General features: G+C 40.5%; 1 protein-coding gene across 1 annotated transcript; it reads left to right on the top strand.

The window, feature by feature from the left end:
* Window positions 1-35,832: 35,832 nt before the first annotated feature.
* LOC145397238 (glutamate receptor ionotropic, delta-1-like) lies at window positions 35,833-69,583 on the top strand. Its single transcript, XM_080270433.1, has 14 exons — window positions 35,833-35,927; window positions 42,357-42,536; window positions 43,203-43,266; window positions 43,503-43,681; window positions 45,484-45,633; window positions 48,350-48,540; window positions 49,501-49,675; window positions 51,787-51,939; window positions 57,253-57,338; window positions 57,804-57,988; window positions 58,802-59,038; window positions 62,994-63,172; window positions 66,940-67,096; window positions 69,425-69,583. The coding sequence occupies exons 1-14, from the start codon at window positions 35,833-35,835 to the stop codon at window positions 69,551-69,553; spliced, it is 2,160 nt and encodes a 719-aa protein (XP_080126559.1). The 3' UTR covers window positions 69,554-69,583.
* Window positions 69,584-72,089: the final 2,506 nt, after the last annotated feature.

Raw genomic sequence — 72,089 nt, 5'->3', positions numbered from 1 at the left:
GCACCTCCTTTCGTCTTCTCCTCACCCCCACACAGCACCTCACATGCTGCACATATTTCTTCTGTAAATATCTTGCACACACCTTCCACGTCCTCCATCTGCTCCAATCCATATTTATCCAATCGATTCTCCACTTCTCTCTTATATTCTGCCTTTTTCTCATCCTCTTGTAACCTTTCCACTCTCCTTGCACCTACTCCTTCCTCTCTTCCTTCCCTTCTTCTATTTCTCCATTTTATTTAGACCTTAATTCTGTCCACTCCCCCAACCTCTATATGCTCTTGTATCCATTACACACCTTTGCATCCCTTCATCCACACACACACAATCAATCATTGTCTTCCTTTCATTCAGTTCACCACCCACCCTTCTCATCACTTGCCATGTATGCCTGTGGATTATTTTGTGCCTCAAGAGGGTATTGGCTATCACCAACCCCCTCCGGCACAAATGTCCACTAAAGTTTGGTCCAGATTGCATAAAGGACTGTGGCAATTATTGTCTTCACACACATACATGTGGGTCAAAGTCTGACCTTGCCCTGTGACCATGACTTTAGATTGTTCTCAGATCGAATCCCTTCTTTCTTATCATACGTTTAATCCTTCCACAAGTTTGGTTTTAATCATAAAAAAAAGGCTATTTGGGCTGACCTTCGCACTTTAATCTAATCCTGTGACATTTATATAGTTTTCATAAAGTAATGTCAACCCCTGGGCTAGCCCTCAACCCTTAACCCGCCACGTCCCGACCACTTTTCCACCACTGACTCCCCCCAATCCCGACCATTTTTGATTTTTTTTTTTTTTGGCTCAAACCTCCGCTTTTGGTGAGAAACATCGAAATATCATAGAGAAATTGCTCACCTGCTTTAAAATACGATACAGGTAGCAGTACCTCCTTACCTTATTGTGTTTTCTATTAGGCTTTCTCCAAAGAAAACGAGTTCTCTGGGAGGGTAACCATTCCACAGCACTCATAAACGGTATTTATTTATTTGGTACGAAGTTATATGTAATATGAGAGTATATTGGTTTTCACACAGTAATATAGGCAATATAAGCATTGTTTCACTCACCAAACACATCAACATACCTGACCTTTTTTGGCGACATTACCTGATCATCATTTTCTGACTGTTTCTTCCTCTAATGCTATGTAAAGTTTGTCCTCCACATTGTCATCGATTGGGGAATCACTCTGGCCCTGAATTTCATACTGTGGCACGACATGTCTTTACTGGCCAGGTCACTGATAACAGGTGAATTGCCAAAACAATGGCATGCAGGGAGGGGGAGGTAATGCTGGGTAAGGCATTGTCCCTGCCTGGCATCTTGTAGAGGAAGGTGTCCCGTGTATACGTACCAAAAATCACTTGCGAAAATTGAAAATTGTGCAAATTAGAGACCTTGCAATTGATTTGCATTTATGTATGTCAACGGGATTGGCAGTGACAAAACGTGTGGACGTTAATTCATGTCAACGGGACGCGGCAGGTTAAGCTAAGTTTTGTTAAAATCAGATACACTCTATTTTGTTCACAGACAGACAACCAGGCAGGCACATCATATCGAACAGAACATAGAAACCACTCTCAAATCCCAAGCGCTGATGTAATAAGTTTATATTTTCACTAAAATACAACGAAGTTTTGTGTTAAATATTGGTGTGAAAACCAAAAAGCCCATGAGAATGAGTTCTTGATATATGTATATATATATATATATATATATATATATATATATATATATATATATATATATATATATATATATATATATATATATATATATATATATATATATATATATATATATATATATATATGTGTGAGACGAAAGTGTAGGTAATAAGAGTGTGAGGATGCATGTGGCAGAGTGAACAGCACGATTGTATGTCAAGGGAGGAGAGGGTAAAGAGGAAAAATATTATGCGGACAAAGGACAGGTTGTGGAGAGAGAATAGGAATTTAACTAAAATAAAGAGGAGAGCATAATGGGTATCAGTATATTGTGTGTGACAGAGGAAAGGGGTCAGGAAGCATGCAGGTTTGAGGAGATGTCTGTATACGGAGAGAGAGAGAGAGAGAGAGAGAGAGAGAGTCCGTGTGTGCAGATGACGGGGTGTTTTCATCTAGCAAAATGTGTGCAAGGGTAGGCTAAGGAGAAGGGACGGGAAGGGTGTGTCAGAGTGAAGGAATGGAGGATTTAATAAAATGAACATTAAATTATTCGTATTTTAATTTATTTATATTAACGTTACGCACCTATCACGGTAGTAACCGTTTAGAAATTAACACTTTCTTGCACGATCATCCATTAGCCGAACTTCAAAACGAAAGGGTGATTCGTTCGAACCCTTCGAATTCTGTTCGCTTCCTTGCCTGATAATTGCAGTGTATATAACTGTATCTAAAAAAAACTGTATTGTGTACATAGTATTATATGTTTACCTTAGTTTTCTTAGGCGCACACCATGCCTTAACCTTTTACCTTCTTATTAAGACTTCCCATATCAGTTGCTTCAGTGCACTCATGTTTTACCTAGCCTGAACCAAGTCTGAGACACTTAACCAAATTGAATGAATTATTGATTATTAACTATAGTAGAGAACTGACAGCGCAACTGCCCGGACCATATGTCACCGGACAACAAAGTAAAAGAGGGCACCAAAAAACAAAAAAATGCAAACTCATAATAAAGTTAATACTCTTTGTAGAAATAAAATACTTAAAATGACTAAAGACTAGTTCATAAAATATCAGTTACCTCTTAAAGTGGAAGGAAACCTGCCTCCTGAAGAAAACTGAAAACATCAGTAAAATTGCTGTAGACACCCCCAAGCACCGAGGACAGACAGTAGGCACCATCCGCCCCCTTATGCCGATGGCGTAATCTCTGAAGTAGGTCCCCCCTAGTCTTGGACACTCAACTAGAAAATGACAGACAGTGAGGGGAACAGGGCCATCATCACAATATGGTTCCCAGTACACATCAGGAAACCATGCGTAAGCCAAGAGTGCCCAACGCAAAGCATGGCAAAAGCCACCTCCAATCGCCGAGGCGTTGAGGGGAGAAATCTCGGCACAACCAGTCTCAGAAATTTCTTTTAACTTATTTTGAGCAACACCATCCCACTGTCTCTGCCAAGAAGTACCAATCGCATACTTCAAGGAAGGTGTCATGTCAGAAGCGGGAAGCGGACAGTTAGTAAGGGACACAGATTTAGCTAATGTATCTGCTCTCTAATTCCCCATCACACCAACATGCATGAGAACCCAACCGAAGTCCACACGATGGCAGAGAAAAAAAAAAACACTCTAAAAGCGATAAAACCAGTGGATGGGATGCACTAGAAGACTCTAGTGCAGACAGCACTATGGGAGTCACTAAAAATCACAAAAGCCTATTGGGGAGGGGGAGTAAAAAATGATTTGGAGAGCATATAAAAGTGCAGTCAGCTCCACTGTATATACTGTAGCAGTATCGGGAAGGCTACATTCCCTACTAAAGAAAGGGAAGAAAACAAAGCCTACTCCTTTATCAGTCTTGCATCTTTCAATATAGATAGGGTCAGAGCCGTCATGAATTTTGGCATGTTCTGAAATGAGAGAGAGGGACAACCGAGAGGAAAGCGAGTCCTTTTTACCAACAACTGACCTACAAAATGTCACACGAGGAAGTAGCCAAAAACCTACCCTCGAGAACCAGTGTTGACAAACTGCCAGTTTTGGAACCGGGAGGGCTAATATAACAGACCAGACCCTGTAAGCAAAGGGCTTTGGGAAACTAGGGCGGGTGTCATAAACAGAAGATTGGGAATCCTGGAAGACGATGACATAAGAAATTGCGTCCAGAATGCAGTGAAGATGATACCAACACCTACTTTCAATGGGTGGTGACATACATCCAAAGTGAGGGCATCAACATCCACCAACACATCCGAAATAGAGGATGACCTGAATGCCCTGATTGCCAGACGTTCACCAACGATGCACTGAATCGGAGATCCGGAGATGGGCATCTGTTGAAGAAGAACAGTTCTCAAACCCATATTCATGTATAAGAAAGATAAGAGACCTATGCAAGAGGAGGAGGGTTTGATGGTCAGCACTTAAAGAGGTAAGAGCCAAAACCTTTAAAAGACTCAAAGCTTTAATATAAACTGCCTTTGCAGAACAAATATGAGGAACTCAGGTTAGTTGTCTATCAAAATGAAGACCCAGAAACAGAATTTCTTCCACACAGGATATTCTCCTACCATAAAAATACAAGTCAGTGTCTGGGTGACCTCTCCAAAGACAACAAAATTGCATAGCCACTGTCTTTTTCTTAAAGAGAAACGGATGCAACTAGACTGAGCCCACTCAGAAATTCTATTAACCCCTTAACCGCGGGGCATCACTTTTGTGATGCTTGGGAGCAAGGGATCATACCACGGGGCGTCACTTTCGTGACTCTTGGGAGCAAGGGATCATACCATGGGGCGTCACTTTTGTGATTCTGTTATTTTGAATTCGCCCGGGCTTTCAAGTGGTGGATTGTATCATCTATCAGTACTGCCAGTGTCCAAAACTAGTCAGCACTCCTAATCTCATCTGTACTCCCATCCATTGTTGACAATTTAGTAATTTCTCCCCGTTCTTGACTCCCCTCCCTACCTCCCCTCCATTACCCTCTCCTCTTGCCTGCCCGGCCGTGCTATGCTAAGTAAATCTTCCCTGGAATTTTCCACTGATTTCATCCATTGAAATAAGCCCTATGCCCTATTCTTATACCAAATAATATATACTAGAAAGAAATAAGGTAAGTGATAGTGCCATACACCTGGAATTGGCTAATTATCACCTGACAACACCTCACATGCACTCCTTCGCTAATTTTCGCTGCTTATTTCCCCTTGAAATATGCCGTATAATCTATTCTCGTAATAAAAATATGTATAAGAAAGGAATGGAGAAGCCTAAGTGATATTTACATTCACCTGGAACTACCTAATTTATTATGTATTGTCTAGATTTCCTGCCAATCATTTCAATGCTATATATTAGCAGCTTTCATCCCGCTGCCATTGGCAGCATCGCACTCCCCCTAGGCAGGCAGGCCACCACACTGTATTCAGTTTACTGTCGTCTTTCAAGGTGAAAGCATGTCGGATTCGAGCCTGCCCAATAACGCAGCTTTTTAGCCCCATGCAAAGGGCCCTGTGACCTCTACCCCCTACTAAACCTTGTGTGGAAAGAAGTGAAGGGGTAAGTGACTGTAGAACGTGAACTGGCTAATTTGTCAATGAATATGATAGACAGTGACTACGATCTATCTGGTGAGTAAAACAGTGCAAGTGAAAATGTAAATAATGTGTAAACAGTAAGTGAAAGCAATGAATGTAAATATAAGTGAACAGTGGAAAATAGTTTTATAAGTTACTGCAAGTGACTGCATAACACAGTGTAAATAAAATAGAAATGGTAATAATGTAAATAAAATAGAGAATGTAAATAGAAATGTAAATGAGTAGTAATATAAGAATACGAGTATATATACTAGGAGTAATGAAAGTGAAAGTTTCACTCTAGCATGTATGACTACTATGAGTTATGACAGTGAAAATGAAAGTGACAGATTCACTCTCAACGCTAGTATACAGGACGAGAAAGTGAATGCTACGTATTTTACTGAAAGAGAAATTGAATGCCTACAGTGACAATAAACTCCTATTACTGAAGGAAACTTTTGGATAAAGACTGTAGATATATATAAGTGTTATATAATAATAGAAATATAAACTGTGAGTGTTTTTATGAATAATAAATGACAGAACACCAGCGGCGAACGATGTTAAGTGGGAAGGTCATACGCGCTCGTAATTTTCATTGTTTTTACTGCGTTTTTGAGGGGGAGTATGGATTCCGAACTATTTGAGAATCGTAGAATAGTGTTTCTACGTAGTGATAATATCAGGCTGTGGTAATCATATTACAGGTTGTCGGGAAGTGTAAAGTGGAGACTTCGGTACACAACTTCAGAGGTCTCCACAAGTCCTATGGTACTCAAAGAAGGCTCAACAAACATCCCAGGAGAAAGCTGAAGGTATGTGCCATATGCTTATTTAATTATAATATTCTAGGACTAATAACTGATTTTTGGCAAATATTTTTAGAGTCTGTCAGAGCGCGAATATGCCTGCCAGACAAGCAAGTCAGGCAAAAACAACCCCGCGGTTAAAGGGTTAAGAGCCAACTGCAACATCCACTCTGTCAGAGACATTGTAGATGAAATGAAGAAAATTGAGAAGTCATCTACATACAGTGAGTTTGTAAACCATCAGGAAGTACACTGTTGATGGCCACAGCAAAGAAAGTAACAAAGGATACTCCCCTGTGGTACTCCATCTTCTAGTGCATGCGCATTAGAAAGCACTCCTCCCACTCGAACCTTTAAAAAACGGTTAGATAAAAACTGCTGAACGAAAATAGGAAAGTGCCTGTGAAGACCAAACTCGTGAAGGAAAATTAAAATGCCATGAAGCCAGGCAATGTCGTATGCCTTCTTCAGATCGATGAAGACCGTGAACTGGTGTTGGTTAGTGGAGAAAGCCTAACAGACAGAAGATTCCTAGCACAGTAGGGAATTAGAGGTAGATCACATTTTATAAAAAACATATGGACAGGGTATAAGAAGTTACCTTTCTCCAGAAGCCACACAAGTCTAACATTCACCATCTTCTTTTCAGAATCTTACACACAGAAGAAGCCAGAAAATGGGTGGATAATTCGTAGCCTGTAGGTGGTCCTTACCTTTCTTTGGGATAGGGATGACTAGAGCAGCACCTCAAGAAGCCGGAAACCCACCAGTACACCAGAGCTTATTAAACAATGACAGCAAAAGTGAAAGGAACTCATCAGACAGGTGATGTGAAAAGGCATAGGGAATACCATCACAACTAGCAGAAGAATCATGGCACTGTGACAAAGCCGTCTGGGGTTCAGAAACAGAAAAGGGGACATTGTAAGACTCCCCAACAAGAGGCAAACCTGAGACCACGAATCTCTAAGCGCCAACTGTGGCAAGCCAAAGGCGAATCTGCATCCGTGTGTGACACACTAGCAAAATGCTCAACAAGCAACTCTACAACTGCGAAAGGATCAGTCACAGTTCCACTGCTGCAGATAAAGCAGGAGGGGAGGGAATAGTAAATTTTTCTGAATGTTTCCTTACTCAGTTTAACACCTGAGTAAGGAATTTCTCGATTTGATGTACCAGAACATCCTTCGTTTCTTTCATTCTCGGATAACACCACCACTGACCCTAAAAACAGTTTGCGCATTATCAGACCCATTTTGGAGAATCCCAAAGGCAAGACAAAATGCTATTTGGGGGCTTTACAAAAGGTTGTGATTGATGAGTCACTGATATTATTCTGTGGCCAAAATTGTTTCAGGTGGTACATCCCAAACGAAACATCGTTTAGGCATAAAGACATTTGTACTATGTGACTGTAAAATGGGTATTGTCCTAGAGTTGATAATATACACTGAGGCAAGGACTGAAATTCCTTTTAACGATCGTCTTAGCATTTCTGGCACAGTTGTGAAAAAATTATGGAAGATTATATGGGTAGAGTCGACATACTCTACACAGATAATTGGCACACATCTCCAGAACTGGCATTGCACCCGCTCGCCAGGAACATTGGGTGCTTTGGTCCAATGTGGTCTAACTGACATGGCATGCCAATGTTCAGCCCTGACCAAGACAGAGGGACTGGAGTTGCAGCAAATCAAGGATCTTCTTGCCCTGCATTGGAGAGACAAGCATGATGTGCACATGATATCAACTGAGTATACAGGAGCTCTCATTGACACAAAAAATAGATCGTGCAATATTCGGAAACCAAATGCAGTCACAGACTATAATCATAACATGCGCTTGGTTAATAGGAGCAATAAGCAGAATGGTAGCGTGGAGTGAATTCACCATTCTGTCAAGTGGTATAAAAAATTCTTTTTGCACTTGACAGATGTGTGTATTGTGATTGCACATCACTACTACTGCCAGGATACCAGACAGACAATCTCTGTGAGGAAGATCATTCATGACTGTGTGTTCGAAATCTTGCTGGAATACAGTCCACTCTTGTCAGTGCCATGGAGGCATACAAGTGCAATTCATGACCAACCAGATGGACATGATGCAATGGATTGGGCTGCTGTCCATTTTCATTAAAAGCTGCTGTCACTCTGTGAATACCAAGGGCCACCAATAGTAGGCAGGAGTGCCCAGGTACCTTGCCACAATTGTGCAACATCCGAGACGTGGGCGCGAGATTGAAAACTGACCACCTGGCAGTGTCACGGAAAATGCATCAGCTGAAGAAATTTTAATGTCAGCCTTGAGGAAGTCTGAATGGAGGATCAGCACTGGAATCGTTTAAGGTGGAATTGGAGGAGAAACTCTGAGCGAAGAGATCTGCTTTATTAGTTGAAGTAATAGCTATAGAGCCATCAGAACAGAAAAGAGGAGGGAAGGATGATGAGGTATAGTTGTCAGAAAGGTTTTTGGCAAGGTGGCAGAAAGAGCGGGTAGAATTCGAGTTGGCGTGTTCAGAGCATTTAGTACAGATGAAATTATTTTTAGCAGAGCGAAGAACAGACTTAGCACAATTCCGGGCAGAAACATAAACAAGATGTGATTCAGGGGTGGGTTGGCTTTGGTACCTTTTACAGGCTCTCTCCTTGTTGTGGACAGCATTAGAACAAGCGTGATTAAACCAAGGCTTTCTTGGGTTAGTTAAAGGATATGGGAAGGGAATGTATGCTTCCATGCCCAAGAGAATAACCTTCGTAATGCGCAAGGCACACCCAGATGGCTCCCGGCCATGGGAGCAATAATCATTCCATGGAAAATCAAAGAAGTACTGCCTGAGGGCCTCCCAGTCTGCAGCTCCCAAGTGCCAGAGACGACGTTTCTTTGGAGGGTCCACAGGCCATACCAGAGCAATAGGACAGGATAAGGTAATGAGGTTGTGATTGGAGGAACCCAACGGAGAGTGTAAGCAGAAGGATTAGTTGTAAGGAAGAGGTCAAGGATGTTGGAGCTCTCTCCAAGGCAGTCAGGGATACGTGTAGGGTGCTGTACGAGCTGCTCTATGTCATTAAGGATAGAAAAAATGTAGGTTTGTTCACCAGGTGTATCGGTGAAATGAGAGGAGAGCCGAAGGAGGTGGTGAACATTGAAATCTCCCAGAATGGAGGTTTCAGAGAAAGAAGAAATGGATGGAATGTGTTCCATCGTAGAAGTAAGATGGTTGAAGAATTTTTCATAGTCAGTGGAATTAGGAGATAAGTAAACAGTGCAGATATATTTAGTCAGAGAATGACAAGAAAGCTGAAACCAGGCAGTAGAGAATTCAGAAGAATCAAGTTCAGGGATACAAGAGCAGGATAATTCATTGCATACATACACTGTATACACAACAGCCACCTTTGGCTCTGAAATGAGTATACAGAAAGTAGGAGGAAACAGAAAAGGGTTTGCTGTCAGTTGCCCCAGATAGCTGAGTCTCTGTAAAGAAGAGAAGGTGAGCTTTAGAGGAGGAGAGGTGGTGTTCGACAGAGAGAAAGTTAGAGGAAGGGCAGCGAATCTTGCAGAAATGAAGAAGTGAATCAGACAGTGGTTCCAGGCATCTCTGTGAGTCGTCACCGGGAGACGCGCGTATGGGACTCTGAGACCGGATTTACTAATGCTACTTTTTTTTTTTTTTTTTTTTTTTTTTTTTTTGAAAGGGAGGTGTAGTGTATACTGTGCACGCAGTTTGGTGTTGACAGTTAGAGAAACATTCTTGGAGAGCATGCTGGCCGACTCTGTGTTACTGAGACACGGAAAAAGTTCAGCAAAAGAGGGGTCAGTAAGTAGTCCTGAGGGCTGATGAAACGGGAGCTCCAGCTCTCCCTGTCATCAGCTTTCCATCCACCTTGGGAGTACTGCCCTGTTCGACCAGTGCTACAGTCTACTCCTGTGCGTAGACTGTAGCAGGGTAAGAAAGAGGTGACGTAGTAGGATGGAAAGATAAAAGAAAGAAGGTGGTTTCTCATGCTTTCGGCCTCCATCCCGCAAGAGCAAACAATAAGACGGAAGAGAATAACAAAGAAACACAAGCACAGTTATAACCATTATAACCTAGACAAACACACACACACACAGAATAAGCGCAAACACAAACATATACGCACACAAATCAACACAGACACACAAATCAACACAAACACAAACATATAAATAGACACAAACAGAAACTAACACAAACACACGCAAATAAAACATGAACACAAACACACGCAAGAAAACACAAACACAGAAATAAGCACAAACACACCAAAACAAAAAAACGCAAATAAACATAAAGGCTAATGAAAACAAACATACATTCACAATTAAACAAATACAAACGCAAACACAAAGAAAAACGCGCACATATACACACAGAAATAAGCACACACAAATAAACACAAATAAACGCGCACACACAAATATACACTTAAACACAAATAAATACAAAAACACAAACGCCCATACACTAAAATAAACACACACACACAGACTAATAACGAGAAACACAAAAATAAGCACAAACACTCACACAAATTAACAAAAACTCACGCAAATAAACACCAAAATAGACACAAGTAAACAAACACCAAAGACAAATACACAAAAACACACATTTATACACACACAAATTAACATACATTTAAACAAACACAAACTCACATAAGGAAACACACAGGTGAACAGAAACAAATAAACACAAACAACACACAAACACCAACATACACAAAAATAAATGCAAACACAAATAAATACACACACACACACACACACACACACACACACACACACACACACACACACACACACACACACACACACACACACACATTGTACTTCCCCATTCTCGTCAATGGCGCCCTACAAGACACACAACAACGTTGGAAGTACGCCGACGACTGCACCATAACTAAAGCCATTAATAATACTGCACCAGACTACTCTCTCCTTCATAACAACCTCGACACTCTTCAGGGCTGGACACGTGACAACCACATTCTCATGAACAGCAACAATACAATAGTCATGAATTTTGACCTAGCCATAGCACCAACACCACCCCAAACACTCAAACTCACTGATAATAAGCCTTGCAGGGACACCCACATGAATCCAACCGTCGCAGTTACTTCCTACAGACTACACATGCTGCGCACGCTGAAGAAATCTGATGTCCCTGCACTGGACCTTACACATCTGTACGCTACGTCCATTTTTCTCAAGCTGAGCTAGCCTCTCCATTCTGGGCCTAGTCCCTGAACGTTACACAAAGAAACAGATTCACAAAAGTCCAGAAAAAAAGCAATGGAATCATCCCCGGCTCAACTTCATCGACAACAGTGAAGCTCTCTCTCAGCTGAATCTTTTGACTATCGCACATCTTCATGCTCACCAACGCCAACAGTTTGGAAAAAATTAGTCACTGACCCACGCCATAAACACATCCTTCCACCTGAGGCTCCCCGTCCCCACCGAGCCGTTCGTCACCGCAATGTTCTAGTAACCATCAGCGCCAGAACGGACCGTTATAAACACAGCACCATCCCAGCACTAGTTAACTTCCTTAATGCCAAGCTTTTATATGTATGTAATTTACCTGCAGATATCACCCAACCTAATTCACTTTTAATTAGTTCATTTTCTACAAACACTTACTTCTACTTCCAAGAATTAGCTTTTCGTAACTATAAATTATATTCTATGTATACTGTATTTTCAGCCCCGGCCTGCATGTATTTATCAATTAACCGTTAGCCATTTCAATTATAATTTTGTTATTAAACACACAAACAAAGTATCACAAACATTTACACATAAATAAACACAAATACACACACGAATAAACACACACACACACACACACACACACACACACACACACACACACACACACACACACACACACACATCTGAAAACACAAACAAACACACATAGAAAAATAAACATAAACACAAACACAAATAAACAAACAAACAAAACACAGATACACAAATAAATAAATCATATATACAAATAAACGCAAACACACAAATAAACACACGTACACATCGTCTTCCTTTTCGTCTTCTCCTCCTTCTTCTTCTTCATCGATTTCTTCATCATCATCATGATCATCATTATCATCATCATCATTATCATCATCATCTTCTTCTTCTTCTTCCTCTACTTCTTCTTCTTCTTAGTCTTCTTCTTCTTCTTAGTCTTCTTCTTCTTCTTAGTCTTCATCATTATCATCATCATTATCATCTCCTTCTTCTACTTCTTCTTCTTCTTCTTCATCTTCTTCTTGATCATCATCATCATCCTTTATATTCTTTTTCATCGTCTTCTTCTTCTCTGTCTTCTTCTTCCTCTTTGTCTTCCCCTTCTTCATCGTCTTCTTCTACTTTTTATTTTTTCTTCTTCTTCTTCTTCTTCTTCATCGCCTTCTTCTTCATCATATTCTTCATCGTCTTCTCCATCGTCGTTGTCTTCTTCTTCCCCTTCTTCTTTTCCATCGTCTTTTCCATAGCCTTCTTCGCCATCGTCTTCTTCTTCTTCTTTTTCTTCTTTTTTTTTTCTTCTTTATCGTTTTTCTCTTCATCGTCTTCTTCTTCATCATTTTCTTCCTCTTCTCCATCGTTCTCCTTCTCTATAGTCTTATTCATCATCTTTTTTCTTCGTCTTCTTCTTCTCCACCGTCATTTCCTCATCGTCTTCTTCTTCCTCTTCCTCTTCCTCTTCTTTTCCTAGATGTTGTTTTTAATAATTGAGAAGCTACAACCCCAGCTTATATGTAAGCTTCAATAATAAAATATAGTAAACACAATTTGTATACATTCTTTTAGCCCCTTGAACCCAAAGACGCCATGTGTAGCAGGCATAAAAAATCCTGTTGTCTCCCCTGCTTTCTTTCCCCTCCATGCTCTGTGAAAATCAGTGTGGTGAAATGGCAGCCACTAACACTGATGACTTCATTTGGCCTCAGGTCAGTGTCAAAAGTTTCGTTTGTTGCAGGTCCACCACGCTGATTTTCAAAGTCAGTGGAGAGAGAGAGAGAGAGAGGGGGGGGGAGGGAGACAGGATTTTGGTGCTGACTGTACACCCTCTAAACAATTATTCGGTACCCTTGTGATGTGATACATTATTAAATACTGTATGGACCAAGCATTCCGAAATACCTACACGATCATAAGAAGAACATTACACTTCTGCAGTTATATAACGTGTAAGTTCATCGCACTCAACGGTGCCGAATATTTTTCTAATGCATGTGCAAAACAATTTGGCCAGACATTTTTATTATGGCGGTCTTTTTGAAATGGAATTTTTGCATGTAGCTGGTCTACTTGTTGTTCCTTGGTATTGTCTTGGCAGACATTATCCTGCTGGGGGAGATCCTGGTATATATTCGCTCCTCGCAGTTGTGAAACACTTCCATAATTGGCCTAAGTGGTGCGATGGTACTTGTACAATACTTCTAAGGACAATAATTTGCCTAATTATATATATATATATATATATATATATATATATATATATATATATATATATATATATATATATCTCTTCATCATGAAATCATCATCAGCCATTACATGTCCACTGCTGAACAAAGGCCTGCCCCAGCCTTCTCCACGAATTCCTTGACTGAGCCAATCTTTGCCACGTTTTTCCTACAAATTTCTCTATCTCATCCCTCCACCTCCTGTTTGGCCTTTTTCTGCTACGCTTACAATCTATTGGTGTCCAGTCAGTCAACCTCTTGCTCCATCTATTATCCCTTATTCTTGCTACATGGCCTGCCCACCTCCATTTCTGTTCTTTTATAACTTCTATAATGTCTTTGACTTTAGTCTGCTCTCTCACCCAAGTTGACCTTTTCCTGTCTCTTAAAGATATTCCCAACATTGACCTTTTCACTGCTCTCTGAGAACGAATCAGTTTATTTTCCATCGATTTTGTCAGTTTCCAGGTCTCACAACCATACGTCATAGCTGGAATTATATTCCTTATATACTTTTCGTTTCATACAAACTGGCAAGCTACTCTTCATACTGTCTCTATGTTTATTTTTCGTTAATTTTGGTATTTGTCCCAGGTAATTGTATTCCTCGACTTCTTCAAGAATTTCTCCACTTATTCTAATGACGGTCTTTGGTGTTTGAGGATTAAACATTACTTTAGTTTTACTCCGGTTCATCTTTAGCCCTATTTTGAGACTTTCTCTGTTCAGGTCATTTAACATTTCTTGCAATGTTTCTGCTGTTTCTGAGATAAGGACAATGTCATCTGCAAATCTTAAATGGTTTAGCTTTTCTCCATCTATGTTCACTCCTTTGTTTTCCCAGTCTAGCTTTCTGAAAATACTTTCTAGGCATGCTGTAATTAACTTTGGTGAAATTGTATCTCCCTTAAGCATGCCCTTCTCAATCTTAATTTACTCTGCGTCCTTATGCAATTTAACTGTAGCAGTTCCCTCTTTATATATGTTTTCGATCAGTTTTACAATGTTCTTATTCACTTCTAGTTCTCGCAATGAATTTATAATTGCTATGTGCTCCACTTAGTGGGAAGCCTTTTCGTAATCAACAAAACCTAAGCACAGTGGTTTATTGTATTCTGTAGTTTTCTCAGTTAGCTGATTCATTGTGTGTAGATGATCAGTAGTCGAGTACCCGCTTCGGAATCCTGCCTGTTCACGAGGTTGGTTTTCCTCCAAATTTGTAGTTACTCTGTAAGGACTTTAGTGAAGAGTTTGTAAATGACTGATAGCAAGCTAATAGGTCGATAGTTACTAGGGTCTTTTGAGTCACCTCTTCTGTAAAGGAAAATAATTATTGCATTACGCCATGTTTTGGGAATTTTCTTCCTTTCTCTACACTGAGTAAATAAGTGAGCAAGCCTAGTTTGTACTTCTACTCCTGCGTCCAACAGTAAATCTGCTACTATTCCATCTTCTCCCGAAGCTTTCCCTCTTTTCATATTTTTGAGAGAATTATTTACTTCGTCTGGTGTTACCACAGGTCTTTCACTCGTATCAACTAAAAAGTTAGCTGTTGGTACTACTGTCTTTGATGCATACAGTTCTTTGTAAAATTCTTCAACTCTCTTCAACATCTTATCTCTGCATTTAATGGTTTCACCATTTTTGTCTTTTAGTGATGTCACCTGTTGCTTTCCAAGTGCCATTTTACTTCGGACCTGTTTCAGACTTTATCCTTTTTTGATGGTTTCTTTGATCTGATCCATGTTTCTCTTTCTTTTTTCTTCTCTTTGTCTTTTGTTAAGCTTATTTAATTCCGCTCGTTCTATTTCATCTTTCTTTGTTTTAACATTCATTTCCTTTCGTTTTTTCATAAGCTCAAGTGTCTCTTCTGAATACTTCTTGGCTTTGGTTGTATTAGGTTTTCCTGCTACCTCCGCTGATTCTTTTAGCACTTTTGTTAGTCTGTCATTCAGTTCATCAATGTCACATTCAGCATTACTTAGCGCCTGAAATCTGGTCCTTATTTCGAACTGAAAGGCTGCTTTGTTTTCATTGACTTTTATTGGGCATATCAGTTTATCTTTAATCATCTTCTTTCTTTCACTTTTGAAATTGAATCTTGCTGTGCAACCCACCATTCTATGGTCACTTCCGATATTTACTTTGTTGATAACTGTGACATTTGTGATCGTGTTATTCTTATTTGCTATAATGAAGTCGATTTCATTCTTTGTTTCTCCATTTGGGCTTCTCCAGGTCCACTTTCTCCCTGTTCTTTTGTGAAAGAATGTGTTCATTATTCTCATGTTAAACATTTCTGCAAAGTTTACCAGCATTTCTCCTCTTTCGTTCGTTTCTCCCACTTCATATTTTCCCATACATGCTTCTCCATTTTTTGATTTTCCAACTTTTGCATTGAAGTCTCCCATGAGTATAGTATAGGTGGTCTTTTCCTCTTCCATAATCTGGGAGATGTCATCATAGAATGTTTCAATTTCTTTATCTGAGCTCTGAGAAGTTGGTGCATACTGTATACTTGCATTACTTTCAGGGTATATTTTTTGCTCAGTCTGATTACAACCACTGCTGCTCTGTCAGATACACTGCTGAATTTAACAATGTTGTCTGCAAGATTTCTGTTAATTAGAAATCCTACACCACTAACTCTTTCATTTTCCCTTCCTCTGTAGTAAAATAGGTGGCCACTGTCATCGAGCTGAATTACTTTTTCTTCTTTTCTGGGGATCTCACTGACACCAACAATATCCCAACTACTGTAATGTTTTCCAGTTCAATCATTAAGTTTCCAAGTTAATCTTCAGCGAGGCTTCTTACATTGCATGCATAGATCTTCATGGATTTAAGAGTGTTTAATATTCCAATCTCTAACTTGTCTTCACAATGCCTACTCACTTGCAGTGGCACACTGCCCGTAAGCACAGGAGGCAGTGCAGTTAGACCTATAGTAGATGATGATCCAACAGGAACGCCCGTCAAATACTTTGCAATAGAACTCATGATTAGTTGGGAGGATTGTGGCAAATAATCTCATCTTCCTGCCACATAGTTTCTGGTGAGATGTAATTTTTCTGCCACCTTATTCATTATATTCGGTGGAGCCCTATATATCTATAGGGAGTCCCATGGTCCGTGACGCCTAAGACGGTACCTTGTATATCTATAAGGCCTTCCCCTATCCGCCACCCGGGGACGCGCCAGGTAGCAGTGGGATCCTGCCCCTGGTATATATATATATATATATATATATATATATATATATATATATATATTTATTTATATTTATATATATATATCATCAGCCCTTTGGATGTCCACTTCAGGACCGGCCTATCCTGACCGAAGTGGGGACGATACAGCCAATGTATCTCTACCAAGTTGCTTAGGCTGTCTAGAAGAGACTGTATGTAGGGTGAGAAGTGCTTGTAAGTGTAACTGTTGTGTTGGAATGGCTTTGGATGTGTGTGTAGTCTGTGAACCAAGTGTAATCGGCCCGCGCAAGCCGACTGGGTGCAAACATACTTTACAGTATGCGACACTGGTTCAATCACAGCACCCCTTGTGTCTGCCAATGCACTACGTGGCCTGAAGAACGCTCCCAAAGTTTATTACCCTGGCAGGGCGCGAACCCTCATTCTTCAGTGTACGAAAACGCACACTTTACCAGTGTACCACAGAGGCTCCATATGTATATATATATATATATATATATATATATATATATATATATATATATATATATATATATATGATTAGAGAAAGATGGAGACAGGGAAATAGAGGTCTAAAAAAGGTTCAGTTCTAAATTGTTGTTATTGCTAGAGAAATTATTATATTTCTTATAATTTCAGGGTGAACCATTGTTGAAGCCTCGAATTTTTATCTATCAGCATCAATGGATCCAAGCACTCGACATTTATAGCGAGACAGGGTCAAGATTATCGAGGCCTATTTTACGACATAATCAGCAATCGTCACTCAACGGCAATTTATGAGGGGCTTTCCAGGAGGAACTGCTCCTAGTAGACTCATAGTTAGGCGCTTCGTCTCTAGAGAGTCCGGAAATCAGGATGATTCCACGTGAATTGCTGGACAGCGTTATCACAATCTTCAACATGCGAGTAGGAACTGTGATTCAGAGATGTGCCGCCTGGATAGAATATGTCATTAAATATTGAACTGTGTTCAGATAATGTCATGTGACTGAAGACAGACTGCATCAAACAAAACTTTCATCCTTTTGTGACCGGTTTCTTACAGTAATTTGAAAAAGTATCCACTCAGAATAAAATGGTGTTTAATCAGAATAGGTAACATTCTTGGACCACCCTATATATCCGTAAGCAAGCTACTATATCACATAAAATTCAATACGAGAATTACCCTGCCAAAGTGGTTTCTTACGTCAGTGAGAGAGTTCGGGTGTTTACATAATCGAGCCGCTGTATGGGGAGTGACATTACTTGTGCGCCAGCGTGTTGACTTCCTCCCCCGTCTGCAGTGCTTATAAAATGCTCCTCAACACCAGAGACATTCACTCCATACCTGAGTCCCACGGTGTCTGCAGTTTTGGCCACTGCAATATACATAAGGTAAGGGGAGTTACTCGTGAGCCATGGCACTTTCTATGCCTGTACTTTTATCCTCCTACAGCCTATATAAGATACGCTCCACAGTACACAAAATCAGTCACTCAAGACGTAACTTACGTGATAAGTGGCGTTTTGTCCACTGCATTATAAACAGTGAAAAGAGTTGCTGGACAGAAGCATACTGGCGAAGTATATTAACTGCTATCCCTCGAATTTTACCCTTCTGCCACCAACATAATAGACGTTTCGTCAAACCAATGACCAGCCACTTTAAACATAACACTCGTGTTAACTATTGTTCTAACTACTGCAGTATACAATGTAAGTTGAGTTACCAGATAAAATTGCAGACGTACACTCCTGTGTCAAAGTATTTAGTAACCCTGTACCTCCTTCATAAAAGGCTCCTGCCAGACCTCGAGATCAGTCACTCTTGACATAACTCTCGTGGTGACTGCTGGTCTGTCCACTGCAACATGTAAGGTAATGGGCGCCTACAGACATACTATTGATATATACACTATTTATATATTCTGTTCACCCTCAAATCCCTGGCTGAAAGTCACACTCATCATTTCCCACAGAAAAAAAAAAATCTGTTTTTGGTTGTTTGAAGCAAGTACAGACGACGAAGGTGACACTGTCATCGCGAAATACTCCTCGGATGGTCTAGGAAGGTTCCTAACAACCACCTATTATTATACAACAAGTTGTAATTCGGCGTGACCTCTCGGTACGACTTTCTTTCAGCCAATGGTATACTGTACCCCTGGTCTATCTGACCGTGCAGGCTCCTCGACAACAGTTAAACTACCGTCTCTGTGGAGCCGTCCATAGTATAGGCACAATATAAATACCGTGTAGGGATCCGGCTCCCCTTTGTGGTAGACAGCACTTTACCAGTGTAGGACCAGAGTATTTTCCACGGCGGCGGTAAGGGAAATATGGGTAACTTGCCTCCCGGATGGACACCGAAGCTGCTCTACTCCAGGTGTAGAGCGACAGTGTGTGTGTGCTCCTCCCCAGTGATTAACAGCTCTCCATAGGAGTTGTGACTATCGCAGTTAACTTTATTTGATAACATTTTTTCGCTTCAATATTCACTCTGATTCTGAATTGCTAAACAGCTGTATTAGTCAAGGTAAAGGAAAAAACAGGCAGCCTCATGCACAGTATAAGTTCCAGAAACTACATATGATGCACACACTGTACATGACGTAGACATAACTTTGATTTGTTTTGACATTAAAAGGGAAAAAAGGAAACTGTAAGACGTGCCTTTACTTTGTCTTTGATTTAATTACATTAGTTTACAATTCACTGTCTGTCGCAGTCAAGATTTAAACCGTATACTATAAGGGCTATTTTATTCAGCTTAAGAGAGTCTTATTAAGTGGAGGATTGCATGTATAATTAACCCACTGCTTACCTCGACCAATGAGATTGGAGGAGGTAATGTATTCACCCATGTTTGTCTGTCTGTTGGCTTGTTTGACCACACGATATCTCCAAAAGTTCTCAATTAATGTCAATGAAACTTTGTGGAAGGGTGGACCATGGGCCAAGAAAGAATTGATTAAATTTGGGGGGGGGGGGTCCAGATCCGGGTCCGGATCCTGCAATGGCACTGGCAGAGGTACCCAAACTCTGAGGCTTTCTAGTTATTATGATGTTTACCAATATTAAAATAATCTGAAGATGCAAGGAATATATTAACGTTTCATCGTACAAAAGAAAAAAAAAATCCAATCCAATGACATAAAGTTTAATTTGTTACCTCCGCCAACGAAGGTTGGAGCAGTGTATGTATTCACCCGTCTGTCTGTTTGTTTGTTTGTCCACAAGACATAAAAAAAAAGTCACCAATGGATTTCAATGAAATTATATGAATATTTGGGTTATGGCTCAAGAAAGACTTGATTTAATTTTGGTGGTGATCTGATTTGTCTGGTATAGATGTTGGCGGAGGTATGCACTCCCTCTGTGCAGTGTATTAGTTCCAACTGTTTTGTTCATTAAGGCAGAGCGTCCCTACACTAAAAGATCATGGAATGTATACGTAACTACTGCAATTCGATGTGGCTCCCTTAAATCGAGTAAATTATCTGCAAGTAGCTAGAACATGGTGAGAACTGCATCATCGGACTGAAGGGACTGAACAGGAAAGCCACAGAAACAAAGTACAGGAAAGTGCAGTCCCTATGTAAGAAAAGACCACCATATGCTAGTGTTTATGAATCACAGGGCATTGATGGGTTGTGAAAGAAGTCAATTTTATTATGAATAAAATAATCTTGAGGCAACAACAATATACTGAAAACCACATTGACTAGGAGAGTAAGGGAGAAAAGGGAATACTAATATGGTACGAAAGGACATGTGGTAAACGAGTGACGTAGGATAGAATGACATGGTAATTCGTTTGTGGCCACCCTTTTCTGGATAAGGAGCTTGGATGTCGATGGACAGACATGTTATTGGATTGAAAGGTTTGTTTCTAATCCGCTTACTGGAGAAGCCTTTTCTACCGTGATTAATATTATTATACTGATGTAACAAGAAAATATCAAAAAAAGGCCCGTGTGTACTGGAATGATTAATGGAAATAGTTTCTAACCCTTCTTACTAACCGAGAGCGATTATTACCTCCCTCAAATGGAGGGCAAATTATACCCTGTTCGTCTTTTTGCATCTTATTACCTTCAGCTAAGTGAAATATATATATATATATATATATATATATATATATATATATATATATATATATATATATATATATATATATATATATATTGCAGCTGTTCATCCTTTTCTGAGCTTTGTTCATGACTATCATCATATTCTGCTGCTGATTTATTGTTAAAATTCACCACTGAACATGGAGGGTTGACAATTTTTGGCCAATTTATAGAAATATAGTATAGTTTACAATACTTTTGCTCACCCGTGTCCATCTTATTAAGGTTGGTGGAACATCATAAACAGTGATAGTGATAACAGAGTTTAAATCAACCCTCATTGGGAAGTCTTTGTAAATCTACAAATTTTTATCTAAAGAAAACAGAAATGGAAAAAAAAAAGGTCATAATAAACGGGATGTTGTGTATGAAATAGTTTGTGGGCAAGAGGAGAAACCCAGAATACGAAATCATTGTTCTAAGTGGGCAGTACTGAAAGGGTCTTCCAATAGGGTAGTTTTAAGTGGTATACTTGTAATGACTAGTAATCTCGTCGAGTAAGGAGGCTTCCTAGGACCTCTTCCTTATAAGTTTTTATGTTATATCTGGTTAACATCATTTTGTACGTCATTTATGTTGTGCATGGTGATGCTTGAGTAATTTATATAGCACAGAATAGGACAGCAATGTGTAATAATTAAAATATACCACTTAGGAAATGGTGTTAGGGAGCTTTCTTAATGGACAAGAATACGGGCTGTAGTCGCAGGGATATATTTTTACCTGCTAATAGTCTCTCTAGCAATTTTTCTCTGTTATGTGTCTGCATTATTGTGGTAAAGTTGACATTCTATCCCACATTCTTGCTCCAAACCCAGCTGTTTTTATTTAATCGGGAAGCGATGATGATTTATGTATGATTCATCTCAGGCTGCTGTATAGTACCATGTCGTTTTTTTTTCTCTCTAAATTCTGTTTTCCTGCCACAAGGTCTTTCTATTTAGCTTCAGAGAGGCCATTCACAGTGACTGAGTTAGGTATGGTATTGTTATCTCCTTGGCTGAATGGCATTTTGATTTTATTCTTACTGCCGCAAGGCTAGTATATTTAGAACTAGTACGGTATGTATAGAAATGCCAAATGCATTTCGATAACTGCCATGGCAAGTTGAGGTTTTGGATTTTTCTAAGAGAAATTCGTTAGGCATCCGTATAAAAACAAAATCTGTCACTTCAGTGATGAAAATTGGTACATAAATTTCGCTGATTTTATGAGACATTATGTGTGACCGATTTTGTTTGGTGGTCTGGTGTCGCTTTCGCCACACGAAATGCAAGCAGATTGGAGCAGCAGATACTGGCCTTCTGCTAATGCGGCAGCTGTTCTTTCCATTATCTCATTGCTGTTGTTACGAACTTTTATTAAACAACTTATCTAATCACACATGTCATAGAGTCCCATATAAGATACTTCAGTCAACTGAACATACAGAACGTTCACAACACTAAGTAACCTAATCAGGATTTACATTTATAATTCAGTACTAGTATGTTAACTTAAGATCCAGTAAAACAACGATAATGCTAGTATGGAGAAGTATTGAATATATATATATATATATATATATATATATATATATATATATATATATATATATATATATATATATATATATATATATATATATATAAAGGTAGAAGTGTTGTCCGCGGACTAGGAGAGAAACCATACCAATATTTTTCAAGGAAGGAGAAAAAGAGGAATCTGCCTATTTTTTCCATGTAACATGTTATCCTTACAAAAAAAAAATAAGCAGTATTACTTATCAACATCAGATTACTGAAAGTTACTTTGATAACTGATTCCTCATGTAAATGTCTCCTCTTGACTGACATAGAGACGTCCCAGAAAAATGACATTAGGTTCTGCTATGTTGGTACAGAGTTTGGGACTTATAAGCTTAAAATTAATAAGCCACTCTTTCCAATACATATATTTCCTTCTCACTCTTACTCAGTTGCAGCATACAAAAACAACAACAACAACATTCACATACGTTGGGAACAGTAATGAACCTCAAATATTAAATACATTCAGTTTGTTATTCGACCCACATCGTACATCGTATGTGGTAAATAGAGTTATTCAAACAATATTCGAGGCTCCAGTAAACAGTTATTAAATATACCAGCCTAATTTTGATAAGATTTTGCCTGTTTAGAATTCAGGCAGTGGAGACGGCCCACTTCATCGTGATCAGGAGAAAAACATCTAAATTTTAACGAGGTCACCGAGGACAGTAATAAGCAACAATGTATGTTAACTATTAATGTGATCATATATTCTATGTTTTAGATAATGTATACTCATGTATTTCAATCAATTGTCCTTTACTGAAATGCTGTTGTTTCGTTCTGTTGATACTTACAGGTGAAGGGTAATATCAAGTCCCATATTACCCATTCCGAGGGGTTGAGGCCCAGAGCTAAACTACAAAGAGGACATAGAGGAAAAATGGAAAAGAAACCAGTGAGCAATCAGATCGTTCCAGCTGATCGAGCGAAAATTGTGTGGTTGTGGCTGAATGGTTTTTCCGCCAGAGAAATATCAAAGAAATCTCGAGCGAGTGTATCAACAGTGTACCGGCAGATCAGGCAGTGGCAGGAGGAGGGCACGGTGGAAACCAGAACGTCTCGTGGCCGTCCCAGAACCAGACTTCATCATGGACTTACACAGCATCTTCTACAGCGCGATCACCAATCAGTTCTTAGCACTGGGTTTCCTCCGCATATAAGAAGTTTGGGAGCCACTGACTACGCGGAACACTGCAGCGATACATCAGTTATGCTTCAATTATATCCTCCATTATTTCCTCAGCAAAAGGTTCATGATGATAGAATGGAAAGGTATGTGGATATCTACACGAATGACCTGTGGTCACTGCCAGTCTGACACTGCTTCACACTGAAGACATCATTTATATCTTGTTTCCCTTACCATCAAGCTATTTTATTCAACTTACAAACTTCGTAGTGGAGGGGTTAAAAGCATACATTGCTTTTGATGGTGACTGTGTTGCAGGATTATATAATGCGCTCTCTCTCTCTCTCTCTCTCTCTCTCTAATCCGGAGTACTTATTCTTTTCCTGTAAGTGGGATATCTCAGACTGGATAAGTTAGAAACCCCTAATATAAGATTTCAGAATTTTACTTTGTAAATTAATGTAACAAAAAATTTTATCCTCTTGTGTTTCTTTCTTATCAGCTCAGAGTTATGCTGTATTCAAAGTAATATAATAAACAACAAATAAAATTCTCTTTCACTGATGTTTCATTAATATTACCTTTTCTATGAAAATAACTTAGCACCCTAGCGCCTCATCTTTGGCCACGATGGCTTTTATGCAATTGTTTTATAGTTAGTCTTAAGGTAGTGCCGAAAAGTTTCCTGGAAATCCTGAATCGATTTTTTGAATACTCATTTCAATAACAGAGCATTAATGGTAAACACATTCGAAGGTATGACCTAAAATATCTCGTTTGGGCTTGACTACATCTGACAAAGTTTAAGGAAAGTAAAGGGACGTGAAAAACATTAACTGTTATTTTAAAAAATGTAAAGGCCAGTTTTGGCACACGAATTCGAGTATTACCTGGCGATCAGTAGTGCTCAAAATCGACTTTATAGGACAAATATGGAGTGAATTCTGAGCATCACCATCCAGCCAACTTTGGAAATGGAATTCGGGAACATGCAATGCTTGAACGTTTCCTGTGTAAGGCAGTTTAGCTGTTCTTAAATACCTCTGCGATGGGAAATGCGGCCCGTACTCTCGTTGGTAATGGAAGCTCCCTAACACCTCTTCCCTAGCGATTTATTATTGGTTATGGCTAGTTAATATCCTTTTGTACGTTATTTATGCAGAACATGGCAATACTGGAAGGATTGTTGTATCACAGAAAAAGGCAATGTGATGTAACAAAAAGAAATCGCTTAGGAGAATGTGGTCGGGAGCTTCCTCAGCCGACGAGTATATGGGTCTGGGGTACCACAGGTTATAGTGGGCAGAGGGTTTGGTGAGACGCTAGAAAATTTGTCTGAGGATCAACAAAATCACTACAGAGGCAAACAGGAAGAGACTGATCAAGTTTGATGAAGTATTATTTTAGTATATATGAGAGTATAACGCCTTAAAGTAAGACTGAATAATAAATACAAGATGGAGATAATCTAGATATAAGACTCGGCACCATATGAGAAGGAAACAACAGAAAAGTTTTCTGAGTACCTGAGAGAGAGAGAGAGAGAGAGAGAGAGAGAGAGAGAGAGAGAGAGCATGTTTGTCACAGGAATCTTTAGTAAATAAGTAGGCAAGAGTAAAGTGTGTAAGATTCGAAGAGTTTTTTCAATGAGGAATTTGAATACTAGCAAGAAAATGTTATTTGAATGTGCAGAAAAGAACTGCCACTGGGTAAGGAGTAATTTCTTCCAAAATTAGAATGACACTCAGTAAAGCGCACACCTCCGCCAAGGCCCAATAAGCAGTTCCTTTTTATTCAATCAAGTCTAATCCAATATGGAAAAAGACTACCCCCCTATAAAAGCATAGTTAAATCCGCTAGATCCGAAACTTTATATGGATCCACGCCAAACTGTACATATTCGTAGACACCAACATCCTAAATATGCCTGATTTTTTTCCCAAGATCCACGCAATATTCACCGAAAAATTTACGAAAATATCGAAAAACGCCCTGTCTCGCAGTGTTAAAGAAAGTGAAAAAAATAAAAAATCATGGATCCGCACCTTCATCCGGATCCGCACCAAAATTTAATGGAGTCTATTCTGGGCCAAGGCCCATTCTTCTACCAAGTTTCGTGGAAATCCGTCCTGTAGTTTTTGTGTAATCTTGCTCACAAACCAACCAACAACAAACAAACGGACAGGGGTGAAAACATAACCTCCTTGGAGGAGGTAATAAGAAAAAAAAAAAAAAATCACATAGAAGCCAATGGTGGAACTGACAATGTAGGGATCGGACCAGGAAGGGGCCAAATGGTGAAACATTGAAGGAAATTAATATCACTCTCAGTGACAAAACACACATCGATACAGTGAAATGCAACTGTACTGAACGCAGTAAATGTAGAAAGTGACCACCATATGAACATAAGCCAGGTGGTACTTGATCCCAGAAATATATATATATATATATATATATATTTATATATATATATATATATATATATATATATATATATATATATATTGTTACGGAACAGAGAAAGATAATGTACACATTAAGTGAGAATACTAAAAATCACTACTGTCCCGTAAAGTTCCAGGTTCAAAACAAAAGAGTTAGGTATAATTACAAGTTAAAGTTTAATGCTCAAACTAACAACAAAACATTCAGAACTCATAAGGATAATGTAATGGCAAAAAAAACAGGTTAAATATATGGTTAACTGCAATAGCCTCTATTAACACGAAATTAGCAAGAGTAAATTTACCTAAGTCAGCCCTGATAAAATGAAAATACACTGGGTAATGCTCAGTTAATGCAAGATAAATTATTACAGATACAAACTATTATGAACAATGGCTAACAACAAGAACCCTACATGAATTACAAAAAAACTCACTAGGCCTACAAATTAACAACTTATGCTATACAGTACAAGAACAAAATGCAATAACACTTATACTCAAATTACACAGCTGCTAGATGGTTGGAGACTTCCTGAGCACTCACAATAATAACTGTACAGGGGAGGACAGAGATGTGAACAAAATGAGGAGTAGATCTAAGTGGCCATAATGCAGCGACTGAGCTCATTATATAGGGGCCAGCAGAGCCTGATACAACTTGTAAGAAGGACACGCAAATGAAGCCATGGGGACAAAGAGTTGACAATCCTGCTCTGAACAACAGAAAGAACGACTTACTCTACTATAACGGTAGAAGGGGGGAGTGAGGTAGAACACGCTCGTGATCAAACAGGCAGCACACTGTACGTTAGAATTACACAAAGGATGATGAAATCATAGGCTATGTAACACCTCCCCACAAAGAAAAAGAAATTTACAAAGGAAATTTCTTATTACTCTAAAACAATCTGTCTAAAGTCTAGATAAGCAATCTGCAATAACATTTTCTTTCCCCTTGACATGTTGTATGTCTAATGAATACTCCTGAAGAAGTAAACTCCATCTTGTCAATCTCTGATTTTTATCTTTAAACTTACTAAGGAATTTCAGTGGGTTATGATCGGTATAAATGACTATGGGGTCAAAACCAGAACACAAATAAAATGAAAAATGCTGTAAACCCAAAATCAAGGCCAAAAGCTCTTTCTCAATAGTTGAGTAGTTCTTTTGAGGTGGAGTGAACTTCTTTCTGTAATAAGATACAGGGTGTTCAATACCCTGATCATCCTCTTGCAGCAAAACAGCCCCAGCTCCTGTATCACTTGCATCAACAGCCATCTTAAAAGGCTTAGCAAAATTTGGAGTAGCGAGCACTGGCTGACTTAATAGGATGGCTTTAAGTTTGTTGAAAGAAGATTCACAGTTATCGGTCCAGACAAATTTAACTCCCTTTTTCAGTAGGTCTGTAAGTGGTGATACAAGAATAGAAAAGTTAAGAACAAATCTCCTGTAATAACCTACAATTCCCAAAAATCTTTGTAGCTCTTTCCTACTTTTAGGTCTGGGAAGATCACTTATAACCTGAACCTTAGCTCCTGGTGGTGCAACATGTCCATCACCAATTACATACCCAAGGTACTGAACTTTAGCTTGACCAAACTCACACTTTGATAAATTAGCTACAAGATTAGCCTGAACTAAACGCTCAAGAAATTTACTGACATGGCATAGGTGATCTTTCCAGTTGTCACTGAAGATTAATACATCATCAATATAAACAACACACCCTGCCAAACCCTCTGTTACAACATTCATGAGCTTCTGAAATGTGGCTGGTGCATTCTTCATACCATACGGCATTACATAACATGCAAAAGTCTTTCCTAGTGTTACAAAACATGAGATCTCCCTAGCACGTTCAGTCATAGGTACTTGCCAGTATCCCTTTAACAAATCAAACTTACTTATGTACCTACCCTTTCCGATCTTGTCTATGCAATCTTCCACGCGAGGGAGAGGGTAAGTGTCTGTTTTGGTTATCTGATTAACACGTCTGTAGTCGATGCAAAGCCGCTGTGACCCACCTGGCTTAGGGACTAGAGTGACAGGAGAACTCCACTCGCTCTGACAGGGCTCAATCATCTTGTGGTCCAACAGGTAGCCAAGCTCCTTCTGGATGAGAGGAACTTTCAATGGGTTCACACGGTAAGGAGGCAATTTAATTGGCTTTGCGTCTCCAACATCGACATCATGCATCAACACAGTGGTTCTTCCTGGAGTGGCACGGAACACTTGCTGGTACTCCTGCAGTAATGCCGAAAACTCCTGCCTTTCCTCGGGAGGTAGATGAGAAAGCTTAGTCTGGAGATCATTCATGATATCAGGATTCTTCCCCAAACTATCACTCAGGCTCATACTGCATGGGAGAGCTTCACTTGCAGACTCGGGTGGAACAGCTACAGTGCAGACTGGGTTATTTTCGTCCCGCCTATGATATAACTTTAAAATGTTGATGTGACATAGTTGCTTGTTCTTTCTACGATCTGGTGTGGCGATGACATAGTTGACATCACTGAGTTTCTTCTCCACGAAATAAGGACCACTAAACTTGGCTTGAACAGGTTGCCCATGAACTGGTAGCAGAATCAAAACCTGATCTCCTGGCTGAAAGTGGCGTAACCTGGACTTCTTATCATACCAAGCCTTCATCTTCTCCTGAGCAGCTCCTAAATTCTCTCTCGCCAGCTGTAAAGCAGTGGACAGCCATTCTTTGAACTTCATCACATACTCCAGCAGGTTGACGTCATCTTCCTCCGACAGCCAGCATTCCTTGAGTAACTTAAGGGGTCCCCTTACTTCATGGCCAAACAGTAGTTCAAAAGGTGAGAAGCCCAGTCATTCATTTGGAGATTTTCTTGCGGCAAACACAACGAATGGAAGACCTTTATCCCAGTCTTTCTGATGTTCCAAACAGTATTTCTTGAGCATCGATTTGAGTGTTTGATGATATCTCTCCAACGCTCCTTGAGGCTGGGGATGGCAAGCTGAAGACATGATCTGGGTGATGCCCAACTCTTTCAGAGACTGCCCGAAAACACCCGACACGATATCACTTCCCCGGTCTGACTGCACCTCCCTGGGCAGACCAAACCCTGTGAAGAACCCCAGCACCTCCCCAACCACGCTCTTTGCTGAGATATTTCTAAGTGGAACGGCTTCAGGACAACGAGCAGCCACATCAACCAGGGCCAACACACAAGAAAATCCCGAAGAAGTCTCAGGAAGAGGGCCCACAACATCCACCAACACACGGGTGAAAGGCGCCTCAAAAGGAGGAATGGGAACCAGAGGTGCAACCTCTTCGGTCCGATTACACTTCCCCACAACTTGACAGGCGGGACAAGACCCACAACACCAGGAAACATCCCTGAAGACACCCGGCCAGCAGAAGTGTTCCAAAATGCGTGCCACAGTCTTCCTCACTCCAAGGTGTCCCGCCAAACTGGAATCATGAGCCACTCCAACGACATCCTGCCCACAAACACGAGGGATGACAACTTGATGTACAACCTCCCACTCACAGTCGGCTGATGCTGTTGGGGGTCTCCACTTCCTCATAAGTACTCCTGACTCCACACAATAACAAGTAGAAGCACCAGCTGACTCTTCCTCACTGCAAGCAGAGCCAGCTAGACCCTTCAACTCAGGGTCAGCAACCTGCAACTCAACCAACTCTTGACGAGACAATTTATCAACACTACGGGGCACTGCCTCATCTGGTGAGTGGTCCAAACCAGCAAGAAAAGTGTCAGCCAGGATAACACCATCATCATCACCATCCTCTAAATCACCAGTAACTTCAGACCTAGCCCCAGTGACAGCACATGCAGGGAACACATCAGGGACATCACAATCCTGGGTTGCAGCCACTGGCTCACTAGACAACTGAGGAGCTGGACACACTTGACTTCCACCAATATCATTTCCAAGTAAGAAAGTTACACCTGACATTGGGAGTGTCTCAACCAACCCAACCATAACGGAACCATTAACAAAACCAGACTCTAAATTCACTCTGCACAAAGGGACAGAGTAATTATTCCCTACACCTTGTAAGATTACAGTTTCATCAGAGGAATTAACATTAGAGCCTAGAACACTGGTCAGCATAAGGGATTGGCAAGCACCTGTATCACGATATATTTTAACTGATTTCCTGTCATTACTGTCCAGAGGACTGACAAAACCATCAGACAGGAAATTAGCACATGAACTCTTGAGAGTGTCACCCACGTTACTGCTCAAAAGAGGAGCTCCATCATGAGAATTTAAATTACCCCTCAAAGCAGGTTCAGTTAACTCGGTTAAAGAACTCTGGGAACTCTCAAGGGTGGACACTAGACCAATTGACTGAATATTTAAAGACTCCTTTTTGTTCACATCACGCTGTCTCCTGAAACATTTCTCCGTAGTATGACCAAGGTTACTACAATAAGTACATTTACTTTTCTGAAATCTAGAGGTGGAGCTGGTATTTACTTCCTGAGAAACATCATCTTTATTCTCTTTCCTGTTACCTGTACTCTGAGTAGAGGCAACGTACTTACTCTCAGCTTTCCTTTTTTCTTTATAATATCTCTTGTGAGTGAGAACATATTCATCAGCTAAAACTGCAGCATCAGACAAATTATCTATTCTTTTCTCATCAAGATATAGGCTTACATCTTTATAAATACACCTCTTGAAGTCCTCCAGCAAAATCATCTGCTTAAATTTACCAAACTCAGAATCCACATTCTTAGAATTTAACCACTGCTCTAACAGATCTTCTTTGATTTTTGCATACTCAACATGGGATTGCTTATCTTGCTTATAAGTTGTCCTAAATTTTACTCTATAGGCTTCAGGAACAAGCTCATAGGCCTTAAGAATCAAGCTATTAACTACATCATAATTATCAGATTGATCCTGAGGCAAAGTTGCATAAGTTACTTGAGCTTTACCGGTGAGAACAGTTTGAAGGAGTACTGGCCAATACTTTTTGGGCCAATTAAAACCTGTAGCTACCCTCTCACACAACTGAAAATGTTAAATCAGATTCATTAAAAGGAGGGACAAGTTTAACATTTTTAGCCACATCAAAATCATCATAGCTAGATGATCCAGTTCCACCTTGTTTCATGCGATACTCATGGTCTGCCTGAATCCTAGCAATTTCAACTTGTGCCTCAGCCTCCTTAGAACGGGCCTGAAATTCAGCCTCCTTAGCGCGAGACTCCGCCTCCTTAGCCTGAGCCTCCTGCAGGGCTAGCTGTAACTTAGCTAATTCAATCTGCGTTTGCTCATTTGGAGGAGTTACATTAAACAAGCTTTCATTAATCATGTCAACAATTTGATCTTTAGAATGATGAGAGTGAACTGCAATTCCCAATTGTTGAGCAACAAGCTTAAGTTCATTCTTTGTTCTGTTTTCTACATCACACACTGTTTGCACATTTGACAAAAAATCTTTGGCTTCATCAAGTGTAGTAATAGTAGACATCATGAATAAGTAACAGTCACAAAATATCAAGCAATATCCTTATGATAATATCCTGAATATCCTGATGAGAGGTCGCCAAATTTATGTTACGGAACAGAGAAAGATAATGTACACTTTAAGTGAAAATACTAAAAATCACTACTGTCCCGTAAAGTTCCAGGTTCAAAACAAAAGAGTTAGGTAAAATTACAAGTTAAAGTTTAATGCTCAAACTAACAACAAAACATTCAGGACTCATAAGGATAATGTAATGGCAAAAAAAACAGGTTAAATATATGGTTAACTGCAATAGCCTCTATTAACACGAAATTAGCAAGAGTAAATTTACCTAAGTCAGCCCTGATAAAATGAAAATACACTGGGTAATGCTCAGTTAATGCAAGATAAATTATTACAGATACAAACTATTATGAACAATGGCTAACAACAAGAACCCTACATGAATTACAAAAAAACTCACTAGGCCTACAAATTAACAACTTATGCTATACAGTACAAGAACAAAATGCAATAACACTTATACTCAAATTACACAGCTGCTAGATAGTTGGAGACTTCCTGAGCACTCACAATAATAACTGTACAGGGGAGGACAGAGATGTGAACAAAATGAGGAGTAGATCTAAGTGGCCATAATGCAGAGACTGAGCTCATTATATAGGGGCCAGCAGAGCCTGATACAACTTGTAAGAAGGACGCGCAAATGAAGCCATGGGGACAAAGAGTTGACAATCCTGCTCTGAACAACAGAAAGAACGACTTACTCTACTATAACGGTAGAAGGGGGGAGTGAGGTAGAACACGCTCGTGATCAAACAGGCAGCACACTGTACGTTAGAATTACACAAAGGATGATGAAATCATAGGCTATGTAACAATATATATATATATATATATATATATATATATATATATATATATATATATATATATATATATATATATATATATATATATATATATATATGTGTGTGTGTGTGTATGTGTGTGTGTGTGTGTGTGTGTGTGACCGACTCTGGGTATAGGCTTCACAGCCTGCTTTCAAGGCCCAGTAGTCCTCCTTCATACCATACACCTCTAAATGTCACCACTTCGGCGCTAACACCCACCGTCCATATTGAATACATGCTAGGGCTGTCTCATACAGGACTGGTGTACTGGTATTAGTGGGGGTATTTTTACGACATGTCGGCGGTTCTTCTGGTAGATCAGTAAAGTCTGTTAGTCTGATATTTATGAAATTCAAATTCTTAAACTGTTCCCTGCCCTAGCTGGATTTGAACCCGGATCCGTTAGGACTGCAGGCCAACTCTCTACCGACTGAGCCACCGCCTTCCCCTAAAGTGACAGTCTAGTTCGAAGGAAACAGTCAAACGTTTTATCGTAAAAGAAAAGGCATTGCAAGTGTCGTAGTTGAGATATATATTAATATTAATTAACAGTAAACAAAGATTACACAAAAGAAAGAAGTAGGCAACCCCAAAAGAACTACCATAAAATTCCAGAGTACAAACTTATTGCTAAAGAAACAACGCACATAATCATAAGGATAAGGAGAGATCAAACAGAAGCAGCCGAACTAAAAAAATCCACATACAAGTAAAAGCAACGATATCTGACAATGTTACCCAGGCTTCAAAAGGATTGAATGCAGTTATGTGAAAGCTTAGTGTGGGAAGAAACAAACATGTTTGCTTTAACTTAATAATAAATGAAGTGATAAAACAAGTCAGTAAAACTTCAGTCACAGCATCATGATCGGAGAATCAGTTGGGGTTAAGAAAATTAGAAGATAAAGATGATTCTCAACATTATTACTGAGAGAAATGAACAGTGGTAAAGGAGGTAAAATGATGGTCTCATCATCAACCTTATTTAGGATGTATGTGACTTTTCATTGAGAGAGAGAGAGAAAAAAAAATAGTCACGGAGAGCTTGAAAGTCGAAGCAGTACCCCAGACATTGAAAATTGCATAATGTATATGTCTCCTCCCCCCCCCCACCACCCCGAGGAGGACCATAATCTATATACTGTACTTCTATAATTCCCATCCTGTCTATCTGTTTGTACCCTCAAGTTAGCCAAAACGGTGCATTACAGAAAAAAACTATTTTTGAACCAGTGAACCTAAAATGTGCTAACTTAAAGAATGCTTTAAAAAAGGGGGGTGTAATCGGCTTCCGGTTACCAAAAATATTGTTAATTAACACATGTCCATATCTTACATTACGCAGTAAATGCGCCAGGGCATTTCTGTGTAGTTTCATGTCACTAGAGAGAGAGAGAGAGAGAGAGAGAGAGAGAGAGAGTTTGTCTGCCTGTCTGTCTGTCCTTTATGGAAATCAAGGGGGATGCATATAGAACTCTTTCTACATAGCCAGAAAATATGGCTGGGACGAGGTGTTAGACAACGGGGCGCAATATTACGCTTCACAATAACTACATATCAAAAGAGGATACTTTCAGAATTTTAGGATGTGATGACACATGTCTTCATATAACAGTGAGATAGTCAGCAATCTGCGAGAATACTTCAAGGGAAAAAAAGTTGAGCTAACCAGGGCATATCTTCAAAAAAAAAAAAAAAAAAGTAAGAGCAATATGACGAACACAGAGGATACCCTTAACAAATATTCAGTTGCTTCCACTTACAAACTGTGAAGAAATATTACTTAATACAGAACACACATATCTACAGCAGGCAATTCAGGCAGCTCAGATTTTTTATTAGGGGGTTGAGCGAAATCTTGAAGTGGGATGGAGGGTTAATGTTAAATGAATGAACATAATGTCCATTAAAATAAAAATCCTGTACAAAAAGGATATGGATGTGTACTTGGTGCGTCCCTCTTGTTCTGATTTATGGAAGGGAATCCTTCAGTACAGCAAAGTGGGACTGATTGTGTTATGTATCAGATATAGAGATAAGAAAGCTTCTTGAAGAATAGAATAATAACAACTAGATTTAAGCACCACAGTCAAAACATGGGTGAGCAGGATACAGACTTAGCAGTTCAGACAATACATGAAGAGAGGACGGAGGGCAAAGGACAACCAAGTGCAAAGTCGAGATTTGCTGTTTCACTGAGGCTGGTTGGAACAGTCTGGCAGCCATGACATTATAGGATTGATTGATGAGACAGGTCTTCGTCCATCAGAATACTTGTTTTTAACACACACACATACATTTTTGTAATGTGTACAACTCTAAGCAAGGGCTTCACAGCCCATTACCATGGCCCAGTAGTCCTCCTACGTCATACACCACCACCAGTCACCACTTCAGCACTAACACCCACCGTCCAAACTGAACAGGCTACATTCTAGGACTGCCTCGTACAGGACTGATGTACTGGTATTAGTGGAGGTATTTTTACGACATGTCAGCGGGTCGTCCGGTAGATTAGTCAAGTCTGCTTTAATGAAATTCAAATCCCTAAACTGTTCCCTGCCCCAGTGGGGATTCGAACATGGGTCCATTAAGACTGCAGGCCAGCATCTAAAGCGTGCATGTGTGTATAAATTAGTTGTGTACGAAAAAGCCATGGTATAATTCCACATAAATCACGTGATGCGTAGCACATTAAACACTCCTTATTCATGATGGTGACAAGACTCCAATTTTCATTGCCATGTCGCATGCCGCAGGTGGGTCTATTTATACAAGGAGACAGTAAAGTACCAGGGATTTCTGGTGTTGATAGGTCCACCACTAAGTTACTCATTCTATCTCCATATTTCGTAACGGTATTTTTTTACCTACGCCAAGAAGGTTATGTTTTCACCCTTGTCCGTTTGTTTGTTTGTTTAATTGTTTGGTTGTGTGCAAGATTACACAAAAACAACTGGACGAAATTCCACGAAGCTTGGAAGAAGAATGGGCCTTGGTCCAGAATACACTCCATTAAATTTTGGTGCAGATCCAGATAAAGGTGTGGATCTAGGATTTTTTTTTCACTTTCTTTAGCAGTGCGAGATAGGGCGTTGGCGGAGGTATGCGCTCTACTGAGTGCCATTCTAGTTCGTGCTGTGATTATATTATACGCAGAGGCTCTATTAAAAAAAAACTCTGTGACTCATGTCCATCCATTGGTACCTTTCTCAATATTTTTCAACTTTAATTTTTTTTTCAGACAAACATGGAATGCTGTCGTAACGGAGTGTGGTGGTATATGGTGGCGATGGCTATTATGGTTGCGAAGGAAATGAGCGTGAGTGAGCAGGTAGTGGGCGTGGGTGTTGATGGGGTGGGCGTAGAGCAAGTAGCCGAGATGGTGGGTCAGGTGGTGGAGCAGCACCTCACCGGCTGTCACCTGGTGCTCCTTACCACCAAACTACACTCACCTATCATATCAACAATTGTCATGTAAATATTACATTACTGATGGTATAGTTTACACATACAAGAAATCAGAGGAACTGGTAGAGAATTTGTACCCGGTTGATGATGCTTACCTGGCTTGGGGATGGGGATAACTACAGGAGCACCCCAACAAGCCAGAACCTCACCAATATACCAGACCTTATTAAACAATGACAGCAAAGACGAAAGCATGTGATGTCAAAAGGCAAAAGGATTATGATCACAGCGAAGAGAGGAATGCCGGCAATGCAACAAAACTGCCGACGTTCAGGTATAGAAAAAGGACATTATAAGACTCCCCCCTCCCCCACACAGAAGAGGCAAAACTGAGACCATGAGATTTTAAGCGTGGATAGTGGCATGCCGAACGTGAATCTGTATCTATCTGTGACGCGCTGGCAATATGACTGAGAAGCAACTCTGCAACAGCAAAATGACCAGCCACTGTTCCACCTAATGATGATAAAGAAGGAGAGGGAATGGTAAATTTCCATGATTTTTTTTTCTCACCCAGTTCCACACCTGAGTGAGAGAAGTCCTTGAGTTGATGAAGGAAACAACCCTTTCAGGATGATCGTCTGGCCTCCTTTAATATGCAGTACACATGAGCTCACGCGCTCCGATACGACACCAAATACCGAGGATCCCAGTAGTGGCGATGATGCCGAGAGAAGGCGACTAGTTTGGCTCTACATTCCCAGTTCCACCAAAGAACTGGATCTTTAGGAAACTGATCTTTCGTTCTTGGAATAGATAACAGTGCCGCTGTGCACAACACTCAGTGAAGTAAGACACTGCCTCATTAACAGAGCCAAAATCATTCAGAGGATAGTCAATGGAACTTGATTCCATGAAACATGGCGAGTCTGCCCTATTCATATGCCAGAAAGGAAGTGTTTTGCCAAATCTGGCAACACACCCCAGAAAAATGTAAAAAAAAGCTTGGCCCAGGTACAAATCAGCATCAGTAAAAGCTCCAGTCTTGCTATGGAAATGCATCATCTCACTGAAATTCAAAACACCCAACTACTCATCCTCCAAGAAGGATGCCAGCATAACACCTTGATAATTGGCCTCATTTTCATCGCACAGTGGATGATGAACATTCAAATCGCCTAGAAAAAGAGAGAGAGAAAGAAGACTATGAAGTTTGTGTTCCAGATCTACACTTTCGACAGTAGTACTTGGGGGAAGATAAAGACTACAAACTTTATATTGTTTAGAAGTGAGATTTGCCAGCTGGGTGCTCGAGAAGTTTCTCGGCGTTTCGTTTACAGTAGTTCCGGTATCAGTACGAGTCAGAGTTGCCAGTTTGCCTGTTATTCGTGAGCGTATTTATTTCGTAAGTTATGCATAAATTTTTCTGCTCTTTTTTTCTATAATGTTTTATGTATGTGATTGCTTGTTAAATTACGTAATTTAAGTTTGTATGGTAAATGATTCAGGTGTTATGTAATGTAAGAAAACTCTTTACATGTTTTGACATCCGAGTTGGTAACTGATGTTCTCGTAGAATGTAGACGATTCTCGAATAATGCAAGATTATATAAGATGGGGTAGAGATTATTACAAGTTTAGTCGGGTTTCAGGTCAGTTTGTTTGAAGTGCAGTCGGTTTTGGTTTAATGCAATGTCGGTGTGGTGTCAGTGAAGATTGCGTACTTTCGGTAGCCTACTTGTAAAAACAGTGGCAAAGCGTGACGAGTTATTGTAGTTTGTACTGTATATCATTGGAACTTGAGAAAGCAGTGAAGTGTCAAGCATTAAGTGTAATTACTGTCAGTCAAGATTATTTTCGGTACTTGTGTAATAAGTATTGGCAAGCATTAAGTGTGCTAACAGTGAAGTGTTGTTAAGAATTAAGTGTAATTGCAATCAGTAAAGTCTGTATAGCTCCAGTGCTTGTGAGAACTGTGAAAAGAAGTTGGAAATCATTAAGTGGAATTGCTTGGAAAATAAAGACAGTGAACTTTAAGGAACCAGTATTTATCTTCGCCTCAGCTGATCTTGTGTACATTACACCTAAGGCTGACCATAGGAAGAACAACTCACTGGGCAACGTCCTTCCTGTACTGTACTACTGCTGTTGGAGCCTGTGGCAGTGTGGGGACTGGGACGTAACACTGGCGTCAGGAGTGTGGGATTATTATCTCAGGGCTGCAGTGAGACTAACCTTCGACATGGAAGCAGAAGGTGTGAAGACAAGATCTAGAGCTAGGCAGGAGGAGAAAATTTCTCTGGCGACAATCCTGAAGCTAATACAGGCACAACGTGAAGACCACAAAGAACAATTAAAAGCCCAAAGTGAAGGACAGAAACAGCTTGAAGAACAATTACAGGCACAGAAGAATGAAATCAAAGAACAATTGCAAGCACAGAACGAAGAACAGAAAGAACGATATGAACAGCTTCATAAGGCACTACAGGAGCAACAGAGGGAATTACAGCTGAGGATGCAAGGACAGCTAGATGTTTTCATAGGGGAAATGAAGGAAGAACAGGAACAATTGAAGGAGGAGGTATACGCTGAGCTATGGCAACAGAAGTAAAAGCAATAATGTGACCGTGTGCAAACAACATGTAGACGATCAGTTGAAGACAGTGAGGAAATAGTAACGGAGTGCAAACAGCATGTGGAAAACCAGCTTAAGATTAGTGAGGAAATAGTGATGGAGTGCAGACAGCATGTAGATAACCAGTTGAAGCATGTAGTTGGTCATGTTAAGATAATTAGTGAGAAAATTGAGTCTGTAGAGAAATATTGCACTGCTGAGCCTCAGGTTAGTGTACAGGGAGCTTATGAAAGGAATGGACAGCATATGGTGAATCTTGACAGATCACAGGCATCTAAAGGTAGCATTACAGGGCTGAATAATCAGAATGCAGATGGTTTAAGTCCTGGCATTAATTATGATGCCCCAGTTTTTAGGCCCCAAACCAGTGAAGTGCATGGCTATAGTGGGGGTCCAATTAAAAAGAAACCTCAGGAATTTGATGGTAGAGTATCTTGGGAAGCTTACCAAGCACAGTCTGAGTTACTTGTGGATCAGAATGGGTGGGATGATAGGCAGAAGGCAGTGAGGCTTGCTACAAGCCTTAAGGATGCCTCAATGGAAATTCTGGGTCAGATGTCAGTGATGGAGAGGAACAGCTATCAGTCCCTAGTAGAAGTGCTGGAGCACAGATATGGAACCATGTACCAGACTGAGGTGTACAGAGCAAGATTCCGGGGCCGTGTACGGGCTCGAGGAGAATCCCTACAGCAGCTTGCTCATGACCTGGAGAGTATGGTATACAAGGTGTACCCTGGAGCAGCACCTAACCTATTGGCTATTCTACTGAGAGACCAGTTCATCGATGCTCTTAACTGCGCAGAGTTGAAAGTGCAAGTAAAGCAGGCACAACCAAGAAGCATCCAAGAAGCACTAGCTAGGGCTCTAGAATTTGAGTCCTACATCAGGTCCTGTACATCCACCTTTCAGGCAGGTCGTAGTGCAGGATTCAAGGCAAGAAAGGGGCAGGTATGTGAAAAGGAAAAATTTGAGGGAAGTTGCTGGTACTGTGCAAAAGCCAGGACACAGAAAAGAGGACTGCCACAAGTGGAAGAGGGAACAGGAGAAGACCAGAGAAGGCTGCTGGTTCTGCGGGATGTCAGGGCACAAGACAGAAGATTGGCACAAATGGAAGAAGGAACAAGAACAGAGCTGCAAAGCCTATGGGATGGGCCTTACACCATGTTGGACCGCATATCAGATGTAACGTATCGGATTCGGGGAGACAGGAAGTCTCGCCCAATGGTGGTACACATGAACCATCTGTGGCAGTGCCATGGGCCAGGACAGTACAGCTGGGACGTCTCCGAGGAATCATGCTCACCCACAGCCGAGGATGTTGAGGAGGACCAAGGAGCTGAAATGCAAGAGGATGGTGACAGTTCCCCAAGAGAAAAGGCGAATCAAGAAGAGGACCAAGACCTTCCTGTTGGAGTGAACTGTGTGGAGGAGCAAGGACATCATCAGAAGCAGCATAGAAGAAGACCTGATAAGTTGAAGGATTATCTTGTTTATAGTTGGATGTTTCATTAGGATTAAGATTTATGTTTGTATATACTGTTTAGTTTTGTCGGGATGACAAAGAACTAGGTAAGGGGTAGCGTTAAGAAGTGAGATTTGCCAGCTGGGTGCTTGAGAAGTTTCTCTGCATTTCGTGTACAGTAGTTCCGTATCAGTACGAGTCAGAGTTGCCAGTTTGCCTGTTGTTCGTGAGCGTAGTTATCTCGTAAGTTATGCATTAATTTTTCTGCTCTTTTTCTCTATAATGTTTTATGTATGTGATTGCTTGTTAAATTACGTAATCTAACCCGCCCCGTCCCGACCGATTTTCCACCACTGACTCCCCCCAATCCTGACCAATTTTGGAAAAACAAATTTTGGGCTCAAACCTCCGCTTTTGGTGAGAAACATCGAAAATTCATAGAGAAATCACTCATCTGAGGTTTAAAATACGAATACAGGTAGCAGTACCCCTTACCTTAGTGGGTTTTCTATCAGGCTGGCTCCAAAGAAAACGAGTTCTATTGGAGGGTAACTATTCCACACCACTCGTAAACAGTATTTATTTATTTATTTGGAATGAATTTATATGTAGTACGAGAGTATATTGGTTTTCACACAGTAATATAGGCAATATAAGCATTGCTTCACTCACCAAACACATCAACCTACCTGACCTTTTTTGGTGGTATTACCTGATCATCATTTCTGACTGTTTCTTCCTCTAATGCTATGTAAACTATGTCCTCCACATTGTCAATGATTGGGTAATCACTCTGCCCTGAATTTTGTACCATGGTACATGTCTTTACTGGCCAGATCACTGGTAACAGGTGAATTGCCGAGACAATGATGTGCAGGGGGGAGGGAGGTCATGCGGGGTAAGGCATTGTCCCTGCCTGGCATCTTGTAGAGGAAGGTGTCCTGTGTATACATACCAATAATGACGCGTGAAAATTGAAAATTGTGCAGATTAGGGACCTTGCAATTCATGCGCATTTATATACGTCAACGGGACTCACAGTGACAAAACGTGTGGACGTATATATACGTCAATGGGATGCGGCGAGTTTTCATGTGGTAAATGATTTAGGGTGTTATGTAATGTAAGAAAACTCTTTACATGTTTTTATATCCAAGTGGACAACTGTTGTTCTCATAGAATGTAGACAATTCTTGAATAATGCAAGATTATATAAGATGGGGTAGAGATTATTACAAGTTTAGTTGGGTTTCAGGTCAGTTTGTGTGAAGTGCAGTCGGTTTTGGTGTAGTGCAGTGTCAGTGTGGTGTCAGTGAAGATTGAGTACTTTCGGTACTTGTAAAAACAGTGGCAAAGAGTAACGAGTTATTGAAGTTTGTGTATCACTGGAACTTGAGAAAACAATGAAGTGTCAAGCAATAAGTGTAATTACAGTCAGTCAAGATTATTTTCGGTACTTGTGTAATAAGTATTGGCATGCATTGAATGTACTAATGGTGAAGTGTTGTTAAGCATTAAGTGTAATTGCAATCAGTAAAATGCGTATAGCTCCAGTGCTTGTGAGAACAGTGAAGTGAAGTTGGAAATCATTAAGTGGAATTACTTGGAAAATAAAGATAGTGAACCATAAGGAGCCAGTGTTTATTCTCGCCTCAGCTGATCTTGTGTACTGTACACCTGTCTGACCATAGGAAGAACAACTCACTGGGCAACGTCCTTCCTGTTCTGTACTACTGCTGTTGGAGCCTGTGGCAGTGTGGGGACAGGGACGTAACAATATCAACAGCATTGAAAAACCGTGACGGCAATGCCTTGCAGATGAGTAAGAAGGTCCAGATGAGTGAATGGAAGATCATGATGAAGGAAGATAACAGCACTTCTATGATGACCTTGGCTTGGAACAGGACCAGAATAAAAGGCACAGTAACCAAAAGGACCTAAAGCAACAGAATCACAAATCATGGTCTCCTGGACGGACATGCATACAGGCGAAATCATGCAACAACATGACGTGAATCCTCTCAGCTGGCACGTTATCCTTGACAATTTCACTGAATGATAGAACAAATATTGGAGGAAGGATCAGGAAAAGATGCAGAACTGGAAAGCCCCTGTTGAGCAAGTAAGTTTGGATTGATGTTTAGGAAGGCTCTCAGAAAGAGTTTGCCCAGTACAATGAACTCATACAATGTGCCGACCATCAGAAGGCAAACGTAAGGAAGAGGATTACGATAGTTTTACAATACTCCTCTTCTGAACTGGAAGAAAAGATCATGAAAATCGGCTTGCAGGCTGCCCTAGGTGAAGTCGGGTTGCCAGGTCCACAAGCAGAAGCCTCAGAAATTGAAGCAGACTCCACAAGAGCAGATACCTACAAAGATAATATCCCATGTGGCAGAAATGAAGCACCAACAATCTATGCATCACCATTCCCAAGTCGAAACTGGAACACCAGTGAAACGCCATCTTCAGCCTGCACCTGGCTAGATTCCAGAGCAGCAGAGAGGTCAACACAAGGATCGACAACAGAGAATTTTGGTGGACACTTCTCAGGCTCAGAGGACTCTGAAGAACCATGGTGACTCTCACCAGGTACTGATGGTCCTTTGGGGAGGTTGGACAAGGCAGTACAAGGAGATACATCAACGTGGACATCCGCCACCACCACAGATGTAAATAAACTTTCAGCCACCGAAGTGGAGGCAGAAACAGTCTGACAAGAGGGTGGGCAAAAACCAGTCTTACAAGCACTGCAAACCTGGGGAACAGCATCGTGCAAATCACCAGGTGGAGAAGTGAGTAATGGAATAGATCGAGTCAGTTTCTGAGACAGAGGAAAGAACACAGGAGCACCAGAAATGATAGAAGCATAAGTAACCACATGCTGGAAAAAACGAGCCTGGACCTTCCTCTTTGCGTCACGAAATGAGATCTTATCATGTACGAATGGACAGAATCTCCTGCAGGAAGCGAGTACATGGGGACCCCCACAATGATAGCATTTGAGGGACCCTGGACAGTCACCAGTTAGTCTTGAGCCACCACAAGAGACATGGAAGGTCAGCCTGTGAATTGCAGCAAAAGTGGCTAACATGTACATACCCTTGTCAGTGAAAACTCAACTTTGGTCAGCACATATGGCTTCACAGGAAGTGATAACCAAGCGAGTTTCACAGAACCAGGCAATGTTAACTTGGAATAAGGTCAAATTTGGGGTCAGAATACCATCTGTTTTCCTCTACAGGCATTCAACAGTCATCACACCAAAAGATCGCAGTTCCTCCAACAACCACGGTCCAAGTATCGAAGTAGGCTACGGGAAATAATGACCCACTTACCCTGGCTATAAATATTATCAGGAACACAGAAAACATTACCAGAAACAAAGGTCAGAGCTGGTAGACAGGAGGTCTCATCTGGAGAGGGCACCTCTACAGTGATGCTTCCATCCCTCTGAGAGGAATTTTAGGTCCAAGGCCACAAGCAGAAACAATCACATGGCACAATCCAAAAATGTCAAATTTTAACACTAACCCACCCACAGAGAATTTCAGCAATAGATAATTCACGTATGAATCAGGCATTGTTTCGTCAAAGTCTGACCCCAAAGCTGCACCAACCCGATGTGAGCTCCTCCAAGTCCCGGTTGGATAGTAGGGTAAAAGAGGGCAGACCCCAAGAGCTTCAAAAGGCTTCAAAGTGGCCATCAAAGATGGAGCGTCTGCAAGTCCAGGGTCACGTGCAAAGTCCTCAACAGGATTAGTATGCAACAGAACCACATACAGAAAAAAATACATTATTCCCCACCCCTCCACCCACAATGGAGCCCAACGAAGGGAGCCAATATCCTAAGGATAACACACCTGGCAACCCCAGAGGTAGTGACCGTGTATACGCAAGTAACCCAGGGAAACCACACAAGGGTGATTATGGGATGATAGGAATCACCAAGCTCCCCAGTGCCCACTTAACTCTAGCCAACAAATGACCAGTTGACTGACCTGGTCGAGCCTAACCAGGCTGACTATCTAACCAAAACAGAAACCAAAGAGGTGAGCTGGTAGCTGCAGGGTGCATTGTGCAGCACCACTCAGTGCCCAGGACTTCCGTTTCCTACCAAAATGGGATGCCATGTGTGGCAGACAGTTGGGGAAGCAAAAACCCTGCCAAGATGGCTGATGAGCCTGAATGGGCAAGATCACCAGCAGGTCTCCTCTACTAGTAATGCAAGGAGGGGGGAGGGTGCTTGGTTCATGAGATCGACAGATGCCGAACCCTACAAATGTAAGCAGGCCACCAGAGCAGGTGACAGTGCCAGTCACATTTCAAGCCCAGCCACCATATTAAAGTGACCTCCCAGTGTGTGTGTGTGTGTGTGTGTGTGTGTGTGTGTGTGTGTGTGTGTGTGTGTGTGTGTGTGTGTGTGTGTGTGTGTGTGTGTGTGCAGCCAAAACTGGAAATATAATTTCAATGAAAATTGGCAGGATGGTTGAAATTGAGTCACAGGTGGGCCTGCTTCAACATCATGTTCATTTAAATTTTTTAAAGCGTTTTTTTGACCCCCTAATAATTGTTCCCATTGGTGTTACATTACGCTGAAATTACGGCGAGGCATTTCTGTGGAGTTTCATGTATTTGTGCAGCATCATGCAGCTTCATGCATCGGCACATAAACTGCTGGTTTCGAGGAAAGGAAAGTATGGTTCAGAAATGGCTGTAATTTTTGCACGTCCTGAGCTGCCCGATAGGGCCTCAAGGTGCTAGTTGTCCATTAACAGTAGCACTGTAACTGTTCAGTTCTGTTAAGGCTTTTGCAATACACTATGCAGGGAAAGAGGAATTACTGCCTGAGCGAAACTAATTCTTTACAGTATGGGAAGAGGAGAAAAGGGGAAAGAACATAAGTATGTAGAACAAAGAAAGGGACTGCACTAGCCTACTGCTAAAAGGCAAGTTGTGGGACTTTGTGTGGGCTGGTGCAAAGAGGTTGGATGCAAAATTTATGTAGGCTATGATCACAGTAATCAGTGAGGTGGAACATAACCAGTTTCTCTGGGCAATGTACTGAATACATTTTCAAATCAGTGATAAAATATGGAGGGGGATAATGGATGTGAACATAAATTGCTTTTGGTAAAAAGAATGGGTAATGGTTGTGAGGGACTTGAATGCAAGGTGATAAATAGGGCAATGAAAATGGTTTCTGAGGTAAATGAAAGTATACATATATAGTGCATGAATTGGATAGGCAGTAGGCACTGATTGACTTTGTGTTGGTAGACAGGCGCGTGAATTAGTTTAAATTAGGAATTAATTTAAATACATAGTGGTTTTAGCTGAAAAAAGGACATCAGTGGGGGAAAAGCAGCATAAGTAAGCACAATTTCCAAAGAGGTCTGTATATTGATATGCTCTGAAAAATTTGAGAATAGAAAAAATTATATTTTATGTCCTTTGAATGAAAGGCTAAGTGGAGCAAGGTGTAAATAAAAGTCGTTTGACCTGGTCTAACAATCTCTATTCAGGTGTGTGAGCGTCGGAGTGGTGGTGGTGGCAGGGCCAGTGGAGCAGCAGGACCTCCCCCATACGCTGTGGGGGGACACCAAGACCATCTGTCGGGCACTTATCATACACATCAGCAACGATAATGACAACTCCACCAACATGGCACTTAGGTAAAACACTTTAGCTGTATATAATATTACATAAGGGCAGTGTAGGTGTACATTATATTTGAATCCTGGTAATGTATAATTTTTCAATATCTTGTTTATAAGTAGGACCTCCCTTAGTGTATCAGACACAATCTCCATGAAACCTTTCAGTATTTGTATTAGGGCAAGAAGACCTACACAAAGCTATTATATGAAGAACAACCCTGTTCTCCACCTCTCCTTCACTGTGTGACTCCCAACACCATGCTGACCAGCTTGCTTCCACACCAGAATTACCAACCTAAACACAGATAACAGCTCTGCTCACGAAACTTTCTGTACTTCCACTGAAGCAAGCACCAATAGTCCTGCCTTCAAGATAAAAAGTATAAATTTTTATAAAAGAGAAAGCAACTGATGCAATTATTCAATCCAAGGTAATAACTTTCAATAGAACTGGGAATTGGCAGCTTACATGGGGCTTACTGAGAATCCCAAGGAGTGGACAGGCAAAATACTTGCACAAGGTAAACCTTCCTGCAAAGAACGAGCAGCCAGAAATCATAAGGGATTGTCTCCTACAGGTGGTAGGATGGTATAAATTCTTGGGTAGCCACAGCTCTCACCGCTGATGCAACCAATCTGGTTTTAGTGATCCACTGAGTCATTTATTGTACACTCCAAAATTCACTACAGTTCACTTGACTGCAAAAGACCTGTCTGTTGTAATCTCCAATTCATGCAGCCAATGAGGGCCAAGCATCATCAGGTCAACCTCATTTGCAATCAGTCCTGGTGACCTCCTCCCTTAGCAAGATCAGATGCTGACATCTGAACCATGACTGACTACCAGTGGGAAAGGCGTCACCGCAAAAGAACTAGAGCTTCAGCTCCTCGTCCAGTAACACGTGGAAGGATGGTTTGTCTAGAACATTAGAACTCGACGTTTACGCTTGCCTTCACATTGCCTTTCAGGTGGTGTTTCTCAGGCAAAAGTTTCAGTTTCTATATTTAACTTACGCTCACAGTATATTCCAAGCAACCGCTTATTCACTTATCACACCTTTAATTTAATCCACGTTGTGTACTAAGTTTTTATGGCAACACTATCAATTTCCAAAGCTGACTTTATTCCACATTATTTAGTATTTAGACCCACTACATAGCATAGTACCGTCGGACAGATGGCATTTCCATCTTTTATAAGTCATGCCTGCTTAACTGAGAGCCCTTGTAGGTCTGTACATACATATATTCGTGTCTTCAGCTGCCCTTGTGTTTTCATTAATTACATCCCTGTTTGCAACAAAGTTACAGGTGAATCTGTCCATAGGTTTAACTTCCATGCACTTTAATTTTTTTTTCTGCCATCAAGCTATTATATTTTCTTGGTAAGGAGTACTTAGAAATGGGCGGTTAAAACACTATCCTTGATATAAGATTACAGTAAAACAATCACCTTTCCCAAACATTGTGCAATATCCAATCTGTTTCCTCCTTTGACTCACCTTATCATGCACCGATTGGTCCATATACGCAGCTTAAGAATTTATGCATTTTGTGGGAACGGTTTAGTCAGCGTTGCCAGAGTTTATCCTGCATCATTTGCTGCTTTCCATAACCTTTCATGCTTTACAGTGTCTCCTTTTTTTAAGCCAATGCATCATTTACTAAATTATTGAGGCAGCATTGTCGTTTTGATGTTGTTGTTTTTGTTGTTAACCCCAGAATGTCTTGCAGAGCAGGCCCGTCGACTACATGTCGACGGGCCTGCCAACAGATGTACAACAGTACATCTGTGGGCTGTCCAACAGATGTACAACAGTACATAAACATGTAAGGATCCGGAATCCCGTTGTGGTAGGTAGACAACGCCCTACCAGGGTTGGTCCAGCGTCCTTGTCACAAGTTACAGGGATATATGACGAGGTTTGACTCCCGGGTGGACCCTGCAGCCGTTTCCACCCAGGATGCACAGCGCCATCATGTGTAGGCTACTCGTCAACACCATGAAACAGGGCAAACACTGGTAACAGAGACATTTCCATCCCTCAGCACATTACAGTCCTACAGTTGGGTGACAGGGTATGGGCAGTACGAGTGTATGGACCATCGTATGTGTTTGCAATGCATACACTACACTCGCTTCACATTGCCAGGGTAATCGAAATGGCCCATTTTCCTTCAGCATCCCAACCTCCGTGTTGATTCTGTAGTCATAAATTCCCTAAGCCTTCCTCATACTGCCACCTGAAATCAATAATTTCGCACCTCGTTCTTTCAGATATTATAACCATATATTTACACGTATTTGTAGTAAACACACAAAGTTCCGTGCGCCTGGGGTTCAATTTGTATGATCCATTAACCTAGTACATTAGACTATACAGCAATTTTATTGTCCCGATTACTTAATCAGGAACGAGCGCGCGCGCGCACACACGCACGCACACACACACACACACACACACACACACACACACACACACACACACACACACACACACACACACACACACACACAAAGCCAAGGATGTTATTTTCAAAAATATCAGTCACTGAGTTCCCCTATATAACCATGGCTCTCCCACGTATCAGATTTTAGTGGAGCAATATGTCCCGCGAAACTTGTGTTTATTGCATATATAGTTTCCCAGTCTTCACCTAGAAATTTAATAGTACTCTCGTCATACGCGCATTATTTGATGCCATACATTCTTATTGCTCTTTCATTTAGGCTGGTGGAGCGTTGTGGGTTGTGGAAGCTGCCTGAGACGCGGGTGGTGGTGGTGGGTGGGAAGGCAGGAGTGGAGGCAGTCCTGCTCCACCCAAGCCTCCGCAACACCATCCACGCCATATACCTCGCAATACACCTCCCAGTTTATGAACCACACCCTTCCTTCCCCCTCCGAAACCATACCAAATTAGGTATGTTATTTTTGTTTGTTTAGGGCTTAAGGAACGTTTTGTGCATAAAATAAGATGGGAAAGTAATAACGCACTGTCAGGTAAAGGCTTACCCCACACTTCATGCAGGTCTACAGTATAGTTGTTGCAGTGTCTTGTCCTACACGATATATTAATGTTAACTCGTTTCGTTGTCAACTGTCATAGAACCTCAGTGACAGTTCATCTCAATATCACGGTAAGGAAGGAACCAAAAGGATGAGAAAATATGTAAAACCATTTAGACAAAATTGATCCTAACCTACTTGGCTGATATGAATGCCACACCTTGTTGGTAATGAGAGGTCATTATTTTATCTACAGTACGTCTGACAATTTTTCATAACACTAAGGCAGACATGTTAAAGCTTTTCCGTTTTACTTAGAACAGCGATGAGGCAAGAGGTACTAGTGTACCGTAAGTGTCTACACTGCAGCCGTGGAGAGCCAAGTGTCCAAATAACAGGCCACTGGAATGACAACACATACAAAACAGTTTTCAACATTCCCAAAGGTATGTATTATCATTCGTTTTTCTTATTCCCTCCCATAAGATGAGAAAGATAATTACTCTTCATTATCAAGTTCAAATAACGCTAAACCAAATGGATATTGCAGCATACAGAGATTATATTACCCTTTTCATTTTATGCACGCAGGACAAAATACATCGCACCCGCCACATCCCATTACTTATGTTCGTAACAGAGTATGGATAATTTAACACCCAAAGTATATTTCAGTCATTTATTTGCTACATATATGTAGAATTAGGTATTAAAACAAAAAAAAATCCTTTTAGCTGCATTAACACAATGTGACCATTATTTATTCCTTGCATAGAAAGGTTCTCAAGATTTCTGACTTAGAATATTATTGAGCATACTGACAACATAAGTGGCTAACATAATACGGTCAGTTACAAAAGTCTGTTGTTTCCAGCTATAGCCGATGTATGGAACCTAATGGGTCGGACGCTTAGGGTTGTGGTGGTACCGTATTTCCCTTACATAGATTATGTCCGCCGACCCGACGTGAAGATCAACTCCAGTGTGGTCGCCAGAGACTCTTTGGACTGGAGGCTCATTACAGAGTTTTCAAAGAGGCTCAACTTTACGTACGTTATCTGTATATATGGTTAATAGGCACCAGTCTCTTTATAATGTAGACTGCTAAATGATATGAAATCTTTATATCAAACAATTGGGTTCTTATAGGTCACATGATGTAAGGTAAGCTATTCCTCTTTTTTAAAGGCCACATCACGTTGGACCTGGAAGTGTACCAATAATATGTGTTGAAGGGTTTAATATAAACTTAAGCATTTTTCATAAACTATTTCCCGATGGTTGTAAGAGCTCTAATAAATGTATAATCCAAGGGGTACTTAGGATCGTTAGGCCGAGATGGAGGGATGGTTCCGAAAGATAAACATCTTCGGATTAGGATGTTAAGAAGGATGGGAGCGAAAGACTTAAAAATATTATATATATATATATCCCATTGGAGCCCAGTGTCAAGAATATTGGACGGAACTGGGATTTTTCAAGTCTTTTTGAAGTAGGGAACCCCCGGGTAGGGACCTATGAGCTTCACGACTATGAGCCGATAGGCGGAGGGCGGTACGCCTAGCACCCACCCAGTGCAATGCCTCGCCCAGCACCCCTGGGATCCAATGGGATATATATATATATATATATATATATATATATATATATATATATATATATATATATATATATATATATATATATATATATATACAGGCATATTTCATTGTGCAGGAACCCTCTCTAAACTGATGTTAGCATTTTAAATCGAACTGGAAGTAGTATATACGATTAGTTGTATGATATTCTCATAGAGATGCAAGCGAAGGGTGATATCTGGCCAAAAATAAGGAAACGAACAAATCCCGGCATAGCCCGTGCAGTCAATAAACGAATTCTTGCCACAGGTTCAATAAAGCTGAACCTGAACGATATTATTCTACGTGTTGCTGTGTGCGAAGACATCCAAGTAACTGAGTCAGATCTTTCTTTGTTACTACAATGAATGACAGAATATTGAATGCATTTACTGAAATGTAACATCCAGGCCAATAGCTTATTTATAACGTCCAAGTCTTGTGATTCCACTATAGCGCCCCTTTTTTTGACATATCGAAGGCATAGATCAGACGCAGGCCCACAGCTGGGTTTAGTTGTTGTGGGGTGGGTGGATGAATTTTGGCTGGCATTGTTTTCAAGATACAGTCACTTGGGATATGTTTTAATAGGTCAATAGTAGCCTATATATGTTAATAGAGGATGTTTGTGGCGTTTCATAATTAAAAACGGTTATTCATTGTTTATGAACAAATAAAAATAAAAATTACATGACTACAGTTCACCTTACATTCATGGATAGGAGAGGCTTGGGACCCTCGTCCCCCCCATCACCCCCCTCCCGGCCTGACCCCAAGAACAGACGGTGTTTCATTCGTGTCAGCACAAGAGAGGTTTGTGTACTGAACCTAAGTTCTAACAAATGGTCAATGGAAAATGTTTCTAATCCCTTTCCTGCGAGGTGTCAGCCACGCTGAACCAAATATTAGGTCTGCACACCGTAGTGTGAATACCTGCCGTATTTGTTTGGTCTTTTTTTTTTTCCCCCCCAAACATTTTTCACATTGGTGCCATTCCTTTATTGACTCCTGAAATCAATTCAAAGTTGGTACAATGTTCCTTGGGCAAATATCCGCAGTCAATTTTTTTTTTTAAGTTATTTTGATGTGATTTATTGGGTCAAAGGTCAAACGACACAAAGAAACAAATTTGTGTGTTTTTGCATATTCATTAATTCGCATGGTAACATTAGCTGTGTGGAGACCATCTTGGGTATCCATCGGAATGCTGGCAATCTTTAACGTGATTTAGGATATTCGCCATACTGCAGTGTTTATTAGAAATCACTTTAACCCCATTACACAAGTTGCAACCAAAGTAGATAATCATTCAGAGGCAGTATCAATCGATAGATGAGTCAGGTTCTTTACAAAGATGACATAATACCCAGAAATGGTTCTTCACCTTATAAATGCTCCAATCATCGGAGAGATTGATGTAAAATAACAGTTAATCACTCCAGTTTCAAACAACTTTCACTGGCTGATAGTAATTTCATCTTTGAATACAATACCAAGAATAACACTTTCAGTATAATGCTTAGAGATTTCCTAACCCACAGTCCTGACCTTCACGCTGATCCAGACCGGTACTTCGGTGATGAGAGAGGCGGCCAGTTCACGGGCATGATCGGACAGCTGCAGCGGGAGGAGACTGACCTCTGCACCGTTATCGCTCCCACACCAGGCAGGCTAAAGGTCGTCAATTACCTAAGGTCAGGAGCTTGATGGTGTAGTGGTTACGATACAGCAGGTCAGTCGTGGTGACATGAGAACACACCTCATTGCACCATCATCCAGATGGCGACGATTAAAAACAACTGTAGTTGTACAAGTGCTCTGCCGAGTACTTTATAACTAAGGGCCTTAATTTTATTTGATTTATTGACTTAGATTATACTTAGCTGAAGCAAACATCTTGTTCTCTAAAAGGATGATAGTGCATATACGCAAACGATGATTCAGACTCATAGCACAAACTCAAATAATCTTATATTCTTATCTGGTGGCGATTTCTGTTTATATAAATCCTATGGAGGGATATAGTGTCATTGAGGTTATTTGCTTGTGGCCACCCTTCTGCAGGTTAAATGTCTGGATATTATAAACTAGTGAAGATCTAAAAAAAACAACCCCCAGAGCAAAAATGGATTGTTATAATTACGTCGGCTTAATGAAATTTATTAATTTTAAATGTGCCTAAAATGAATTATTACCCATAATATTCAAGTAAACAACTTTGAGGAAAATGATGTGTACAGGGTGTATACACTGTCAGACTTATGGTAATACATGATGCACGTCTGCCTTATGGCTGTCCCAGCTGTCATTTTTGGGAATTAAAGGCGGGGATTAGTGAATGCTATCACGTGAAATATGTGGATTCAACAGTAGGCTGTCGAAGCGATTGGTTTGTATTACTAAATTCGTAAATAAAATAAGTATTTTTAATGGCCTGACTGAATATTACAGCTAGCAATGTCTTAGAGATGACGTAAATTCATTCGTCATAGAAGTAAAATAATTTAATCTTGCACTTTGTATTCACCGTTCTTCCCAGTTACACATGTTATATAAGGTGAAGTATTGTAAAAATAAAAATAAATTGTTTAGTATTCCACTACAGAGATTGGCAAAAGTTCTTGTCATTTTTATTTGTTTTTACATCATCATTCCTGGACTACGAAAAAAATCTGTACTGCACAGAATATTGTATACTGTTCAATATTTTCCACTGTATTGAGACAGACAGACAGACAGACAGACAGAGACAGAGACAGAGACAGATACTGTTCTGCTCAGTACTTGGTATAGAGAGAGATACTGTTCTGCTCAGTACGTGATATATTGTTATACATTTGCCATATAATTTTCAACTTTTCATATTCATCTAGTATAGTTTAGTAATTATTGTCAGTCAGCGAAAACTGTACAATTAACAAATTCACATACCATAACAATGTTTTGCACTTAATTTGTGGTGTTGGTTTGATTAGTCATAATACCTTCAAGGAATATATAATTGATCTGGTGTTCATTATAAGCAAAAGATGAAAACAATATGTCTTTTTCTGTACCAGTCCATATAGACCCACTTCAGGACCGGAGCTTCTCGGTGGAAGAGAGAGTCAGAATTAATCTTTCCTTATCTTAGCGAAGTGTGACTGGAGAAGGTTTTTTGTAGGAAAAGCGATCCAAATGAAGGTTAAAGTATTGTAATGACTGTTTATGTGTGATAAAGTCATCGGTAGAACTAACAGGGCACGATCATATGCAAGCATCAGGAAAGACATTCTACCAGTATACAGTTGCAATATCTGGCATGGCCTCGAACCCTAGACTTGGGGCACGCTCACCACGAGATGAATATGCTAACACTGAGCCTCCCCTTGCTACTAATGACTATTTGGAACCTGTCCTTTACCCACTCCTTTACTGCCCCATCGGGAGCATAAAAACCTGAAGCGAGGCTGCTTGGCTCAGATATTTAAGGGAAGATTTACTAGTTGTTCTTCCTTGAATGGCACTGTGTGAAAAGTGAACCAAAACCACACTTTCGATATAGCTGAATTTCTATAGGCCACATACACACTAGGGTTATAACACTTTTTTTTTTCTTTCAAATAAAAGGTAGCCTGTATCATGAATTTATGAACTTTTGTTTAAAACAAAGAAAAGAGACCTTATTCCTCTCAGTTTTAAAAAAAGGTCACCCCCAAATAAAAAAAATAGGTTACCATATATTTAACGTTACCACACACAAGTTTTATCAATTTCTTATTCATTATATAGATTTTTTTTTTTAACTTTATGGACTTGCACAGAAGATTTTAGAACGGTTTAGAACTTTCCAGAACAGTTTGTAACGTTCTAGTATGATTTAACATTGTTTAGAACATTCTAGAATTATCTCAATATAAAATGGGTTGCAGTTTTCAGCATCTAAAAGTTTATCTTCGCAGTTTGCAGGTGAACAGTCAGCAAAATAATTGTTTGGTGTGTTACTGTTATATACTAAATATTTTTATTTTTCATATAATCATGATGTCACACAAAAGTGATACTATCGTACAGTAGAACAAGGATGTCTAGACCAATAATTTGGTGCAGTTCCAGCTGTTACATAGAAGAATTGTGCTTTTAGAAGAATCTCCATTAGAAGAAAAATGCAGAATGCCAAACCAAATGCAAGTTGTTGGACGTTATCAGTTTCTTGGAGCAAAAATTAAATTAACCCGCGGGGTCCCGGGGACGTACTTCCACGTCCTCACGTTTTGTCACAGCTAATCCCGGGGACGTACTTCAACGTCCTGCAATTGCAAGGTTCATAATTTCCACAATTTTCAATTTTCGCGAGTCATTTTTGGTACGTATACACGTGACATCTTCCTCAACAAGATGCCAGGCAGAGACAATGCCTTACCCAGCATGACCTCCTCCCCCCCCCTGCATGCCATTGTCTCAGCAATTCACCTGTTATCAGTGACCTGGCCAGTATAGCCATGTCATGCCACGGTACGAAATTCAGGGCCAGAGTGATTCCCCAATCAATATCAATGTGGAGGACAAACTTTACATAGCATTAGAGGAAGAAACAGTTAGAAATGATGATCAGGTAATGTGGCAAAAAAAAGTCAGGTATTAGTGAGTGAAACAATGCTTATAATGCCTATATTACTGCTTGAAAACCAATATACTCTTGTACTACATATAAATTCGTAACAGTAAATAAATAAATACCGTTTATGAGTGGTGTGAAATAGTTATCCTCCCATAGAACTCGTTTTCTTTGGTGCCAGCCTGATAGAAAACCCAGTAAGGTAAGGAGGCTCTCCTACCTGTAATGAGTATTTTAAACCTCAGGTGAGCGATTTCTCTATGAATTTTCGATGTTTCTCACCAAAAGCGAAAGTTTTAGCAAAAAAAAAAAAAAGGGTCGAAAAATGGTCGGGACTGGGGGGTACCAGTGGTCAAAAAGTGGTCGGGACGGGGCGGGTTAAGAAAAGAACGACAAGTCGAAATTTCCAAAGAGGTTACAAAATTATGAGAGAATAAATTGAACTTTCCACAAGTGTCAGATCAAGCAATACAAGCAAAGCTTGACAGGGTGCTAAAATCTTACGATGAATGTGTCAAGAGGGAAAAAATATGATGCCCTAAATAAACTTTTTGATATCACATTAGTAAATGGTCAATGGTTATCCACTGACTATAAACAACTCTACCACCTACAAGTGCAAAACAAAGGAGAAATGGGGTACTCTAAAGGTCAAGTTGCAAGTAAGGAAACCATTCACCCTTCAAAAAGACGAAAACTACCTGATGAACCCATATTACCATCAACATCTTACGATCTTTCATCTAGTGGTAGTTGCACCGAATATGATGAGAGCGAATGTACGATGAAGATGAAACTAATCATGCACCAAACAGAAAACACAACAAACGTAAAGTTGCAACTAACTCGGTGACATCCGCTGAAGTATCGACAAATAAAGTTGCTAAAATATGGTAACAATTGTCACATGATTATACTGACATTCCAGCTCCAAGTCAAGCAGCAATTTACAAGTCAATATACAAGGAGGCTGCTACACTGAAGGAGGAAATGATTGAAAAGTTACAGTTGGAAACATGGTCTTTACATTTCGATGGAAAGCAGACTGATGAAAATGAGTATCAGGTAGTACTACTTAAAAATGAAAGAACCGAAATAAAATTGGATGTATAGCGTTTGGAAAATGGCAAGGCTGAAACTATTGCTGAAGGAAGTGCATAAGTTACTGATGAATACAACTTATGACATGGAATAAAAATGATCATTGCTGATACAACCAATGTTAACACTAGGAACAAGAGTGGAGTTATTGACAGATTACAACAAATGTTCTCGATAAGAGTTTCAACAAACCACAATTTATCGGTTGTCAGCATCACATTCTGGACAGGATTCTCCGTTTGGTGATGGATGAAGAACTTGGCACTAACACCAATTCTCCAAACATCGAATATCCATATGTGTCTCAAGTAATAAAGAGTTATGAAAAACTAAAATCACAGGTTGTTAAGGGAACAGAAGAGATCCTCGATAAGTCAAGATGGAAAGATGACATGAAGTTTTTGTACCATTTAACACGAGTGTTTAGATTCTTTGAAGAAAAAGGGCATTTTCCTTTGAGTAACTTTCACAAGATTCCAAATATCAGTAATGCTAGGTAGAATTCAAGAGCAATTCTCGCTATCCTTGCATTCATTCTCATACCTACAACAAGGAAGACTTTGGAGAAGATATGCAGATTTATTTCGTACGAATGGGCAGAGTACTGGTTTACTAATCAGATGAAAATGACTTCAAGAACTTGTCAGCAATATTGAAACCTTACAAAAAAGCACTAAACTCATTGCAGAATCACTGGAAGCAGGAGCCATCCTTACTCAAGATACCAAGAAGTAATCAGTTCAGAACGTGCAATCAAAGTGATACAGGAACTATATGCAGCCTGCAGAAACATAGCCAAAATGTAGCTTAGATTTATTCTAGGTAATAAACAGTGATTTTAAGTATTAATGCATTTGTATAAGCTCTTTTATTATTATTATTATTATTATTATTATTATTATTATTATACATGTAAATTATTATACACTTGCAAAAATCGATTTTTTTTTTCGGGGTGACCTTTTTTTTTTAAACTGAGGAGAATAAGGGCTTCTTTGTTTCTAAGCAAAATTTCATCGACTTGAGGTACAGGAACATAAGGCTGTAAAAAAATTATAACCCTAATACACAAAAAAAAAAATGCCTTCTGTTGGCTATATGGTTACTACCCAACGGGAGAAATAGTGTCCTGCTCTACTAGAAACCACTTGATTTATCATACAGTGTGGAATCACTTAAAGGTAACACAATATAAAGTCAGTGGCTGACAATCACCTCAATCTACCTCCAGTTCTTTAGAAATTTGAAACAGAAGAGTGTAATTCGTCCCACATATAGCTCATAATTAGCATGTTTCTTTCTTCCTCAGAGCGTACCCATCAGACGTCACGGTTATCACGTCACTGAAGCCAGCACGTCTGCCTGCACACCTCGCACTCATTAGACCCTTCTCTGGTGAGTATATCCGCTCCATCACCCAGTTATCGTTACTCTCCTAGTTTTTGCCATGGTTCTCATTTTAACTAGCAAGCTATAGAGGGTGGATGCACACTTGAATCGAGTGGCATCAGATGCATTCACCAGGATTCAAACCCACATGCTGTTGCGCTGGTAGTTTCATTGCTAGCAATGCTAACAACTCGGTCACCGTAGGAAAAGGGTAAGCTAAGTAGACATGCCATCGGCAGTATTCATTGACATGGCCCATGCTGTATAACCACCCACTTCCTAAATTCATTTGAATTCTTTATTCCACTCTTTTGTTGAAAAAAAAAAAAAAATCCCTTGTTATGATCTTTATTCATTTATACTTTTGCAGCAGCAGCATTTCTGAATAAGATGTAAGCATGCGCATCTTGATTTCATCCGGTGTTGACATATGTCTTAAGCTTTTTTTTTTTTTCCCCCACCTACTCTTAGGTGAAGTGTGGTTAAGTTTACTTGTGAGCGTGGTGGCGTGGGGAGTGACACTGTGGGTGCTGCAGCGGGCGTGGGAGTGGACGGCAGGTGGACGTGTCGCCGAGTTTAGCACCGCCCTCCTGTATGGCTGGGGCGCCCTTGTGGATAGGCCGCCATCAGACCCTTCCGTCAGTGCTTCGGAACAGGTACTACAGTAAGCACATCATTTACATCTGTATTAGTAAAAGATTAAATGGTAATTGTAGTAGTAATAATAACAGTAATTTGCAACTTTCCTGGGAACATACTCGCTATCGTTGGGTTTATTTTTATTTTGGCAAAATTTTTGTCGGGTTCGAAAACGCCGACGTAGAGTTTTCTCAAATTATCGAGAGTAGTTTATGGTGGATTATCGGTAGTTTAAATTCCAATATGACCAGTGTCCCACCACAGTCCATAAATGAAGGCCGAATGGCAACTCACCTAGGCAGTGTACAGCTCAGGCGTCTTGTCAGTAAGTTTCTTATGGGTCAGTCAGCTCCATAAGATAATTACGAAACGATATGTGAGTGTTGATGTCTTTATCACAGGAACGCCTTTGTTTTATTCTTGCTTCTTCCAGGCCATTACATTCAGCGTATGAGAGACAATCATATGCTGAATGTGTAATAACTGTGAATGTGTGGGGTTCCCCTAAATTTTTGACAGTGTATGGACGTACCGCTCTACCAAATACGAGATAGTTGTAAATTACCTTATTCCACGCACAAGAAGCTAAGTAAAAATAAGTCATATAATGTGGCTAAGCAATGTGAATACTTAGCTTTCACTTTATGTGGCTCAGCCTATTTCTTAACTTCTACAACCCCTTTTGTGGTGGTTAATATCCTACTATTTTATTCAACTGAAGTAGCTTAATGGGTGCTGCTAATTTGCCACTTCAAAATATCTCTTAAAAGCTAATGTAAATCGACTGAAGGTAGCAGGAATAAACATAACACGTCCCTTACGCTTTAAAGATGCTGGTGGGTTGGTGGCTGGTGTTCTGTCTGATCATCTCCACTGGGTTCAGATCCTCCCTCATTGCCCACCTCACCGTGCAGGGCAAATCCTCAACCCTTGACACTTTCCAAGACCTCGTGAACCAAGAGAACTGGAGATGGGGTATAGAACCCTGGCTGTACAACGGCGCGGCTCTGGAGTACTATTCCAAACATACCGACCCTGTGGTGAATGAAATCTACCGTGGTATGGAGGTAAGGCTGAACAAAAAGCCGTATTCTCGTCGGTTAAGGAAGATCCCTAACACTTCTTCCTTGGCGATTTATAGTTTAATACAGCAGGCGAATGGCTTAGATAACAGAAAAGAGAACGGCTAGGTGTAATAAGCAAAATAAATCGCAGAGGAAGAGGCGTTCTTGGGCATCCTTAACCGACCAGAATAAGGGCCAAGGAAGCTATTTACAGTCGTGAGTCAATGGCCTGAATCCTTGTGGCATAAGAGGCTTTTGGTCCTTTTTTTCGTAGAGATTTGTTTTGAATTTTGCTCCCCGGGACTGTATTATGGTATTTGTATGATTATAATTTCAATAAGCATACTTGAATAGCATACACGAGTGCTTCAATGTATCAGAAATAAAAGTAAACTAGTAAGGATGAGGTGCTAAGATGTCCTCTAATTTGGCGAGAAAAGAGGCCATAAACCCGTATTCTTGTCCGCTAAGGAAGCTCCCTATCACCTTTTACTCTTCGATTTGTTTTGCTTATTAAACGTTACCACCCTCTTATGTGTTTATGAAATTTTAATATCGTCGTACACTGTATAAATGACGTGAAGTAGATTACCCAGGCGAATCCAAAAATACAACGCTAAGGAAGAGGTGTTAGGGTGCCTTTTTAACCAATAAGAATACGGACCATATTTTCTGGTCACTCTCCACTTCTCTTATTAGCTGAAAGGCCTGGCCAGGGTCTCACATTCCAGAAAGTTCAGTTGTTGATTGTTAGGCGCCTTTCAGGACTGATCTTTTTTTTTTTTTCCAGCCATTAACAGAGTTGACCTAAGGATCCAAAAAATATGAGAAAGCAAATTCAAAGACATCACTATTTATATCTGATTTTGCAACAAGGATATGACAGGACACCATTACCGTATAAATTATTTGTAGCAACTTGCATTTATAACTCGATACTGTTTCTCGAGTAGTCTACAAAGATTTGAACTCAGCAACAGGCAATCGTTCTAGAGACACAGGTTTAGCAGAACAATATCTCACCACCGTACAGAAAGCCATCGATTAGGGCTGAGCCTTTTAACACTACAGATGACATTTATTTATTTATTTATTCTACGTTGTTGGAAAGTATCAGGTGGAGTACCCTGAAACGTTTTGATCATGTGGAAAGAATGAAGACTAAGAGTATGAATGGAAGGGTGTATATGAGTGAGATGGAGGGGAGTGTGGAAGGGAGAGAGCCAGGATATGGTGGGTGTATGGGGTGTGGAGGTATATTGAAGAGGAATGTGAACTGGAGGGAGGGCAACCTGGTGGCAGAAGACAGGGCGACATGGAGACGAATGTTTTGTGGCCACCCCATCTGGGAATCAGTCGTCTGGCTATAGATTAAAAGATATAAGTTACAGAATAGTTACTTATTAAAGCTGGGCTCTTAAATATACAAGAAGTTTGCTATAATATTCCAGTTTACAGAAACATTGGTGTGGAAAATGTTGTGATGGTATGAATACATCCCTGACATACAGTTAGAACTGCCACTATTACTATCGCATCATCATAATCCGGCGCACATAAGAGATGCCTTCACTTGGTGGCATCGACATAATTATACCTCATACCAATTAATCTGGCCAGGCATGTATGGCAACACTGTTCCTGCCGAGATTCTGGTTGGCTGGAGGTGTTTGTTCGATTTCGTTGTTGCTTAAACCGATACTCTCTTTATTATCAGATGTGATACTGAGTTTGTCGACAATACAATCGTGAAAAGCAATAAGAAATCCGTTATATATTTAACAACAACGAAATTTGTGTAGGAAGATAGAAATATGAGTCAACAAAGTATTATAACAGTACAAGTCAAGGTCAGCTTTCGAACAATTCCTTTAAATCTCCCGACACTTCGTAATTTAACAGAAAATTAAGGAAACCTGCTTAATCTAAGCGTTGGTGTAACACACATTTAAATTTTAAGATCAGTCCGCACTATGATAATAGAGGATATATGATGAAATAGTTTTCCTTTAGCCTACTTTGATTTTCGCAATTTTTTCAAACCTCCCTCCCCGCACAAGTTGTCTTTTCATTAGAATTTTTAATTATTCAGAGTTGTGGCACGATTTAAGGGTGCGGAGTGATCTTAAAATTTAAAAGTGTGTTACACCAGTGCTTAGATTAAGCAGGTTTCCTTAATTTTCTGTTATAATATCGAGTGTCGGAGATTTAAAGGAATTGTTCGAATGCCGACCTTGACTTGGACTGTTATAATACTTTGTTGACTCATATTTCTATCTTCCTACACAAATTTCATTGTTGTTAAGTATATAACGGATTTCTTGTTGTTTCTGAGATTGTTCTGTCGACAAACTCAGTATCACATCTGATAATAAAGAGAGTATCGGTTTAAGCAACAACGAAATCGAACACCTCCAGCCAATCAGAATCTCGGCAGGAACAGTATTGCCATACATGCCTGGCCAGATTAATTGGTATGAGGTACAGGCAGTGGGGCTGCATGATTATAGGAACGTCCCTCATTCCCCTTCCTGTCCCACCAAACAAAATGGTGGGCTGTAGATGAACGGCAGCTTTGGCCTGAAGCCCACTGTGTTAAGTTCTGAAGAAACTGGGGTTGGAGCAGCTACTGCTACCGTCATAAGCCTGACCAAAAGTACCGGTATGTGGGTAAAGCTAAACATCAAAGTAAATTATTATAACCAGTAAAGTGAGCTTTGTGAGCGCATGACGAGCGAGAGAGCATTTGTACTGTACATACGCCTATCATCATAATTTCATCTTGGCGTAAACTTTCAACATATCTGGTAAGGTAGTTGAACAATAATAGAAAAATCATTGAGCTAAAATATTTATTTTCGCGTTTTCTGTCTCTCGCTTTCTCTCTGGATGTGCATATAGCGAGGCGCCAAAGCATTTATCACACGCCCAATGCTGAATTTTTTGCTCCCGACTTGCGTGTCAGCGAACTGCGGTGGTTAACGCTTGGCTAATGATCGAATTATAAAACCCAGAAATGGGGCGATTATCCATGCTGACCACCCCTCCCCCCCAACATAGTAAAAACGTTCACGTAAAATTCTGAGCGTAATATCCAATATGTAATTGTTAGAATTCATGCAAGAAAACATAGTTTTACAACAGGAAATCTTTTTTAATTCGATTTCATAGTGGAGCATGTCAATTGAAGCCCTCGGTACATTCCCTTGGAAAGCTGGGATTCCAAGGAGTTTCTTAGGTCTCATGAGTAAATATATAGCTAAAAACAAAGTTTAGTGAATGTATCTACTACATGCTGAAAGAATCTCTTCTCTATTTCACATAGTACAAAAAGTTATTAGCCTCTGAAAACCATCGCAGTCGGACCTGGTCGTGTCAGGTAGCTCATTTCTCAGCTGAACTTAAACATCTCTTCGCCGCGCTAGCTCGCTCTCCCGTAATAACACCACATGCTCCTATGGTCCTCCTTTGACTGATTACAATAGTCTCACTTTACTTGAAATATTCTTACATTTCTCACAATTATGAGATAAGTAATGGTAACTTTTAATAACCTCTCCATCTTATGATTCACTCTTAGTTAAATAAAATCGTCTGGCGTACCTGAAATAGAATAAAAGTTTTCTTGACTGTCATATCACACGATGGTGTCAAGGATATATACACTAAGTGGATCCCCCCGTCCCCCAACCTTCGATCCTAGATACGCCTGTGGTAATTAGTGAAACTGTAAAGGAGAAATACCGAAAGCATATGTTGTGTGGGGGGGAGGGAGACACAGGACAAAGAGTGAATCTCCATTTATTATTTTTTTTTTAACGTTTTGGGTGACACAATATCCATTAGAAATGTTGGGGAAAATGACTTCAAGCTCTATACTGTATTCTCCCTCCCAAATAAAAAATTTACTCGTCACAATGGATCTGCCGCCGTACGGATAAAGTTCTTCCTTTTTCAGGTCATGGTAGCAGATAAAGCACTGGAGGAGATCAAAAGTGGTGGCTTTTCGCTGATTGCCTATAAGAATCATATTAAAGTCGATGTGGCCTCCAGATACACAGACTCCAGAGGGAACACTCCTTATTACATCAGCAGCAATGGTATATCAGTGTTTGGTGCCTTTGGATGGGGAATAAGGTAAATATTTTGGGTCACATAAGTATCGGTGGACAGGGGGTTCGATGCCTACGAAAATATTCGAACAACTGCTTACATTAAAACGTCTCATTGTGTATGAACAATGTTTATATCAACATAACACTTGCTACATATTTGCAAGAGGATATTGCTAGTTGGCGATAAATGTCACCTCCCAACATCAGGGCTACCAACGTGTGGCAGGTCGGACACTAATATTTCAGTGACCTTCGTTCTGTGGTCCAAAATGTTCCACACATATTGTGCACCGATACTTTTGTGACTCATAGTACACATATCCCTTCATCACCCTTCTCTGCTACGAAGCCAACATAACGCAGAAACCAAGGACAATCCACTATGCCCACATTGTACTACAACGGCCGACCCACGTACACAACAACACAACTCACTTCATACACCACTTTACCACTCCACATATAATCCTTCAACACAATCTTAGCAAAAGATCTTTGGGAGCGACTGGTTGAAGTGACCAATATTCAGCAGTCCACTGGGTTCACGTCCAGAGCAGCATGGGGTTACAGAATCAGTGAGAACCAATAGGACATCCAGTGTAATTTATTGTTGCTATCTATGGGCAGTATTATTAAAGACAGGAGATACTTTTAAACACTCAGGGTCGAATAACTCATTTCAGATGAATAAAATCGTTTGACGTTAGCTAGAACAGAATATCTGTCAAGACCACGACAGCATTAATAGTCACAGTAATAATAGTCTCAGGTTCCCATGATTCACTGCCATTTAATTTGCTAGTGGCATATTATATAGACGAACTCGGGCTGAACAGGTCAGTAGTAAATGATGGCATGGGAGCAGCGTGTAGCAAGAAAACAGTTAAATCAATGAAAGGAGAGGATTTTGTACAAAGCGTCCAGCGAAATTTTTGAAAGACTTCAGGAGGTTAATCCAGGACAAATTTTGGTTAAAATATAGTACGACAGGGGCCCATTTCTCAACATTTACGTAGTTGTAATGACTGGTATCTTATGAGTGAAATGGTTTATCTCTGAATTACACAATTAGATCATCAGTAACTGCAGCTCCGTGTCAGCTGAGATAGGGATAATTTTTCCCCTTTAAATTAGGCGTACAATAACCTCGTTGAGTTTCCTTAATATATATATATATATATATATATATATATATATATTATATATATATATATATATATATATATATATATCACGGGAAACACTGTACATAAACATAAGCAATAACGATATATCAATCTCTTCGCAAGAGGCTTTGGGACAATCAGCTACTGTGCAACACATAATAATAACACTTAATAATCAAATCCAGGTCCTGAACTACCTTGCTGGTGAACTGGGGCAAAGGTGAAACAAAATTTAACCCAGTGTCTCACCGGCCTGAAAACAGGATTCGGGTTCTCCACTTATGAGCTGAACGTGCTGTCCTTCGCTGCTGGGTCACCCTGTTTCAAGAGACACATTATCAACATCATCATCATCATCATCATCATCATCTAGGACGCCTTCACGTCTCATGCAGACATAGCGAGATCAGTAGTAGCATTCCAAGTTGCTCTGTCACTGGGTAAATGCACTGTCATCTAAGCTTTCTGTACATAGTTTTATGTTCACAGGCGCCAGTTCTTTGCTTACTAGGCTGCAGCTGGTCTTAGTTTTGCCTCTGGGTTTTTTAGCTGTTCTCAAGGCTTCACTCAGAGCCTTTCTTGTAGAGGTACCTCAGGTAGCCGGACTATATGTCTGTCTTTCTATCTATTGCCAGACGCCTTAATCCCATAAGGGGTGGCCACCAACAAATCGCCTCCATGTCGCCCTGTCCAACGCCATTTCACTACCCTGCTCCCAGCTCACACACCCCCTCACTCATATACCTCTCCACTCCATCCCTTCATCTCATCCGTAGCCTCCCCCTCCCTCTCCCCCCCTCCACCTAAGTCACATACACTCTCCTCGTCAGTCTCTTATTCTCCGTCTTCTCCACATGGCCAAACCACCTCAGTGTGTTTCTCCTAATACTTCCTATCACATCCACATCCACACCACAACTCTCCTTCACTTTCTCTTTTGTCAGCCTCTCCATGTGACTCCACATGCTCTCTCAAATAACTCATTTCCACTGCTCTCGCTCTTGACTTCTGTCCCTCCAACAAGGGCCAAGCCTCACTTCCATACGTTAGAGTTGGTATCACAGTACTGTCATGTAGTAACTTTTTCACTTCCATGTTCACTTCCCTGCATCTTATCACTGCTTTCAAGGAACCAGCAACCTTTCTTCCTTGTTGTACCCTTTGAAGCACTTCACCTTCTAAACTTCCATCCTTACTCATCACACTACCCAAATACTTAAACGCACTCACATTTTCCATTTCCTCCTCATCCAACCTCACTCTACATTCACTGACTTCACTTCTCTCGAAAGCGATAACTTTACTCTTCCCTACATTCACCTTTAGGTTCTGTCCTATCCACTTTAATCTTTTTCTTCTTATTTCTTTGCTCCACGGACTTGTATTACTTCTTCAGTGTAGGTCTTCATTTGTTACCTTGTCTTGCCAGAAAATGTCCAGTACTCTTCCTAATAGAGATCTTTGGAAGCTGTCAATGCTTGTTTCTAGCTCCTTGGTTATGGTCCATATCTCGCTGCTGAAGAGAAAAATGCTCTTTGTGTATGCGTTTACTGCTGTGAGCAGTTTTATGGATACGTTTCTTGCTTCCAGGATGTGTTTCAGCTTGTTGTATGCAGCCAGGGCGAGCCCTTTTCTTCTGTTTATGTCTGCTGTTGTATCTATCAGGCTTCCTACTAACTTACATTTCTTCCAGTCTTCGCTTCCATTCCTTTCAATTTCATACGCTTCGGTCTTATCCGTGTTTGCATTCAAATTTCTTCTTTTGATGGTTTCAGGGACTTTCACTTCCAAGAGAGTGTAGCAATACTGTAAAAAGACACCATAACAGTACTACTACCGCTAGTACTACTACTCCTCTGCCACACAACAGTAGTACTGTTACTCTACTACTACATAGCATTAATATTACTAGTACTACTACTCTACTTCTATTACTGCTACATAGCAGTAGTACTACTAGTACTACTACTCTACTACTACCACTGCTACTACTACTACCACCACCACCACCACCATTACTACTACTACTACTACTACTATTACTACTAGTAGTAGTAGTGGTTGTAGCAGTAGTAGTACTAGGTATTAGAGCAGCTGGAGTAGCAGGTTCACCTGAAGATGAACCCAGTGACCTGCAAGATGAAAGTGTTGTTCTCCTGCAGTCCAACATCCACCTTTCTGGGAATTGAGAAGGGGTCTGAGGGACGTTTGTATAACAAGGCAGCTGATCAGTCTGGTTATATTGGTGCGACCACATGAAGGCGTCCCTCTCCAGCACTACCAAGATGGTATGAGATGGTTAGATAGCTGATCATCATAGCTGAAGCTTGTTTTACCAGAATCATCAGCAACGACGGAATTTCAGTTATACCTCCTGTGTCTTGCAAAAAATAGGTGAATAAATACTAAAGCTTGTGGAATCCCTGATACTGTAGGAGTTAATATTGGTGGTTATAGCTAATGACTCACAGCAGGAGAAGTCTACTCTATGCCAAAGAAAAGTGGTCTAGAATTAGCACGATTAAAACACACACACACACACACACACACACACACACACACACACACACACACACACACAAAGGCCTTTCTGGTTATATTGTTATTGTTTATCCTTCCTCAGGCAAGGTGCACCATTCTACCGTCCATTCCAAACACTGATGACCCGACTGGAAGACGCTGGTATTATACAGCACTGGACTGTGGAAGTTACTGATCAGCGGGTGAAGGAGAACAGGCAGAGTGCTGACCTGGATCCAACTGTTCCTGAGGATACTAGAGTAAGAATTGAATAACTTTACCTTTTCAGTAAGTTAATGGTTTACTTATGACATTCCTTCTGTAATTCTGTCTACATTACCAGACACCTTAATGCCGCAAACTTTGACCACAAATAAATCGCCTCCATGTCACTCTGTTCTCTGCCATCTGCCTTCCTTTTCCCCAACTCACACTCCTCCCCCCATATAACCCACCCCATCCCTTAACCTCATCCTCGGTGTCCCTTTCCCCCCTCCAGTCCATCTCAGTTACATACACTCTCCTAGTCAGTCTCATTCCTAATCATTTCAACATGGCCAAATATCCCCAACTGATATTCATTCTTGGTATCCCTTCGCTAAGACGACATTATTGCTTTTTCTTGCTATCTCCTGATAATTGTATCTAGTTTTGGAGAAGCCTTATGAACGGGCAGGATTCGGTATAGCCATCATGAATCCCTCACAACGAGGACTGGGGGGGTCTCACAAAATACTGTAAATAAGATTTCCCTCGTAGTACCATAACAAAAACAAACTACAAGTGGCACCGGCTGGAAAGGGAATTGTTTTACTCCCTGTTAGAATGCAGGCTGATGTTACTGACCTGCGAGTGGGGGAAAATGGGCAAGGTGCTGCTAAGCTGAGTCCTGGTGCTGCTGATGTTTTTACAGTAAAGAAAATAATATTACTTTTAGTTCAATATGCTGGGCTGATAATGATAAAACTGTCCTGTGTTCTAAATTAAAATAGTATTGCATATCGCCTTCACTACACTGCCACAGTCAATATCACATTCATGCTTGTTTCGGATTCTGTTCGACAAAGACAGACTTTTCAGGCAGCGGGGTTCGATACAGCTTTAAAATGCCTTCAGGATAAAAGGTCCTTTCCTAAATTAGTGACATCATCGGGTAATAACAATAGTAAACCAATATAGTACCAAATATATGCGTCATTATTACCGTGCAATATCACTGTTGTTCCAATGCTGTTTTCTGAATGTTATCGATCTGTATACCAAGGCTGTTTCCCCTCTAATGGGGGGTGGCTAAGACAGGACGACACACTCACCAAACTACTCCTCCACACACACACACACACACACACACACACACACACACATACATTTACCCGTATCTATGCCTCTAATGATGTAACACTTTCGCAGATATTCTAGATTTCTTCTTTGCAATATAGCATTATCATCCTGACCAATTTTCCCACCTAAAGATGAGGTGCGATGTGGCAGGATGAGATCCAGGAAAAGGGAAAGAGAAGTTTCGAATCCGCAGAGTTATGAACAACTGAATTGAAGTTAGGAAACGCTTTCATTCACTCACTAAAGACCCCTGCATCCTGGCTCCACCTCACACCCTTAATCATCTTCACATTATTTGTTGATGATATTGTGTCACTTCGGTTGATGAAATTTGTATTGTGTATAAATATTGCCATGTCTTGTAATTGTTTAGGTGGAAACTTGTTGTTGTTACTTAACCCCTTTCTGCATGGCCGAACAGACTAGTCGACCAAAGATAAGCAACTGCTTTCGTGTGTCCGTCCTACTGGTGCAGTACAGTACATACATCGTGTACGGATCCGACGTCCTCTTGTGACAGGCAGCGCCTTACCATGGTCAGGCCAGGGTCCTTCCCACTTCGAAGTGCAGGGAACTATGAGGAGGCTGTGCCCCAATCAGAGTACACTGGGTCACAAAAGTATCGGTGCACAACATGCGTGAAACATTTGGGACCACAGAACGGTCACTGAAATATTAGTACCCGACCTACCACACGTTGGTAGCCCAGATGTCGGGAGGTGTTATATATCGTCAACTAGCAATATCCTCTTGCAAACATATAGCAAATGTAATGTTTATATAGACAAACAATGTTCATACACAATGAGACGTTGGTAATGTCAGCAGTTGTTCGAACCTTTTCGGTGAGAATAGCACCCCTTGTGCACCTATACTTTTGAGATCCAGTGAACACAGCGCCACCTCTTGTAGGTCCCTCATCAGCGCTGGTGGTTTTGAGCTCTGGTTAATTCCTCCAGAACTGTTACTTTTGTTGAATAAGAAAGATTATTATTATTATTACTTATTATTATTATTGTTATTATTATTATTATTATTATTATTATTATTATAATTATAATAATAATAATAATAATAATTATTATTATTATTATTATTATTATTATTATTTATTATTATTATTACTATTACAATCAGTAGTCTTAGTATTGTTGTTGCTGTTGTTGTTCATAGTGTTTTTGTTACAGTTGATGTTGTTGTTGTTACTGATGTTTGGTGTTGTAGTTATTGTTGTGTTCTACTTCCAGGAAACGTCTCGCGATCTGCCGTTGGGCCTGAACCACCTGCAGGGCGCCTTCTACCTGCTGTTCCTGGGCTCCGCGCTGGCTGCCGTCATCCTACTGGCGGAGATCCTGGCTCATATCCACTACAGATAAGAGTGAAGTCGATTCATCTGTGCCTCCTTGCCGTCCACTGGTTGACAGTGTGGTGATATGACTGTCGATCAGTGACGTGGATGTTCTACTTATCTACCTATTGTGTGACGGCCTGGGATGCCAGTGTCTCAGTCTCGACGCATTAACCACCCATTTTTCCACGGGACATTACTTCTGTATTCTATAACTGTCTACAGGAATGCGAGAGGAAAAATTTGCCCAACTTTAATATACCTTGGAGTACGTACTCATGTCTGATTATCCACTCCCTTGATGTAGTGCTGCGCACTTCTTCCTTTACCTTTATGTGTGTGTGTGTTTTTTTTTTAATTCAATATCTGCCCTCCTCCCTTCTTATTTTTTTTCATCCCTTCTCTCACTTCAGGTGGCTCTGCACTTAGTGGCAAGCCTTTTATTACTTGTAACACAAGTAGCCATTTACATTGGTGGGTGGTGACTATATAGCCAGGCAATGGGGTGATGTTAAGCCTGCTGTGCTGTACCTGCTAACTGGGTGGAGGGACAATTTCGGTGTCCATCCGGGAGCCAAACCTCTCCACCCTTTCCCGCGCCTGGCTATGGCAAGGTATTGTCCATTGCAAGGGGGCATCGGCTCACTGCACGAGTTGGCTTGAGGGCAGATTGACTGGGGTTACTCTACAAAAACAGCAACTCTTGTAGAAACCCAGCCCATTAATTAGTGGGCAATGGGTTGGGGTGATGGTGATCATGCTGATGGTAGCAAATATTTTCTTTGTTTTATTGATGACCATCAGTTTGATAATGGCGATGGTGATGACTATGATGACGGCCAACAGATACATACTAACTAACCTTGTTCTAAATAGGATCGACAGGGAAAATGTGGTACAATGATACTCACCGTGAGTACGACTACGATTATCAGTTTGCTAATGATGCTGATTTCCTGGAGAATCAAACAAATCACACTGGTCTTTTGATGGTGATGAAGATGATGATGATGATGATGATGTATCAACTCTTTGGTATTTGTCTTTTTTTACGGATAAAGAACTATTTATCACACACACACACACACACACACACACACACACACACACACACACACACACACACAAAGTTGCAGGGAGGAGCAAGAGAAAGCTTCCACAGCTGATGATGAGATTCACGACAATGTCATCGCTAGAGGACATAAGCTACGTAGCAGTAAATATCGTTTTCAAAAAGTTAGATCACAGATACATTATTTTGCTGTTAGGAAAGTTTTGTTAGGCTGGATCAGGGTGGTTTGTCTACCCAGGTCTAGGATATCCCTCGATGTCTTGCGGTCTGTGGCTATCTAACACAAGGTATAAGCCACTTAAACTCAGCCAAAGCTAATGGCGAAGCAATGAAACTGGGACTTAACAATATTCATACCCATATTAACTGTCTTGCTACTTGTTTCCTTAAATATCGAAATTTCTTGAGTTCCTCCTATTAGTTCATGGAGATGTGGTGGCGATATTATTACCACAACTATCACTGGGAAATTTAGAACTCGGGAAGGGATGAAGTAATGGAAAAATCTGTTTCCCTCAAGACTACAGTGTGAAGGAGGGGGGGAATGATATGGCAGATGAACCACTGACCTATCAAACACATTCCACGTTTCATATAATTTGTATTAGCCTGAAAGGACGATAATTTCTCATTGACAATAAAATATTATCAAGATGTCTCTCTGTTTGTTCTCATTATGTATTTCAGTACCTTTCGCACTTTGAAATAATAACAGAATTTTTAGATGTATTGTTTTACTGAACTCGTATAGCAATAAAGCTATTTGCCCAATTCTGGAGAATTGGTTGTATGTGAGAGCGTGGGAGGAAATTTGTTAATGATGTATGTGTGTATAAATGTACAGTCGTGGCCATAAATAATCATCTACATCCTCAACGCCGTGCCTCAGACTGGCTCCTTTATGCGCGTCAAGTCACACTGGAGTAAGAGGGGCTGAGAGGGAGGGGCCAGAGAGAGAAGGGAAGGTGGGTGGGGGAACGAGCAATGGTGCTGGGGTGGAGTGAGGGAGGGGAGGGAGGGAAGGGAGAATGAAATGCGAAATTGCGACAACATAATTTGTCTCTTTTCTTTCATTCAGGGCATCATATAAAGGAGTTACTATTCGGTAGATAAAGCTGCATTACACCTTGTTTAGCGGCGTCACATAACAAGCTTTAGATAGGTGGTGATGTCAAGGACTAGCTCGTGAGAGAAATATACTGACGTGACATCAAACATTTGTGCGGAGCCAGATATTTGTGTTTATCCGTGTATTTTGACCTCAGACGGAGAATGGAATCTGGATGGCTTTGACTTCCGTAATGTTTGTATAAGAAACGTCCTCTACCATTACATGTAATTAATTTTTGGAACTAAATAATATATGCAACTTTTGACATGGCTGTGTCCACAGTAAATATGATCTCTCTCGCGGTATACGGTACACTCCCTCTATACAGTCACCATCATGATCATTCAATAATTATTTAGTGACATCTCTATATGAAAAGGC

Source organism: Coenobita brevimanus, chromosome 40, assembly GCF_032717465.1.
Source record: "Coenobita brevimanus isolate Jiangsu-jjx chromosome 40, ASM3271746v2, whole genome shotgun sequence".
Taxonomy (NCBI): domain Eukaryota; kingdom Metazoa; phylum Arthropoda; class Malacostraca; order Decapoda; family Coenobitidae; genus Coenobita; species Coenobita brevimanus.
The sequence above is the reverse complement of the archived record's forward strand: the minus strand, read 5'-3'. Positions and strand labels throughout refer to the sequence as shown.

Coding starts and splice junctions, on each gene's coding strand:
- LOC145397238 (XM_080270433.1), top strand. CDS start 35,833: ATGGTGGGTCAGGTGGTGGAGCAGCACCTCACCGGCTGTCACCTGGTG. Junction 45,634..48,349: donor TCCACCAACATGGCACTTAG/GTAAAACACTTT, acceptor TCTTTCATTTAG/GCTGGTGGAGCGTTGTGGGT. Junction 67,097..69,424: donor CTGTTCCTGAGGATACTAGA/GTAAGAATTGAA, acceptor TTCTACTTCCAG/GAAACGTCTCGCGATCTGCC.